Source organism: Acinonyx jubatus, chromosome B3, assembly GCF_027475565.1.
Source record: "Acinonyx jubatus isolate Ajub_Pintada_27869175 chromosome B3, VMU_Ajub_asm_v1.0, whole genome shotgun sequence".
In the NCBI taxonomy this organism is placed as follows: domain Eukaryota; kingdom Metazoa; phylum Chordata; class Mammalia; order Carnivora; family Felidae; genus Acinonyx; species Acinonyx jubatus.
Genome location: NC_069386.1, coordinates 69,294,570 through 69,366,658, shown reverse-complemented (window position 1 = coordinate 69,366,658; position 72,089 = coordinate 69,294,570). Strand labels below are relative to the sequence as shown.

The 72,089-nt window shown below is 35.4% G+C and overlaps 3 protein-coding genes and 1 pseudogene across 3 annotated transcripts in view; 2 read left to right on the top strand and 2 right to left on the bottom strand.

Annotated features, from left to right (window-relative positions):
- Positions 1 to 2,534, top strand: part of LOC106969829 (olfactory receptor 4K1-like) — a 10,626-nt gene extending 8,092 nt beyond the window's left edge. The window contains exon 2 of the mRNA XM_015066362.1: positions 1,570 to 2,534. Within this exon, the coding sequence (XP_014921848.1) occupies positions 1,570 to 2,534 (965 nt within the window). The remainder of the gene's footprint in view (positions 1 to 1,569) is intronic.
- A 25,074-nt stretch (positions 2,535 to 27,608) lies between these two features.
- On the top strand, positions 27,609 to 28,598 carry LOC106969868 (olfactory receptor 4K15). Its single transcript, XM_015066396.3, has one exon. It carries the CDS (start codon positions 27,624 to 27,626, stop codon positions 28,596 to 28,598), a length of 975 nt encoding a protein of 324 aa, XP_014921882.2. The 5' UTR covers positions 27,609 to 27,623.
- Positions 28,599 to 36,993: 8,395 nt separating this feature from the next.
- LOC106969828 (olfactory receptor 11H6-like) lies at positions 36,994 to 39,704 on the bottom strand (annotated as a pseudogene).
- A 24,326-nt stretch (positions 39,705 to 64,030) lies between these two features.
- Positions 64,031 to 66,222, bottom strand: LOC106969827 (olfactory receptor 11H6-like). Its single transcript, XM_015066361.3, has 2 exons — positions 66,174 to 66,222; positions 64,031 to 65,010 (listed from the first exon to the last, which is right to left on the bottom strand). Exons 1-2 carry the CDS (start codon positions 66,220 to 66,222, stop codon positions 64,031 to 64,033), a joined length of 1,029 nt encoding a protein of 342 aa, XP_014921847.3.
- Positions 66,223 to 72,089: the final 5,867 nt, after the last annotated feature.

Below are 72,089 nucleotides of genomic sequence, written 5' to 3'. Positions count from 1 at the left end.
TAGGCTACATGCAGGTCAAACACTTCTGTTTTCTTTTTCTTTCATTGCTTTGTCTCCAGAATCTATAAAAGTGTACGTTATAGAGCAGTAATCTAGAATATTTGTTGAATGAGTTAATTACACCAATTATGATATTCAGTAGGCTTTGGAAAATACTTTTGTTATTGTGATAAGTTCATGAGAGAAACTAATTAAAATTACATTCAGTCTCATCTTTGATGAGCAGACTAAATAGTATTACATTCAATTTTTATAAAAGGGAAATCATTGAAAAAAGTAAATAGTGTAATTGTGATATTAAAAGACTATTTTTTTGCTTGTTGATTCATTTGTTTTGTTTTTCTCAGTTGGACTTATTTCACATAGCATAATACCCTCTGGGTCCATGCACGTTGCCACAAATGGCAAGACGTCATCCTATTTTATGGCTGAGTGATATTCCATTAGGTGTGTGTGTGTTTAATATATATATGTATACCTTCCTTATACATTCGTTTATGTTTCTTTTTTCAGTTCTACATATAAGTGAAATCATATGGCATTCACCTTTCAAATCTTATTGACTTATTTTACTTAGAATTATACCCTTTAGGTACATCCATGTTGTTGCAAATGTCCACATCTTGTACTTCTTATGGCTAAATAATACTCACTGTGTGTATATGTGTATGTATGCATATCATCTTTGTCAATTCTTCTACTGATGGATATATTTTTTAATTGAAATCTTATTTCTTTAGTTCCCAGTGAGATTGCACATCTCTTAAAATGGCCATCGGCTATTTGTTGTACTCCTTCTGTGATGCTTGCTTGTATCCATTTCCCATCTTTCTAAAAGAATAATTTTTCATTTAAAAAATGTGTGCTTCTCAGGTTCTGGGAAGATACATTTTCACTGCTTAATAGTATAATTAACTGCTGTAAAACTTAATTGTTTTAATATAGAAAAGTGAATGCAATCTGTTGCTCACACTAATTTAGTTTGTCACAATTTCTCTAACTCTCTCTTTAACCGCAGATATTTCAAATACATGGCCACATCTCACTCCATTTCTCTGATATCATTTACAAATTAACTGGGCTGATTTCCATCTCTTTACATTTGGCCTAAATTTTCTCTCCCTTCAAGATTCTGTAAAAGGCATCAGGCTCACTTTCTGCTACTCAAAATCTGAATGTGTAAGTATAGCATATGTATCTTTAAAAGTATTATAGGGACCTTGAACTCTTCCTCAAAAACACGTCAGAATCCAGAGGCAAATACTCAACACCTTCCATCCTTCCATACTGACTTCATGTTAGATAAATAACTATCTTTCTTTTTCTCCTTCTCTCCCTCTCTCTTTCCCTCTCGTGCCAACCCATAAATGCAAAAAGTAAAGTACAATTCATATAATTATGTAAATAATCACAGGGAAAATATCAATTCCTAACAGTAATGTGAATAATTATTTTCCTATAGCCTCACCATATAATTTTTATAATTATTAGAACTGAAACATCTACTTGATTTGCAATATGGTAAATGGCTTATTATTATCCATTTTTAATTATTTTTCTTTCCTATAGATAACTTCAACAGCCCAGAGTCAGTTAATGGATGGAACAATAAATCAGTGGTTACTGAATTCATTTTGTTGGGCCTGTCTAGCTCTCAAGATATTCAACTCTTCCTCTTCTTTTTCTTCTCTGTGTTTTATGGAGCTGCGGTTTTGGGAAACATCCTTATCATCCTCACAGTAATTACAGACTCTAGCTTACATTCCCCAATGTATTTTCTTCTTAGCAATCTCTCCTTTATTGATGTGTGTCAGGCTACATTTGCCACTCCCAAGATGATTGCAGACTTCCTCAATGAACACAAGACCATCACCTTCCAGGGATGCATGTCACAAATCTTTTTCTTGCATGTTTTTGGGGGTAGTGAGATGGTGCTTCTTGTTGCCATGGCCTATGATAGATATATTGCTATTTGCAAACCTCTGCACTACATTACCGTCATGAGCCGAAGGGTGTGCACTATTCTGGTGGGAGTCTCCTGGACCATTGGTATTCTGCATTCAGCCAGCCACCTGGCATTCACAGTCAATCTTCCTTTCTGTGGACCCAATAAGGTAGACAATTTCTTTTGTGACCTTCCCCTTGTGATCAAGCTTGCCTGCTTAGAAACATATGTTTTAGAGATCCTCGTGCTAACCAACAGTGGCCTGCTCTCTCTTATCTGCTTCCTCCTTTTGCTCATTTCTTATACTATCATCCTTGCTACTGTCCATCAGCAAACCTCTGGTGGGACATCCAAGGCACTTTCCACCCTGTCTGCCCACATCACTGTTGTGGTTTTGTTCTTTGGCCCATTAATCTTCATTTATATTTGGCCTTTTGAAAGCTTCCCAATTGATAAATTTATTTCTGTGTTTTTTACTGTCTTCACTCCTGTCCTTAACCCCATGATCTACACATTGAGGAATAAAGATGTAAAGGAAGCCATGAAAAAGCTACGGACCCGACATGTGGGTTCTAAGCAAGTCTTTTAGACAATTGTGAGGTAGTAACACAAATCCTTAATTATTGTCCTTTGTAATGCACATAGGTGATTTTATTGTTGTGTTTCTATCACAATTAGTCTTTCACTATTATAGAACCTATCTCTAGTTATCTGAAGTTGTAAATGAAGTGCAGAATCTCATATTATACCAGTTCCAATATTCTGTGGCTCATCTCATCTTCCCTGAAACAATCAACAACATATATTAAAATTCCTAAGTAGTTTTTTCCTCCTTATATAGGCATTGTTTAAAAAAGCATCCTGTAGCATTTTGAAATTACCTCCGTATTAAAGCAGATTTGTTAACACATCTGACTTGATTGGGGTAGCATTCTTTGAGTTAAAAACAGAATATGCTTTGACATGACAGGCTATATTAAGACTCCGAGGGCACCTTTTGGGATGAGCACTGGGTGTTGTATGGAAACCAATTTGACAATAAATTTCAAAAACAAAAAGTCTCCTCTACTTTTATCAGTTTATTTTATCAATATTTCACCTATTAACTTGGCCCCTATAAATAGCTGCAAATTTCCCACATTCACAAAGAAGCCACTGACAATTATAAATCATGTTTTTATAATAATTACCATTTTGCTAAATTTTAAATACCTAAAATACTACAGTGTCAATTCTAGTACTGAGTTTTGCCACTTTGGCTTTGAAACAAACAGCACATCAATAAATATCACCAAGTTCATAGTTCAAATTATAGGAGTACTCTTACACTTTCTGGGAGAAATGTTCTAGCACTTAAATATACAGACTATCATACCACTGGTAATAAACCTACCATCAGCTGAAAAAGACTGCAGGGTATTTGAATAGTGAGTTTGTTCATTAATATTAATTCAGAGTGAATATTTCAAAGTAGTAACAGTAAGAATATATATTAGTGATTAGAAAATATATCCCATACTTATTTTTCTCAAATTTTAAGTGAAACTTAAGAAGAATACTAATAAATCATGGAAAGAATAGGAGAAGGAATGTGAGCATGATGGATTCAGTCCCTTATTAGTCACAGAATCATCATTCCATCACCAAATCCATGCCAAGAGGAGTTTATCCCATTTATGCCAGCTTTAAGTTCAGATTTGTGGTTTCTGAACCGAAGATATGGCTGTGTTCTTGTTTTTACTACTTAGGATAGTTTGTGAGTCCCTAAGACAATCATTTTCTGTTTCGTACCAAATGTGTCAGTCTGCTAGAAGTTTAACATTCAAGCACATACAGCAAGTGTCATAAGGAGAATGCAAGTACCCAGAGCATTGATTTCTAGGTAACTTCTACTACTGTTTCATATAAACAAGGTATTTCAGAGTGATGTCATAAGAAGCCAGTGGAAAACTAAATTGTCCATACCTAAGTGTCAGATTTTTATGAGTCATTGTATTCCGTAGCACTCTGATCTTGTTTTCATATTTGGTTTTTCATGTTTGAGAAACCTTCATTGTTTGAATTGTATGAATAATATTATTCATTGTATGAATATTATGAGTATTAAATGTATGAATAATATTCATTGTATGAATAATATTAAAATGAGCGATCACAGGTATTACAAAAGAGGCAAAAGTCATAATCCCATGTTTCAACGAAGGCTTTCAAACCAATCAAGATAGCTATAAAAATGTTCATTATTGGTTAGGTAATAATGACAAGTAGGAGATAATAGATAATAGAAAACAGATACAGAGTTAATAATCTCAATGTGGTAATGTTCAGTTTTGTTTAACTTGAAGCAACCTCTTGCAATTTTTTACATTAATTTATGCCAGGTATTGCGGATGAATAAAGAAGATTAACGAACATATCAGGTCTCATGGAAATGACTGAATACAAATGAAGCAGATAATCATTAAAGTTTTAAATGAAAAAAGGCTTATTCTGTACAAGGATGGCAGAATGGTACAGCTAGAAAGGGCATTTAGCTGGGCCAGCCACCAAAACACCTTATAGTTGGCATTAACTTAATGAATCATCCCAGTTCAATTTTTGGCCTACACACTTACAGACCCACAAATTATAACTTGTTAATAATTGTAAGAAAATTGGATAAATTTGTCAAATAGTATTTTTAAAATTTTTTAATGTTTATTTTGAGAGAGAGAGAGACAGCAAGCACATGGGGGAAGGGCAGAGAGCAAGGGAGACAGAATCTGAAGCAGGCTCCAAGTTCTGAGCTGTCATGACAGCATGGAGCCCAATGCGGGGCTCAAACTCATGGACTGCGATATCATGACCTGAGTTGAAGTCAGATGTTAACCACGTGATCCACCCAGGTGTCCCTCAAATGGTATTGAAAATTAATTGTCAAATCAAATAGAGCATTATTTGCTCTATTTGATAGAGCAATCCTTCTGGAGGTGTGTTAATGCTTCTCACCAGTTTAAAATCCCATAAAGCTATCAGCTTATTTTTCAGCAGAAACCTTGAAGTTTCAAACCAAATTATTAGTAAGTGGTATTGGTGAATCTATGCTAAAATTTAGCTTTGGTTACTTGACTGACATGTGGAAGATGATCAGGCTCTGGTAGGCTGGCAGGGAAACACCCACTTGAACAATGCTGGGATGGGTACTGTATGCTTTGTCTCAGTGACTCCTCTTCCTATCTATCCATACATTCAGGGCTATATACAATCCTTCTGGAGGTGTGTTAATGCTTCTCACCAGTTTAAAATTAAGACACACTGGTCGAGGAATTATTCTAACCAAGAGTTGGCATATGCTCTCCTATCCATAACGTGTGCTTATAGAAATCAGCTTTCAAATGACAACCTTATTTAATTATTTATAAAAGTTATGAGTCAAATATAATAAGCAGCAAATCTAAAGAAAAATATACAAATAGTAAAAATAGAAAAATATTCAATTTAACAGGTAATGAAATGTTAATTAAAACAAGAGAGATGTGTCATGTCCCCTATTAGATTGATAAAAGATAAAACAAAAGAATAATACTGAATAGGACTGAAAATTTGGAACTGTGAAAGTTCTATTTGGTCAAAATTTACTGAACAGTTTTTAGAAAGCAATTTAGTGTATTTATCAAAATGTGTTTGCATTCATGACCCAGTAATTTTATTTCTGGGGATCTTCTCTCTTGAGTACTGTATCTCCCTGTTCTGAAGCACAAAATTAGATATGCATAATGTTGGGCAGCATGGACTCTAGGAAGTATAGTCCCCTTTAAGAACTGGTTAAAGCAAGTCACAAATAAAGAAGATAATCTGTAACTTTTTTTATGCAAAAGAGTGCTCTCTGAAAATAGAGACTGCTACTTGTACTATTTATTGGGAGAACATTCCTCCACTCATTTAATGAAGCCACAATAACCTGGATTCCAATTTTACAAGTATCATATCATATAATAAGGAAAGTTTTTAGTCCAATATCACTCAAAAAACAGTTATAAGGAGGAATGTGGGGAGATGGTGGAGTAAGAAGATCCTACGCTCACTTCCTCCAGGCCACAGATACACTTAGGTAACAGCCACATCTATGTAACTAACCCAGTAAATGAACTGACGACTGCTAGAACAGACACTCCACAGTTAATCACAGAGAGGAAGTCACATCTAAAAATGGAAGGAAGGGAAGAGCCCTGGTTAGGAACCAAATTAACCAGTGAGACTAACCACAAGAGGGAGGGACACCATAAGCATGGAGAAGGGAGAGGAACAGACCCAACACCAAACACTCCAGACATGGGGGACCTGCACTGGGAAGACTAGTCCCCCTACATTTGGCTTTGAAAACCAGAGGCCGAATTCTGCAAGTTATTACAATTAGTAGGGGCTTAACACCAGAAACTTTAAAAATCAATGGGCCCTGTTCTGAGAGAGACAGAGGGTGATAGGAAACTGAGTGCTTGTCCTTAAAGAGCCAGTATAACAAACAACCCCTCCAAGATACAGCATAGAAGCAGCAGTTTGAAAAGCACCTGGGATATAGGGGAAGGTGATTTATTTATTAATCTCAGAAAATGTGCTGGAGGGGTAGGGATCATTAGAAGACTTCTCCAAGAACAAAAGAACTAAAGGGTGCCATTTATCTCCCCCTTCCCCCAAGCCTAGATACCCAGACACCCTCTGAGACCAGAAAAAACACTCCCCATGAAGCTTGCCACCATGTTCCTTGCCCTTGTTTTTTTTGCTGATTCACGTCATCCAACCCACCCAAAGGAGCCCCTGCAAAGTGACTCAGGCCAGTCCTCATACTTCAAGCATTGACACATACACTGCTAACAATGAGCACTAAACCCTCATTTTCTCCTATAAGTGACGCTTCAAATCTACCCCACTAAGCAGGAATCCATCTAAAGTGGAAACTTATGGCTCTTTGACCAGCCAATTCCACTCCAGAGTGACTCATGCTCTGGGAAGAGGCAAAGATAACCACATACATCAGTTTGACTATAGCCCCAACAGTGGGCTGGGAGCAGATATCTAATATGACTGCCAGCGTCATCCACCAACAAAAACCTCTCAGGTAGCAGCATAAGGAGATAGCTCTATAGTTAGGGTCACTGCAACCTCAACAGACAGAATGGGGGTAGACATCTGTCCTGACTGCAGGCCCTATCTACCAATGAAAGCCTCTCAGGGGTAACATAGGTAGAGTGCCCTGCAGTTCAGTGCTGCCACAGTTCCAGCAAATGGGCTGAGATAAGTCACTTGGTGTGACTCAACTACAAGCCCAACACAGCCTCAGACTGGCCCCTTGATAGTACAGGAATGAAACCTAGGCCACAACAGGCAAACTGGGCCACTGCAGCCAATAGGACTGAGGCTCAACCACAACAGCAAGGCACACACAACATACACAGGAGACAAATATGAAACACCAGGTTCTGATACACAGGGCACTGTACTAGAGGGAACCATCGGACTTCTACAGAAGGCCACTATGTTAAAAATTAGGAGATGTAGCTGATTTCCCTAATACACTGAAACAGACACAGAGAGTGAGACAAAATGAAAAGTGAGAAGACAGAGGAAGATGTCCAAAATGAAAGACAAAGACAAAATTACAGCAATAGAGCTAAATGAAAGAGAGATAAACAATATGCCTGATAGGAAATTCAAACTAATGATCATAAAGATACTTATTAGACTTGGGAAAAAAAAGTAGAGGATCTCAGTGAGACCTTCAACACATATATAAATGTATGTATATGTATGTTTATGTATATATACACATACATATAAAAGAACCAGCCAGAGATAAAGAACTTAATAACTGAAATTAAAAAGGCACTAGAGGGAATAAACAGTAAACTAGAGGAAGTAGAAGAATGGATCAGTGAGCTAGAGGACAGAGTAATGGCGAGCAACCAAGCTGAACAGAAAAAGGAAACAAGAATAGTGTAAAAAAAAAAAAAAAAAAAAAAAAAAAGATGTTAGGAAAACTCAGTGATGTCATCAAGCATAATAACCTTCACATTATAGAGATCCCAGAAGGAGATGACAGACACAGGGGGCATAAAATTTATTTGAAGAAATAATAGCTGAAAACTTCCTTAATCTGGAGAAGGAAAACAGACATCCACCAAAGAGGTACAGAGAGTCCCCCCAACAAAATCAACCTAAAGAGGTCCACATCAAGATACATAATACTTAAAACAGCAAGAAGTACTGATAAAGAGAGAAGTTTAAAAGCAGAAAAATAAAAGAAAACAGTTATATATAAGGGAAATCCCATAAAGCTATCAGCTTATTTTTCAGCAGAAACCTTGAAGTTTCAAAGAGCTGTAAAGAAAAAACCTGCAACCAAGAATATTCTATCCAGCAAGGCTATCATTCAGAATAGGAGAGATGGAATTTCCCAGACAAACATAAGTTAAAGGAGTTCAGCAGCCTTATGAGAAACATTAAATGGAATTCTATGAGAGGCAAGGAAAGGCCATTAATTTCAGTAAGAATATGAGGAAAAGAAAATAATTTCACAGGTATAAACAAAGTAAAAGTGGTAGATTAATTACTAAAAACTACTACAGGGGTTGCAACAGAAGAGGTATAAAAGGTACATACCTATCAACAGTAACTTGGAATGTAATGGAATAAATGCTCCAATGAAAAGACAACTGAAGAGCTAAAAAAGCAAAATCTATATATATATATATACTGCCTACAAAAGATTCATATCCAACTTAAAGACATATACACACAGAAAGTGAAGGGATGGAAAAACACTTATGCAAATGGAGCTAAAACATGGGATAGCAAAACTTATACTGAACAAAGTATACTAAAACAAACACTGTAAAAAGAGACAAAGAAGAACACTACATAATCATAATGGGAACAATCCAACAAGAAGACATAATTGTAAATATTTATGCACTAAACATGGAGACACCCAAATACAAAAAGCAACAACTAACAAATTTTAAGGAGGAAATCAACAGTAATACAATAATAGCAGGGCACTTTAACACCCCACTTACCTCTATGGATAGATCATCCAGGCAGAAAATCAATAAGGAAGCAGTGGGCTTTGAATGACACATTGGACCAAATGGATCTAATAGATATATTCAGAACATTCCATCCAAAAAGAGTGAAACACATATTCTTTTCAGATGCACATAATACATTCTCCAGAACAGATCACATAGCAGGCCACAAAACAAGTCTCAAAAAATGCAAAACGACTGAAATCATATGCATGTTTTCTGACCACAACCTTTGAAACTAGAAATCAACCACAAGAAAAAATCTGGAAAGAATACAAATACACAAAGGTTAAATAACATGATACTAAACAATGAACAGTCAACCAAAAAATCAAAGAGGATATCAAAAAATACAAGAGACAAATCAAAATTAAAGCACAATGTTCCAAAATCTTTGGAATGCAGTAAAAGCTGTTCTAAAAGGGAAGATTAGAGCAATAAAAGCCTACATCAAGAAGAAAAATCTCAAATAAACAACTTAACCATACATCTAGAGGAGTTAGAAAAAGAAGAAAAAAGCCCAAAGACAGTAGAAGGAAGCAAGTAATAAAGATTAAAGCAGAAATAAATGAAATAGATACTAAAAACAATAGCAACATCAGAACTGCTCAATGAAACCAAGAGTTGGTTCTCTAAAGAGATAAACAAAATTGGCAAATTGTTAGCCAGACTTATTCTGAAGAAAGACAGAGGCAGAGAGAGAGGGAGGGAGAGAGAGGGAGAACCTACATAAATAAAATCAGAAGGGACAGAGGAGAAATAATATTCAACACCACACACATATAAAGGATTATAAAAGAATATTATGAAAAAATTATATGACAACAAACTGGTACAATCCAGAAAAAACAAGTAAATTTCTAGAAACATATAACCTCTCAAAACTGAGTCAGGAAGAAATACAAATTTTGAACAGACCAATTACTAACAATGAAATTGAATCAGTAAATAAAAAACTACCAACAATCAAAAGTCCAGAACCAGAGGAATACAGAGGTGAATTCTACCAAATATTTAAAGAGAAGTTAATACCTACTCTCAAGATATTCCAGAAAATAGAAGAGAAAGGAAACCTTCCAAATTCATTCTATGAGGTCAGAATTACCCTGGTACCCAAATCAGATAAAGTCCTCCCACCAGAAAAACAACTAAAGACCTGTATCTTTTATGAACTTAGATGCAGAAATTCTCCATAAAATATTAACAAACCAAATGCAATGATATATTAAAAAAACCATTGAACACAATCAAGTGGGGTTTATTCCTGGGACACAAGGGTGGTTCAATATTCATAAATCAATCAACAAAAGGATAAAAACTGTATGATCCTTTCAACAGATGCAGAAAAAAAAGCATTTGACAAAGTGCAACATCCATTCATTATAAAAACACTCAACAAAGTAGTGTTAGAGGAAGCATACCTCGACATCATAAAGGCCATATACAAAAAAACAAAACAAAACAAAACAAAGCTAATATCATCCTTAATGGGGAAAAACTGAGAGCTTTTCTTCTATAGTCAGGAACAAGACAGGGATGTCCACTATCACTGCTTTTATTCAACATGTTACAGAAAGTCCTAGCCACAGTAAGCAGACAAGAAAAAGAAATATAAGGCACCCAAATTGGCAAGGATGGAGTAAAACTTTCACTATTTGCAGACAAACTGATAATTATATAAAGAAAACATGAACGACTCTACCAAGAAACTACTAAAACTGAAAAATAAATTCAGTAATGTTCAAGGATACAATGTATGGAAATTTGTTGCATTCCTATATACTAATAATGAAACAACAGAAAGTGAAATTAAGAAAACAACCCCATTTACAAGTACACCAAAACCAATAAAATATCTAGGAATAAACTTAACCAAAGAGGTGAAAGACATGTACTCTGAAAGCTATAAAACAGTGATGAAAAAAATTGAAGACAACACAAAGAAATGGAAAGACATTCTGTGCTCATGGATTAGAAGAACAAATATTGTTAAAATGTCTATAATACCCAAAGCAATTTACACACGTAATGCAATTCCTATCAAAATATCACCAGCATTTTTCAGAGCTAGAACAAACAATCCTAAAATTTCTATGTAGCCACAAACAACCCCAAATAGCCAAAGCAATCTTGAAAAAGAAGAATGAAACTGGCAGTCTCACGAGCCCAGATTTCAAGATATATTACAAAGCTGTAGTAATCAAAACAACATGGAACTGGCAAAAAGAGAGAGAGAGAGAGAGAGAGATAGAGAGAGAGAGAGTGAGAGAGTCCAATATAACAAAATATAGGGCCTGGAAATAAACTTACACTTATAAGGTCAATTAATCTTTGACAAAGGAGAAGAAGGTGCAATGGGAAAAAGACAGGCTCTTCAATAAATAATATTGGGGAAAACTGAACAGCTACAAGCAAAAGAATGAAGCTGGACCACTTTCTTAAACCATACACAAAAATACTGAACAGGAGAAGATATTCGCAAATGACATATCTGATAAGGGGTTGATATTGAAGATATAAAGAACTTGGAGGCAGAGAAGATGGTGAAGACCCTAGGCTCAGCTTGGCCTATGAACACAATCAGATGACTATCAAATCATTCTAAATACATCACAAGTCAACCCGAAGACTGACAGAACTCCACAACTAAAAGGAGAAAAGAAGCCACATGAAAGAAAAGATAGGGAGTGTAGACACTTGGTTTGGGGGAGAAATGGGTCGCAGGTGCTGTGGAGGGGAGCCCTGGTTGCTGAGAAATGTGAGAAAGGATTACAGAGAGGAAAGTACAAGGAGAACATTTTTCCAAAGCCTTTGGCTGTAAAATGAGAGGGGCTGAAATTTAGTGAGTTCTTGCAACCAGCAGGGCTTGAGGACTGGAGTTTTAAAGGTCTGTGGGCTTGGTTGGGAAGAGCCCTGAAGGTACTTCCCTAATCCTGGACAGAAGGCAGGGAAATGACCCAGGGGCAAATAGTGTGAAAAAGGGGATCTGAAGAACACCTGGGGCACACAGGGAGAGATTATTTGCTCCTCTTGGAGTGCATCCCTGAGAGGCAGCATGCATGGAGACACCTCTCTGGGGCCAAAGGAGCTTGCAGGCACCATTTTCCCCCCCTGCCCCTCAGCTGAAACAGCAGAGCCACCTGCAAAGGGCAGCTCAGACCCATAACTGACTGCCTAGCCTGCTTGCACCAAGTCTTATGCCCCTGCACTCTGTCAAAAATTCTCTTTTCAGTGAAGTTTATTTAATTCCCAGTGTGGCAGGGCCCTCCGCCAGAACAGCACAGGCCCCTGCCCAATCACGTGTCTCTAAAGACTGGAATTTTAAAAGTCAGCAGGCTGGGCTGTGATAGAGTCCAGAGGGCATGTGTTGCTCCTGGAGAGAAAACAGGAAAACAATTCAGGGGCCAACAGTTGGAAACCACAAAATGAAGAGCACCTCAGGCACATAGAAAGATTATTCGCTCTTGTCAGAGAGTGTCCCTGAAAGGCAGCATTTACAGGAGACACCTCTCTGGGAACAAAGGAACTGCCCAGTGTCATTTCCCCTCCTCTGCCTCTCGGCGTAAACACAGAGCCAGCTGCAGTAAGCAGCACAAAGCCCATACTGGTCTCCTAACCTGTGTACTTCAGGTCCCACACCCTCACACTCTAGCAGTACTGCCCTTCTTGGTCAAGCTTGCCTCAGTGTCAGTGCAGCATGTCCCTTCCCCATAGGACGAGCAGAAACCTCTGCCCATACCATGTCTTCTGACTAGAGAGTTCTGAAGGGCTTCAGTTCTAGTGGAAGTAGCATCAGGCCAGAGCAGACCAGAGCACACCTACCTAAAACTCGACACATTCTGAAAAAAAACAAACATTGCTCACAGCAGGTAAGGAATGCCTCTGCAGACTACTGTCCTGAAGGACAGAGAAGCCAAGATAGAGACACTCACTAAAGCACCAGGACCTGGACAGTCTATGACCTCTTCTTGATAAGCCCATTACTCTCAGGAGCAGGAAATATAATGGGCTTGTCTAACAGAGAGAAGAAGTCAGAGACTTGGACAAAATGCCAAGTGGGAGGAATTCATCCCAGATGTAAAAACAAGATAAGGTGACAGCCAGAAACCTAGGCGAAACAGATACAAGTAACATGCCTGATGGAGAATTTAAAGCAATAATCCTAAGGATACTCACTGGGATTGAGAAAAGGATGGAAGACTTCAGGGAAGGTCTTACTGCAGAGATAAAAGAGTTAAAAACCAATTAGTCAGAAATGAAAAATGCAATAAATGAGACTGGAAACAGACAATGCAATGAACACAAGCCTGGAAGAAGCAGAGGAACAAAAAATGGTATTTCTATAGAAGATAAAACAACGGAAAGCAATGAAGCTAAACAAAATAAAGAAGAATTATGGAACTTGAAAACAGACGTAGGGAATTCAGTGACTCCATGAAACAAAATAGCATTCATATTATGGGAGTCCCAGAGTAAAAAAAAGAGAGAAAAGGGGGAAGAAAATTTACTGAGGAAATAATACCTAAAGCTTCCCTAATCTGGGGAAGGAAACAGACATCCAATTCCAGAAGGCACAGAGAACTTCTATTAAAAATCAACTAAAGCAGGTCAACACCAAGACATACTGTAATTAAATTTGCAAAATATAGTGATAGCAAAAAAATTTGAAAAGCAGCAAGAAAAAAGAAGTCCCTAAGTCACAAGGGAAGACCCATAAGGCTAGAGATTTTTCAACAGAAACTTGGCAAGCCAGAGGGAGTGGCATGACATATTCAAAGTAGTGAATGGGAAAAATCTGCAGCCAAGAATAATCTATCTAACAAGGTTATCATTCAGATAAAACGAGAGATAGTTTCCCAAACAAAAACTAAAGGAGTTCATGACCACTAAACCAGCCCTACAAGAAATATTAAAGGCAACTCTCTGAGTGGAAGAGACCAAAAGTGGCAGACCAGAAAACAAACAAACAAACCCAACAAGACAAAAAACAGAGAACATCTTCAGAAACAATGGCAGAACAGGTAATAAAATGGCACTAAATACATATCTTTCAATAATTTCTCTGAATATAAATGGACTAAATTATTTCAAGAAAATACACAAGGCGTCAGAGTGGATATAAAAACAACACCCATCTATATGCTGCCTATAAAAGCCTCATTTTAGACCTAAAGATACATGAAGATTGAAAGTGAGGGGATGGAGAAACATTTATCATGCAAAATAAAGCCAGAGAAACAATACTTATATCAGAGAAACTAGACTTCTTTAAAAAGTTTTTTGAATGTTTATTTATTTTTGAAGGAGAGAGAGAAAGACAGAACATGAGCAGGGGAGGAACAGAGAGAAAGGGAGACACAGAATCCAAAGTGGGCTCCAGGTTCAGAGCTCTCAGCACAGAGCCTGAGGCAGGGCTTGAACTCACAAACCATGAAATTATGACCTGAGCCAAAGTTGGACACTTAACCAACTGAACCACCCAGGCACCCCCAGATTTTTTTTAAGTTTATTTATTTATTTTGAGAGAGAGAGAGAGAGAGAGAGAGCGAGCGCACAAGTGTGGGAGGGGCAGAGATGGAGAGAGAGAATGCCAAGCAGGATCTGTGCTGTTAGCACAGTACCCGATGTGGGGTTTAATCCCACAAACCATAATAACATGACTTGAGCTAAGTTCAAGACTCATACTTTTAACTGACTGAAACACCCAAATATATAAAACAATTAATAACAAACATAAAGGAACTCAGTGATAATAATACAATAATAGTAGGGAATTTTAACATCACACTTCCATCAACTGAAAGATCATGTAAGCAGATAATCAACAAGGAAACAATGGATTTGAATGACTCACTGGACCAGATGTACTTAATGGACATATTCAGAAGATTCTATCCTAAAGCAACAGAATACACATTCTTTTAAGTGCATATGGGACACTCTCCACCATAGTACAAATACTAGTTCATAAATCAAATCTGAATTAGTACAAAAAGCCTGAGATCATACCATGCATATTTTCAGTCCATAATGCTATGAAACTTGAATTCAACCATAAGAAAAAAATTGGAAAGACCACAAATACATGGGGGTTAAAAAACATGTTACTAAACAGTGAATGCTTCAACAAGGAAATCAAAGAAATTAAAAAAAACAAACACGAACACAACTGAAAATGAAAACACAATGGTCCAAAACCTTTAGGATGCAGCAAAAGGAGTCCTAAGAAGGACTTATTTAACAATACAAACCTACCTCAGAAAGCAAGAAAATTCCAAAAAACAGCCTAATCTTACACCTAAAAGAGGTAGAAATAGAACAAATGAAGCCTAAAGCTAGCAGAAGGAGGGAAATAATAAAGATTACAGCAGAAATAAATTACATAGAAACTAAAAAAAACCAATCAGACCAATGAAATCAGGAGATGGTTCTTTGAAAAGAAATTATTAAAAGTGATAAACACCTAGTCAGATTTGTCAAAAAAAGAAAGGACCCAAATCAATAAAATCACAAATGAAAGATGAGAAATCACAACCAACACCACAGAAATACAAACAACTATAAGAAAATATGATGGAAAGCTATATGCCAACAAATTGGACAACCTGGAAGAAATGGCATGGCTACTCTGCCTTTCTTTTCTTTTTTAATTTTTTTCAACATTTATTTATTTTTGAGAGAAAGAGACAGAGTAGGAGTGGGAAGGGAACAGAGAGAGGAGGCACAGAATCCAAAGTAGGTTTCAGTCTCCAAGCTGTCAACACAGAGCCCAACGTGGGGCTCGAACCCACAAACCATGAGATCATGACCTGAGCCAAAGTCAGACATTTAACCGACTGAGCCACCCAGGCGCCCCTACTCTGTCTTTCTTTTGAAGTCCATTACCATGACAGAGTTTCTCTATCCTGTCACTTTCTATATGTGGATGTATTTAGGTTTAAAGTGAGTCTCCTGTAGGCATCATATAGATGGGTCTTGGGTTTTTTTATCCATTCTGATACCCATTGTCTTTTGATTAGATGGTTTAGTCCATTTGCATTCAGGGTGATTACTGGAAAATATATTAGTGCCATTGTGTTACCTGTAGAGTTGGTGTGTCTGGTGATGTTCTCTAGTCCTTTGTAGTCTTTGCTGCTTTGGGTCTTTTTTTTCCCTCACCACTCAAAGGGTCCCCCTTAATATTTCTTGCAGGGCTGGTTTAGTAGTCATGATTCTTTTAGTTTTTGTTTGTCTGGGAAACTCTTTATCTCTCCTTCTATTCTGAATGACAGCCTCGCTGCATAAAGAATTCTTGGCTGCATATTCTTCCCATTCAGCATGTTGAATATATCTTGCCACTACTGGCCTGCCAAGTTTCTGTGGACAGATCTGCTGTGAACCTGATCTGTCTTCCTGTGTATGTTAAGGACTTTTTTCCTTTATTGCTTTCAGGATTTGTTCCTTGTCTGTGTATTTTGTGAATTTGCCTATGATATGTGTTGATGATGGCCAGCTTTTGTTGAATTTAATGGGAGTTCTATGTACTTGTTTGATTTTGATGTCTGTGTCCTTCCTCAGATTAGGGGAATTTTTAGCTATAGTTTGTTCACATAAACCTGCCCCTTCTCTCTCTTCATCTTCTGGTATTCCTATAAGAATGTTATTTTTTTTTCATATGTTGCTGAGTTCCTTACATCTACCTTAATTTTCAGTTATCTTTATCTTCTTTTCAGCTTATTTTCAATAATTTTATCTTCTAGGTCACTGATTTTTCTCCTCTGCTTCATCAATCCTTTTTTTTTTTTTTAATGGCATCCATTTGGGTTTGCATCTTGGTTACAACATTTTTAATTTCAGCCTGACTAGATTTTAGGTCTTTTATCTCTGCAATAAAGGATTCTCTAGTGTCTTTTTTGTTTTTTTAAAACCCAGATAGAATTCTTATAATTGCTATTTTAAAATCTGGTTCAGACATCTTATTTATAAATGTATTGATTAAATCCCTGGCCATAATTTTTTTTTCTCCTTTCTCTTCCTTCCTTTGGGATGAATTCCTCATTTTTGTCATTTTGGAGGAGAAAATAACAAAATAAAAATTAAAAATAAAAAAAATCAAATAAGGAAGCTGGATCCTAGTTGTGTTTTGGTCTGTTTGTTAAGAGAAATAAAAGAGAAAAGAAATTTAATAAAAAAAAAATAAGGGTGCCTGGGCAGCTTAGCTGATTAAGTGTCTGAGTCTTGATATTGGCTCAGGTCATGATCTCACAGTTCGTGGGATCAAGCTCTGTGTCAGGCTCTGCTCCAATAGCATGGAGCCTGCTTGGGATTCTCTCTCACTGTATCGCTGCCCCTCCCCCACTTGCACTCTCTTAGTGTCTCAAAATAAATAAACTTTTTAAAAATTTTAAAAATAGAAAAAATTTTGCTCTGTATCCACAAAACCCCAACAAAAGAGCAAAATAGCAGCAACAAAGAAACAAATGAAGAAAGAAAGTAAAAACCCAAATGAAGCTAGATTCTATTTCCCCTAGACCTGGAGTTTTGTAGCACTCTATGATCAGTTGCCTTAGTGCATGGAGGGAATTTTTGATGGTCTTTTGGGGGAGGAGCATGCAGCTCTGATTCTCAGGCTTACTTGCCCTAGTGGAGATGTGCCTGAAGGGCACAGGGGGCTGGGCTTGTTTTAATGGCTCAGTTCTTCACTTGGTGGTACTGTTTAGCTCACTGGGGTCATCAGTGTTGATCGCCTAATGGTTAATATGGCTTCACCTTCCTCTCTAGTCTCTAATGCAGGAAGTTCTTGCCCTCACAGATGCACATACACTTCCTGTATCTCTGGCTTATGTCAGCCACCACCCCCTCACCCACCACCTCCCCCTGCCCCGCCCCATATGTGCCTGAGCTGTCTGCTAGGGTGTTATCTCAGGCATGGCTGTGTTTCAAAACCCAATATTTCAGAGACCTCCCATGGCTCAGATCTATGTTGATCCTCTGGAGGTGGGTCTCCCTGCATTGTGGCCAGTACTGGCTTGTCCCAGTAAATGTTTGCACAATTGCACAGTGGCAGCACCTCAGTTTATGGTAAATTGCAATACATAGCTGGCACCAGCATTTGCTGCCCTCAGTCAGCATCTTTGTTCCTAAACCAGTGACTGGAGCAGCTATATGGTGTCTGCCAGTCTTTTGCCTAAGGAGAGGCCAAATCACCTCCACTGAATGTACTCTAAGCAGGGGAACTGCTTCTTCTCAGGAGATCCAGGGGATCCTCAGACCACACTGCCCACTCCTAGGGCTCTGCCCTTTTTCCTTCCCAGAGCACTGCCAGGCACTGAGCTTGGAAACTTTAGACTGTGCTCTGTTTATAAAAAACTGTTGATATTGAAACCCTCTACTTTTTTTGCCATCAATGGTTTTGGAGAATAGTTTTCTTGTGCAGTCCCCTGAGTGTGCTTTCACTCTTCCTCTTTTTTTTTTTTCCTCTCTAGTCATTTTCAGTGGGAATGCTTTTCTTGCATGAACACAAGGCACTGCTCAATGTCCCTGCTCTCTTTCTCCTCTCCATGAAAAGGGCTCCTATCCCTCGCTGGCACTATGGCTCTTCTGTCCCCAATTCACCTCTTTTCACTGTATGTCTGCCACGTTCTCTCCCTCAAATTATGTAGATTGTTCTGTTAATCCTCACTCAGATCAATTTCTTAGGTGTTCAAAATGGTTTGATACAGATCTAGTTGTGTTTGAGGGATGAAACAAGCCCAGGGTCCCTTACTACTCTGTCATCTTAACTCCAAAAGTAAATTTGGTTAAGAAAATTTATTTTAGTTATTTTCTAAAAAATGATACATTTAACAAATATTTTGAATAAAAAGTTTAAATATAAAAAGGAATACTATTTATATTGTCAAATGTTACAATATAGATTAATAAAATGGAAAATAAAGGTTATAGAATAATTTTAAAAAATAAAATAAAATGAAAAATGGAAATGAAATGAGATACTGTGGGAAAAAACCCAACAGAGAGCAGGAAAAGTGGGAAAAGGAGCAAAAATAGATAAAATAGAAAAAACAATAGCAAGATTGTAGATGTAGAACAATTTAAATTATTAAATTACCTGCAAGTGATCTAAGGACTCTACTAAAAGTCCGATATTGGCAGAATGAAGCAGGAGGAAGACCCAACTTTTTGCTGTCTACAAGGAATCAACTTTAAAGACATAGCTTCAAAGTAAACAAATGCATGAAAGATAATGCAAACAGTAATTAATAAGTGAACTGAGGCAGTTATTACATCAATATTTGATTCTGAAGACTTTGGGTCAATGAATATTACCAAGACTACAGATATTAGGACAGAAAGATATGTCCTAATGTTAAAGAGCTCAATACATCAAGAAGATGTAACAATCCTAATCTATTTGTGCCAATATCCGAGCTTTATAATTTATGGAGGCAAACATTTCTTGTTACCAAGAAATGATTGAAAAACTATACACACATAAACCTGCACGTGAATGTTTCCAGAAATGTAAATATTATTCATCATCACCAAAACACACAAAAAATAAGATGCCTTCTAATAGATAAATGGAAAAATGAGCTGAGGCACATACATACAATGGAATACTATACCATAATATAAAAGAATGATTTTCTAATGCATTCAACAGACAAATCTTAAATGCATATCACTAAAAGAAAGAAGATAGTTGAAAAGGCTACATACTGTATACACTAAACATATGATGCTCTGGAAAAGGAACATTTATAGACCCAGAGAACATGTTAATGGTTGCTAGGGGTTTTTGGAAGGGGTATGTGATCAAATACCAGGGGACCTTCTTGTGGTGATGAACTGTATAGTTCATCTGGAGTTTTGGGTATTAATTGAGACTCATAAGCGTTCAAAGTCTTGATTCCAGTATTTTTACCTTCAAGAACTTGTCCTGAGAGGCAATTAGGATTTTTCAAGATGACTTTTATATAAGTTATATTAAATCACACTTCCATTTGGGTCATCTGGGTGGCTCAGTCGGTTGAGTGTTCAACTCTTGGTTTCAGCTCAAGTCATGATCTTGTAGTTCATGAGTTCAAGTCCTGTGTTGGGCTCTGCACCAGCAGTGTAGAGCCTGCTTGAGATTCTCTCTCATTCCCTCTCTTTCGGCCCCTCTCCTGCCTGCATGTGCTCTTTCTCTCTCTCACAAAATGAATAAACTTTAAATCCATGAATCAATCAATCACACTTATTGTCAACTGGGAAAAAATACTTTATATTTTCTACAATGTAGGAATAATTATTTTATTTATAAATTGGAACATAATGCAACCATTTAAAATCAAGTTTACCAGTTATATATAACAACAAGCTAAAATGTTCATGATTCATGTTCAGAGAAAATAAGCATTAAAAAAACTATATAAACAGTATGATCCCATATACAATAAATTTTGGAATTAAATATAGGAATATGAAAGAAGTAGACATCATCTATCATATTGATGATTTAAGCCTCATATTTCAGAATATAATGATCACATAAGCAGAGTTGGAATTTATTGTGAAAGAAAACAAGTTAATTTTGCAGATATTAAATTTGTGGTACATACTAAATCTTAGAATTAGAGGTGGTTTACTCTTAGGCTTTTTCTTATAAAGATGTAAAGTTATTTCAATGTATTAAATCTCCCAGCAGGACATCCTAAGGAGAAAAGAAAATCCAAAAAACAGATTTTTAGAGGTTATATACATGAAAAGAGTAGTGGAAAGAACAGGTATCCAGGAAGGGTACTGGAAGTACTGGTCAAAGAGACATTTAGGAGTACTCTAAATTCATGTATATGGGAAGAGATGAAACTTCAGCTTGGCTCTAATCATAAATTTAAAATGTTCCAACCTGTGGAACATGAATCAAGGTAGAGCAGGAAAGGTATTAGACAAAGGATTAGAAGATATGTCTCCAAACTGGGCAGTACAATCTCAGTCAAATAACTAACTCCTCAAGAATTCATTCAACCCATCTAGCTCATTTCTAGTGTTCATGTTAGCATCAAGATTCTATGTGAGAGTAAGAAGAAAACTCTTTCTTCTTTTATATTGTCCTTGAATATAAACTAACTTCATGGAAAGAGAAAATCAGAGCTTAACTCAACAGCATTTTTTTTCTAAAAATTTCAACAAAAAAAATTCAAATTTTTGTGAGATTACTTTAATCTCACAAGGGGATTTAAGTCTCTTCACTTACTTCTTCCTAATCTGTAGGATGCAGTGTTTATACTGTAAAACAGCTCTCGGTGCTCTACCCTAGAATGCTTGCTCTGGAAACCAAGCATGTGGCTCTTCTAGAACTATTAAAATACCAAGACCTTGCACTGCTATGTACCATGCAAAGGCACAAATATCTTTTCATCAATTTTTGAGACTCCTGGAAGCCCTTGTTCTAAAGTTCTCCTGAAGCAGAAAGGAATAACCAATAAAATTATTCATTGCTTTTCTTTCCACCATGTTACATTTTCTCCAACAGGACAAAGTATTTCCAGCAGTCCTGCAACTTTCTCCATTTGCAAAATTCTCAAGGTGATGCAGTGTAACTCTTGTGTGCAAACAAACTCTCTTATGTAATTAGTCCTAATGAAGGTGATTTCTATTATTACATCTCTCTTCTGGGTCTCTTGATCACTGCAATCCAGTGACATTAAATTGCTAGTTAGCTTCTAACTATTTTGATGGCTTTTCTTATATCTATGTGCTGAGGATACTTCAAAATATAAATGATAGAGATTAAAGTATGGAAAGACATGGGTTCCTTACATTCACACCCCATCCAGTGGATCCTGAAGAATATTGTTTTCCCAGTTGGTGCAATATAAGGATAAGAAGAGCACTGTTGTTCGGTAGCCTCCTAATTCCAGTCACAGCAGAGAACAGAGAAAACTAGCCCTCACCCTTTCAATTAATCTTTGAATATTCTATGTCCACTTTGCCTATTAACTGTCCACATATCCTAACTCTGAGTAGTGACTAATGGCCATATCACTTTCCTGAAACCAGAACGGGTTTACCCTTTTAATTTAACATACTTTTATTTCAACACAACCGTTTGTAATTTTATCATTGAATTAGCTTTTGGAGGGGTGCCATGCTTTCAAAACCCAGAGAATTAGAGAATATTAGAATTATGAGGGAGATTTTTTCCCTCCTTTTTTGAAGAGAAATGGAGCACCGTGAAGGGTAGGTGATTTGCCTCAAGTCGTGAAGTTACTCATTGAGAGTTAAAATTTGAACACTTTCTATAACTCAGGTTAATATTTGTCTTATCATCTACAGTATCTTTGGACATAATCTATTAATTTGGACTTTAGGCTATTTGAAATATTGTAATTTAGAATGTTCTTTGTTAATTCATGACTAGAACATACAAATATAAGTAACATGAAAATTAAAATATCCTGCTTGATATATATCCTACTTGTGAAAAAAAAGGAGGAGAGCCCATACGTGATTACTATCTTTGAAAACATTATTAATACTATGGTAAATCCATTATATTGCTATTATACAAAATGTTTGATTCAATTACTTCATGATCATTTATAACACATCCCTGAGAAATAGGGAAAAAACTTATCTACACTTTGAATGAAGGAGAATTAAGACAAAGGGAAGAAAAAGCCTAAATATTCCCTAAACATGGTTTTGATAAAATGACGCAATATTTCCACTACCTCTGTTTACAGACCCCAAATCATATAATAAATACTGTGTCGTAAGTGATACTTTGTAAAAATATTCTTGCTGATATTTAAAAGAAAACTTAAATGAAATGTTGTAGATTAAGTTGTTGAAACTTCCATTTATGAACAATGTTTAAATCTCTGAAGAATTTCATCCATACTTATGGACCTGATGAGCTTAAGTTGAAAAAAAAAAAGCATTTTCCTAATATATGCGGGTAAATATTCTATACTTGAAGTGCAATGGAGACTAAGAAATAATACTTTTCATGTGATTTTTAGTTACATATAATTGGTATTGATTTCTACAGGTCTCTATTTGTAATCATCTAGTGTACTGTACTGAAAATATAAGCAAGATAGCTAAAGTTAGGTTAAATTATTTGCAAAACTGTGAACCAGAAGATTTTGTTTTAGCCTTTCTTCCTTTTTGTCTACTTCTTTGCCTCTTAGATTCCTGACTGCTCCAAGTACTCTTCCAGCTACTCTGGACATAAATTCAAATACTACTGCATCTAGCCCTCTCTCACTTCTATGAAGACAGTCTATCCTGGCTACGGACATCCTGAGTCTATTTCCTTCTTATTTAAAATGAAACTTTATGATTCATTTCTTCAGAGCCAGCTATACTTTCTTAGGATATGTGGAAGTAACGATTAAATTCCTACCAACCATTACTGACTATAAATTACAGGCTATATCCACACTTCCCATTTCATCTTAGGTAAGTGAAAGCACTTTGTCAGTATCTTTACAAACACCACGCACCAGCATTTGTCTCCACAGTGACTGTTATATCTCTGATCTGGATTTAGAGAGGGAGGGGAAAGGGAATAGTAATGCTGGAGAGCTTGTGAAAGATGTATTTTTATCGGAGAAAACTTGCTGGCCTCTGTAAACAATACTCCTACTTACTTCACTTAATCCACCAGTCATATTATCCAAGATGGAAGTAGTAGGAAAAGATTTATTTGACAGAATTTCAGAAAGGAGGGACCTGAGGGTCACCCAGTACAACCTAGCACACCTAGTAAAACTCTGTATGTATTAATTTACTTTCAAATAGTACAAGAAATGAAAGATTGGTCTTTACAGTAACACATCTACTAATTAGAAACTCAATCTTGGATGAATCAATCTTGGATGAATGCTATCTTTGAGTATGTAAAATTATCAGAAAATACTTAGTCTGATCTGAAACAATACATTATTAAGAATATTTACATATTTTGTCATTACAATTGATTAAAGATTTCTCCATACACTTGTTCAGAGTATTTTTAAATTGAGAAATTGATAAAAACTACTCTTGCAAACATTTGATAGCCACATGAAGTTGTAATTTCTCAAGATTGTTGAACATTCTCAGAAGAGCCATCCAATAAAATGGAAAAGCTCAATTAGATGTTGTCAACTATATCTGCAACTGATAAAAAAAACTTACACACTCATGCTCATATATAATTGGTATTTATGACACAGTCCATTGATTACTGTGAATATTTATTGAACACAAAATATATGGCAAGTGTTGTGATAACTTTTGAGGAAGAAATAGGCACCTTTCTCAAAAAATTGAGTTTGATGTTAATTCTTGCTCATAAGTTTCTATTTCAGTAGGAAAAAGTCCTACTTCATATTTTAAGCAACTATTTGAAAGTTAAAAAACTTTTCACATAATGCCCTTGGTTGTCACCCTGTGCACTTAAACCAAGTCGATCCATTTTTAAGAGCATATTTATTGCTTTACAAAATGCCTTTGCTGGTGTAAGGTGTACCTACCTGCTTTTTTCCCAGCTGGATTTTCTGCTCCCTTCTACTACAATATCAATTCTATGAAATCAGAAATGTTTGTTGTGCATGTCAATATATTTTAATGCTTAAACACTGCATGGTGCATACATGATGTGGGGCCATTTAGCAAATGCTCAAGAAAGAATTCTTTACACTTTTTTGGTGCAAAAGGTGTTTTTGTTAAAGGACAGACAGGACCAGTGGGCAGAAAGAGCTTCACGGTGATTGTGAGGAGCAATTAATTATATATTTTTAAGTTGGGGGAAAGAGAAAAAAAAGAAAAAAAAGATTTATCATTTGTGTAATTAAGAAACATTTTCAGTGTCTCTTTAGAATAATAATGTTCCCATATTTAATATTTGAGGATAATGAGCCCTGAAAGGCTAAATAATCTGCTCAGTTATACAGCTTTAAATTTAAGTTTTTTTTAAATAGCTTTACATTTTCACCACATTACAGCCATTTTATTTGGTATAAAAGACAGTCCATTTCATCTAAAAAGAAATGTGTAGTGAGTGAAGGAAAATTAGGACTCACCAACTTCTCTAAATAAACAAGGGATAAATATTGGTAAATGATCTCAGAAGAGGCACCTTACAAACCTAACTGCTCTATCACTAGTGCAAAGCACAGTGCCCTGAGCAAAGGGGCATTTACATACTTACACAGCAAATGAACTAAAAAAGAATTCATTTTCTTTGTATTTTGTTAAAGTTTATTTTGAGAGAGAGAGAGAGAGACAGCAGGGGAGGGGCAGAGAGGAGGGAGAGAGAGAGAATCCCAAGCAGGCTCTGCACTGTCAGCACAGAGCCCAAAGTAGGGCTGGAACTTACGAAATCATGAGATCAAGACCTGAGCTGAAACCAAGAGTCAGACACTTCACTGAGCACCCAGGTGCCCCTAGAATGCATTTATATCAGAAGAATTTATGTTGAAAGTACATTTATTTAGAGTTTTTGTTGCTCATCATTTTGGTTTTTTTTATATTAAGAAACCCAGTTCTTGACTGAATCAATTTGCCTAGTATTTTCCTCCATGGAAAACAGGGTCTTTTCTTTTTCTGGGCCCCTAAGAAGCCATTGCTGATGAAACAACAGTGCTTTGCTGAAGATTTATCGGTATGATTCCTGTGATTTTCTCACATAAATGGATTATGTGTTTTATTCCTAAGGAACTAGAAAGTCTTCTCTGCCACCTGTTTCTGCTGTATCTCTAGAAGGTCTCCCTGGGAGAATCATTTCCTGTGCTTAATTTGAGGCTTTGTTGCTCCTGACAGGACACATATGAACCCCTAATTAGTTGGTCTTGTTGGATATCATTTCCTTTCCTTCTTCTAGGCATTCAATACAGTATTTGGGTCAAGAAATCTGTGGGTCAGGGTGTTTCCCAGGGACAACAAGCCATGGTATGTGCCTGAAGTTAAAAACAGGCTACCAAGAAATGATGAGGAAGGGAGAAATGTACTGAGGAGAATGTAGTGGCTTCTCAAAGACAAACTTATTCCATTGTATAATTTTACTTCCAGCTTGCTCTGACTTCAGACTGCTGTTAATCTCTTCTGAAATTCTTAAAGTTGTAGTCTTATATAATCAGTGATGATACGTGACTTAATTACTTGGGGGAATTTTCTAGAAAACTGGAGATTTGAAATATAGGAGTGAGTCCCTGAATGTGGTTTTTGGGAGTTAAAATTATTCATCACAGGCTCTGTCCTTATGTGTAAATCCTCCATGAAACTCAAGGAAACACTAGGCAATTTGCAAATTAGGTCTAAGAAGATATTAATATCAAAAATGCAGATAATTAGAAATCAATAAAATAAAAGACACTTTCTTCCAAAGGCCTGATTTAGATGTAGAGGGAGATACTTCTTTAAATTTCACCTTTTATTTTTCTTATTCACTATATAATGTTTCCAAGTTCTAGGTAGTTTGCTTTCAGGTAAGTAGTTCCAAGTTTGCTTTTCTTATAAAAGCAAAAATAAAAAGTAAAAAAAAAGCAATAGGGAAAAGTGCTGATAAAACAAAGTAGATTAACTGAGTGGAAAAGAAGAAACTTTTCTTTCATGGTCTAAATTTCTTACTATGAATACTATTATGCAATATAACTGTAATTTTTAAAAGCCCCACCAAATCAAATGAAATGTCAACCATAATTCAAAAATATGCCTATAGTCATTAACAGCAATATCTGAGCTTAGTGAAATAATATCAGGGAACAATTGAGAACAAATGCACTAGTTTCCTTCATATAAGAGAACTCCAGGAAGAGCTAAGTCACAGCTCTAGACCTTTGGATTTTAACTAGGTTTTGTACTGTCATGTAATTTGTAAATGAATAGAGGAGGAAGTAAGATCGAGTCACTCAAGGCAATGGGTCTGCCTATTGAGCTCTTACACAAATGTAATGGTGTCTCTTTATCTCCTGGTTTATTTTTTATTAATAAAATAAGCACAAAAGTACACCAAAGAGAATTTCATATCTTGTAAGTTTTCACAAAGCAAACATTTTTACCTCAAGACAGAACATTACCAGCACTTCAGAAGCCCTTCCTGTCATCTTCCTGTCCCTATTCCCTTCCAGGATAATGACCACAGGAGCTTTTTTAATACCATAGATAAGTTTAGCCTATTTTTTAACTTTATTTAAATAGGTTCATACAGTACACGGGCTTTGTGTCTAACTTTTGGGGTCAACATTGTGAAATTATCTTCCTCTGTGTCAGTCATTTAAAAAATGGTTACATTATTTACTGTAGAAAAAAAAGATTCAGATTTTGTTTCTGTAGTTTCTTAGACTGGATTTCTATAATATCAAGAAAAACATTTCAGATTTCCAATTTCATTTGTAAAGTAAACTACATTCCTCAAATTCATGTAACTGAATATACCAATGTCAAACATCCCCTCAATGACTCTCTCCTCCATCCCTCTTTAGTATTGCTGTTATGCTATCTATATAATTTTTAATTATGAAATGATATATGATAATTCAGATATATAAACATAAGTAGAAATTTGAATCCCTAAGGAAGGGAGCAGAACTGGGAAATGAAACCCACTGATTGATCTCTGTCTCTCTTCTATTCAGGTAGCAAGATAAGTTCCTGCCAAGTCAATGAATGAGACAAATCATTCCCGGGTGACAGAGTTTGTGTTGCTGGGACTCTCTAATTCCCAGGAGCTCCAACCTTTCTTGTTTGTCATATTTTCACTACTTTACCTAGCAATACTGCTGGGAAACTTTCTTATCATCCTCACTGTAACCTCAGATTCTCACCTTCATACCCCCATGTACTTCCTGCTTGCAAACCTCTCTTTTGTAGATATATGTGTTGCCTCTTTTGCTACACCCAAAATGATTGCAGACTTTCTGGTTGAGCAGAAGACTATTTCTTTTGATGCCTGTTTGGCCCAGATTTTCTTTGTTCACCTTTTCACTGGCAGTGAAATGGTGCTCCTTGTATCCATGGCTTATGACCGTTATGTTGCTATATGCAAACCTCTCCACTACATGACAATCATGAGTCGCCGTGTGTGTATTATTCTTGTTCTCATCTCCTGGCTTGTGGGTTTTATCCATACTACTAGCCAGTTGGCATTTACAGTTAACTTGCCTTTTTGTGGCCCTAATCAGGTAGATAGTTTTTTCTGTGACCTCCCTTTAGTGACCAAGCTGGCATGCATTGACACTTATGTTGTCAGCCTACTTATAGTTGCAGACAGTGGCTTTCTTTCTATGAGTTCCTTTCTCCTCTTGGTTGTCTCCTACACTGTGATACTTATCACAGTCAGGAAACGCTCCTCTGCTAGCATGGCAAAGGCCCGTTCCACGTTGACTGCCCATATCACTGTGGTCACCCTATTCTTTGGACCATGCATCTTCATCTATGTGTGGCCCTTCAGCAGTTATTCTGTTGACAAAGTCCTTGCTGTGTTCTACACAATCTTTACTCCTATTTTAAACCCAATTATCTACACTCTAAGGAACAAAGAAGTGAAGGCAGCCATGTTAAAACTGAAGAGTCGGTATCTGAAGTCTGGCCGGGTTTCTGCAGCCATAAGAAATGTCCTTTTTCTGGAAACAAAGTAAACTTCACAACTATATCTACTGTAGCCTCCTCTCTCAACAATTACAAACGGAATCCCTATGATGTTCAAGCAGATCATTTTGACCAGGGGAAGGGTTAACTTGAATGAAAGAATAATGATAAGAACAAAAAGCCAGATAATGGACCTTACTGATATTTAAATTCTCTTCCTTTATTGTGTGATTTTTTGTTTCTATTTCCTAGTTTTTAATTAAAACTTTTTAATTTAATATATAGCCTTCGAATACACTGAGAAATGGCATTTACTCATATAGGATAAATAAGCTATACTCCCTCTCAAAACAGTACTGCTCAGATGCCAATTTTGGAGTTATACTAGATATATACCTCTGTACAACAGAGATAATAGATTTATTTATTTATTTATTTATTTATTTATTTATTCATTCATTCACTCATTCATTCATTTATGAATAAACCTAGATAAGAATGCATTTCACACAGTACTATGTAAGTAACAGCACAGGAAGACAATTCTATGATTGGTGTTAATGGAACAGTAACATGTAAAATAGCAAGGCTATCCAGCAAAGGCATTTATAGTCAACACTTTCACAAATCTTTCTTCAATGGTGCTGTTTAATATATATTAGTCATAGAAAGCAACTCGCTGAATAAATTTATTCATGAGAGTGTTTTGTATTATGTTAATTTCTGTTTAATAGTGATAAAATATCAGAGATGAGTTAAAATTCTCTACCACTTGTCATCATGATGATGGGAGCCTGAAACTTCATGTTTCTTTTCTTCTCAGATAAAGTAGTTTTGTATATTAAGAGCTGGTAGGAATAATCATTTTTCTATGTGGACTTAATTAAAATTTTATTTTTATATTGTGTAATTCAGGTCCAGAAAATGACAGAACCCTATTTCAAGAACTTCAGGGTAACCATGAACTTATTCTTCCATGACCACTTATGAAAATAAGATTTTCTATGATTGCTCATTATAGGTTATTCTAGGCTTTTACTCTTATTGCATTGAGGTTTTTCCTATTTTTTCTACTGTGTTCTCACAATCTGTTATAATGTTACCTGTTTTCTAGATTCCAATCCTTAGAATCTCCTAAAGGGATTTTATAATTGCTATTACTGAGAGAAAACAGTAAGTTCTAACTTTTGAGTCAGAGGGTATCAATTTATTGTGGACATAAAGGCAAAAGCAATTCTAAAAGGGATATTTACAGAGATACAGGGCTCTATCTAGAAATAAGAAAAATGCCAAATAATCTAACTTTACACCTAAGAGAAGAGAAAAACAACAAACAAAAACCAAAGTTAGGGATGCCTGGGTGGCTCAGTCAGTTAAGCGTCTGACTTCAGCTCAGGTCATGATTTCACAGTTTGCAGATTCGAGCCCCGCAATCGGCTCTGTGCTGGCAGCTCAGAGCCTGGAGCTTGCTTCAAATTCTGTGTCTCCCTCTCTCTCTGCCCCTCCCCCACTCACACTCTGTCTGTCTCAAAAATAAACAAACGTTAAAAAAATTAAAAAAAAAACCAAAGACCAAAGTTAGCAGAATAAAGGAAATAAGAAAGATTAGAATGGAAATAAATGAAAGAGACTAAAAAAAATTAGAAAATTTCAGTGAAACTAAGAGTTAGTTCTTTGAAAAGATAAACAAAATTGCTAGCTGTATAGCCAGACTCATCAGGAAAAAACACAGGACACATATAAATAAAATCAGAAATAAACCAGTATCAACTGATACTATACAAATCAAAGGATTATATGAGAACACTATCAAAAATCATATGCCAATGAATTGGACAAACTAGAATGAATGGATACATTCCTAAAAACATAATCCAACATCTTAAAAACATCTTCCAAAACCGAGTCAGGAAGAAATTGAAAACCTGAACATACCAATTACTACTACAAAATGAAATCCACAATCAAAAGATTACCAACAAATAAAAGCCCACTACTGGATGGATTAACAGGTAAATTCTATCAAATATTCAAAGAATAGTTAATACATAATACGTCATATCAACAAGAAAAAGAATTAAAACCATATGATCATTTCAAGAGATGCAGAAAAAGCACTGGATAAGTACAACATCCATTCATGATAGAAAAAAACCCTCAACAAAGTAGGTTTAGTGGGAACATACTTCAACATAATAAAGACCATATATGAAAAACCCACAGACCATATATGAAAAACATCATACTCAATGGTGAAAAACTGAGAGCCCTTCCTCTAAGATCAGGAACAAGACAAGAATGCTTGCTTTCACCACTTTTATTCAACACATTACTGAAAGTCCTGGCCACAGCAATCAGACAAGTAAAAGAAAGAAAAGGCACCCAAAGAGGCAAGGAAGAAGGTAAACTGTCACTACTTAAGACGACATGACACTATCTATAACAAACCTAAAGACTCCACCAGAATTCTACTAGAACTAACAAATGAGCTCATTAAGGTTGCAGGATACAAAACCAATATGCAGAAATCCATTGCATTTCTATACAATAATGAAGTAGCAGAAAAAGGTACCCTCATGTACTGTTGCTGGGAATGCAAATTGGTGCAGGCACTGTAAACAATAATATGCAGGTTTCTCAAAAAATTAAAAATAGAATTACCATATGATCCAGTAATTCTACTACTGGGTATTTATCCAAAGAAAAGAAAAACACTAATTCAAAAGGACATATGCACCCCCACCTTTATTGCAGTATTATTTACAATAGACAAATTATAGAACCAACCCAAGTGTCCATCTATCGATAAATGAATAAAGAAGATGTGGTACGTATATATACACAATGGAATATTATTCAGCTATAAAAAATGAAATCTTGTCATTTGCAGCAACATAGATGGATCTACAGTGTATATATTAAGTGAAATAAGTCAGCCAAAGAAAGACAAATACCATATGATTTCACTCATATGTGGAATTTAGGAAACAAATGATCAAAGAAAAAAAAGAGACAAAAAAACCCCCAGACTCTTAAATATAGAAAACAAACCAATGATTACCAGAGGACAGGTGGGGGGAGGGGGTGGTAATTGGTGAAACAGGTGAAGAAGATTAAGAGTACACTAATCACAGAAATGTATAGAATGTTGAATCACTATATTGTAGACCTGAAACGAATATAACACTGTTAATTATACTGGAATTAAAAAATAGTAATAAAAAAATAAGAGTTAATACCTATTCTCCTCAAACTATTCCAAAAAAAACATAAGGAGGAGAGCTTTCAATTACAACACATCCTATAAGGACAAACGAGACATAGACACCACAAAAAAAAGAAAACTACAAGCCAAAACCCTCATTAATACAGATGCAAAAATCCTCAACAAAATATTAGCAAACCAAATCCAACAATACATTAAAAAAATAATTCACCATTATCAGGCAGGATTTATTCTGGGGATGCAAGAAGAATTCGGATTGTATTATAAATAAATGTAATACACTGTATCATAAAAGGAAGGATATGAATCATATGATCATCTCAATAGAGGCAGAAAAAACATATGACTAAGTAGAACATCCATTCATGACAAAAACACTCAATAAAGTGGATTTAGAGGGAATATACCTCAACATAATAAAGGCCATAATGAAAAACCCATAGCTATTATCATACTCAATACTGAACTGAGAGTTTTTCTCTAAGATCAGGAGCAAGACAAGGACATTTTCTTTCACCACTTTTATTCATCATAGTACTGGAAGCCCTATTTCACAGCAAACAGACAAGAAAAAAAAAGAGGAAACCATATTGGTAAGAAAGCTAAACTGTCACTATCTGCAAATGAAAGGATGTTATACATAGAAAACACTAAAGACTACACCAAAAAACTATTAGAAGTATTTAATTCAATAAAGTTTCAGGATACAAAATTATACACAAAATTGGTTGCATTTCTATACAGTAGTAACAAAGTAGCAGAAAATTAAGAAAACAATTCCATTTACAACTGCATTAAAAAGAAAAAAATACCTAGAAATAAACTTAACCAAGGAAGTGAAATACCTGTACTCCAAAAACTATAAAACACTGATGAAATAAATTGAAGATGAAACAAACAAATGGAAATACATTCTATGTTCGTGGATTTGGAGAATACTGTTAAAATGTCCATACTACCCAAAGCAATCTACAGATTCAATTCAATCCCTATCAGCATTTTTCATAGAAATAGAAAAATACTAAAGTTTGCATGGAACTAAAAAAGACCTTGAATAACCAAAGCAATTTCAAGAAAGAAGATAAAAGCTGGAGGTATCACAACTCCAGATTTCAAGATATACTACAAAGCTGTATTAATCAAACCAGTATGGTATTGGCATATGCACGCACGCGTGCGCACGTGCACTCACACACACACACATACACACACACAACACATAGATCAAGGAAACAGGGTAGAGAGCTCAGAAATAAATCCATGCTTGTATAGTAAATTAATCTATGACCAAGGAGGCAAGAATATACTGGGGAGAAACAGTCTCTTCAATAAATGGTTCTGGAAAACTGGACAGCTGCTTGCAAAAGAATGAAATTAGATGCCTTTCTTATACACAAAAATAAACTTCAAATGGATTTAAGACCTACATATGAGACCTAAAACCATAAAAATCCTAGAAGAAAACACTGGCACTAATCTCTCTCCCATTTGCCATAGCAGTATTTTTCTAGATAGATACCCTCAGGCAAAGGAAACAAAAGAAAAAATACACCTAAATGAAAACGCTTTTCTCAGCAAAGGAAACAATCAACAATGCAAAAATGCAACCTACTAAATGGGAGAAGACATTTGCAAATGACAGAGCTGATAAGGAGTTAATATCCAAAGTATATGAAAATTTATACAACTGACCACCCAAAAAACCCCCAAATAATCCCACTAAAAATGGAGGGCCAGAATACATATTTTTCCAAAGAGTATGTACAGATGGTCAACAGAAACATGAAAAGATTCCCACATCACCAATCATCAGGGAAATGCAAATCAAAGCCACAACGAGATATCACCTCAGATCACATTACTGCCAGAAGTGCTAGAATCAGAAAGAAAATAACAAGTGTTGGTGAGGTTGTAGAGAAAAAAGGAACCCTTGGGCACTGCTGGTAGGGATGTATGTTGGTGTAGTCAATGTGGAAAAAGTATGGAGTATCCTCAGAAATTAACAAAATAAATACCATAGGATCATAGGATCCAGTAATTCCATTACTGGATATTCACACCCCCTTACTGCCACACCAAAAAACCCTGAAAACACTAATTGAAAAAGATACGTGCAACCCTATGTTTATTGCAGCATTATTTACAATAGCCAAGATATGGAAGCAACCTAAGTGTTCATGGATAGATGGATAAAAAAAGGGTGATATACACATGTACAAACACATACATACAGTGGTAATATATATAAAACAGTATAATGGAATATTAAACAGCCATAAAAAATAATGGGATCTTACCATTTGTGGCAACTGAATGGACTAGAGGGTGTTATGCTGAATGACATAAGTTAGATGGAGAAAGTCAAGTACCTTATTGTACAGCTGAAACTAATGTAATACTGTGTACCAATTATATTTCAGGAAAAAATAAAGATTCTATGAAGTAATGTGGAATAAGAAATTAGCATAATGTCACAGCCTAAAAATGTTAGACTTACCCTTTTCAGGATGCTATGTGTGCACAATCTTATTTTCCTTTGTCTTCTTTTTTCAAAAACAGTTTTATTGAGGTATGGCTGTCATACAAAAGTTGATGGGGGGAGCACCCAGGTGGCTCAGTTGGTTGAGTGTTTGACTCTTGATTATGGCTCAAGCCATGATTTGAGGGGCATGCGCTAAAGTCCTGCATTGGACTCCATGCTGAGTGTGGGCCCTGCTTAAGATTCTCTCTCCCACTCTGCCCCTCTCCCCCGCTCACGAACTCTCTCTAAAATTAAAGAAAAAAAAAGTCTAAGTCTATGCAGTCATTATCTCTTTATCCCAAGGAATGGTGTCTGAGTGAATAGCTGCTTTAATTCCTTCTCTTCAAACAGTAATAAGCATGTGATATTCTGCAAGATGGCCACCATCAAATGCTCCTATTACAACATTTAATTATACCAATATATCACAATTTTAAAAACGCTTTCTAATACTAATGCTAAAAAATAAAGGATGACAAATTGTATCAAATCAGAACATGGTTTTCAAACAGTTATATCTGCAAGTGTGAAAATTATTCATCATATAGCAATGGAAGCAAAAAAGTGAAAACTTTTAAAACATTACCAATAGTTTAAACACAATAAGCCTTTTTAAAACCCATCTCTTATTTTCTTTATATTTAAAGAACAAAATTATTGGTATATCTCACTATAATTATTATAATTCTATCAATTCCATCTTTCCTATCATGCTGTATTCCAGAATTGGCCTATTTTTCCATTTCTTTTTTTCAGCAATTTATTTCTCATCCTTTACTCTTACCCTGAATCAATGCTTCATATGTCTCTGAGAAGTATTGACAATAAATTATGAAAATAATTTAGTTTTAAAAGATATCAAGATTTTACAAACTGAAAGATATAATCAAATAGGTTTCACTTGAAAATGTGTGATATGACATTATCTATTCAAGAATACCAAGATTGCAAAACAAGGAATAAATGATTATGCAGTGACTTCTATGGCCATGTAAACTGTGAAACACACCTGAACATGCCAAGAAGTGTCTGGGGAGCTTTTACTTCAAAGTAGTTATTTAGGACTCACATGTGATTTCAGTCTTAACACTTTCCTATTAAAATGTCCAAATAAATTCAAAAGTCATAAAAATAATCTGCATTGAAAAATAATACTATAAATATCCAGAGGAGTAATTTTTGTGACCATAGATTAGACAAAGTTTTCTTATGTTTGAAACCAAAAGCACAAGTGACAGATGAAAAAAGGAGATAAACGGGACTTACTTAAAAGTCAAAACGTCAAAGGACACATTCAAAAAAGTAAAAAAAGACAGCCTACAGATTGGGAGAAATTAATTTTAAATCATATATCTGAATAGGGACTTATATCCAAAATATATTAATACCTTCTACAAATCAAGAATAAAAAGAAAACCCAATTTAACAATGTTCAGGGGATTTGAATATATATTTCTCTAAAGACAAACAGATGGCCAAAATAAGCACATAAAAAATGACCAATATCATTAGGGAAAACACTAATTAAAACAAAAAGGTACATACCACTTCACACCTACCAGGATCACTAAAGTCAAAAAAGTAAAAATAACAAATACTGGTGAGAATACAGAGAAGGCTAAAATCTACATTACACACATTGCTAGTGTCATATAAAACTGTTGTGGCTGTGGGAGGCCGGACCCCGGTGCCAGGCTGAGACCGGGTGGAGCAACGGCTCCCTGTTGACTCAGCCAATCCGGTGGTTCCCCCTCCCATTCCCCCATTTACAAAGGCATACGAAAGCCTTGTCAAGGCTGAGAAAGCTAATTCCTGAAGCCTGTGGTCTCTGGGTGTTGGCAGTAATGTTACCCCCCTTTTTCTACCCCGGGTCAAATAGAAACAAACATGGGAACTGTGTTTTGCTAGCCATCTATCAACAAGGTCTTGTTGTGACCCGTTTAGAAAGTTCACAAGGTACACAGAACTAAATGTTTTGGCTGGCAGTGATCATGTGAAACCTGTTTATTCTTAGAATGACCTGATCCATAAGAGTCTTGATATAAAAGATTGTGTATAAGCAACAATAAAGCGGTCACTTGGGCCATCAGCCCAGGGGACCCTCCTGTTCCCAAACTGGCTTCTCTTCTTTTTTTCTTACATTCCCCTACCCTCAGGACCCTGATCTCGGTGTTTGTTGTGCCGGTCGCAACATGTAGCCTCTTTGGAAAATAGTCTGACAGTTCCTCAAAATGTTAAATTTAGAGTTAACTTATGACCCAGCAATTCAACCTATGGGGATATACCCTAGGGAAGTGAAAACAGGTTCACATAAAGATCATGACTGTTGGGGCACCTGGGTGGCTCACTCAGTTAAGCCTCTGACTTCGGCTCAGGTCATGATCTCATGATTTCTGGGTTTGAGCCCCACGTCAACGCTCTGTGCTGACAGCTCAGAGCCTGGAGCCTGCTTCTGATTCTGTGTCTCCCTCTCTCTCTGCCCTTCCCCCACTCGCGCTCTGTCTCTCTCTCAAAAAAGATGACTGTTACAGCAGCATTACTAACAATACCACAAACCAGAAACAATTTAAATGTCCAACTGTTGAATGGACAAAGCAAATATTTTACATCCAAATGATGGAATGCTATTCAGCCCTAAAAAGGAATGAAGTACTGATATTCTCTATAACACAAATGAACCTTGTAAACATCATCCTAAGTGAAAGGAGCCAGACGTACTGTATGATTTTTTTAAATTAAATTAATTAATTTATTTTTTGAGAGACAAAGAAAGAAGTGGGGGCTTACCTGAAGCAGGGCTCATGCTCACCCAAAGCAGGACTCATGCTCACTAGATGCAGTGCTGGAACTCATGTGATGTGGGGCTCGAGCTCATCTGATGTGGGACTTGAACTCACCAACCGTGAGATCATGACGTGAGTCAAAGTCAGATGCTTAACCCACTGAGCCACCCATTTATATGATGTCCGGAATAGGTAAATACATAGAAATGGTGTTGCCAGAACTTGAGAGAAGGAAAAGTAGGATACTGGGAGAGTTACTCAGTATAGGCTTTGTGGGATAATGAAAATTCTAGTTAAGAATATGAGATACAGTATTCTTGAGACAGTGAGTAGAGGCAAATCTAAGCACTCCAGCAACTGCATCAGTACCTGACAGTTCCTAGCCATTACACCCTAACCTAGAGAGGGCAAAAATGGCAAATCAAGAAAAGGCAAAGCATGGTTCATCCCAAATAGAGATCTTTTCAAAAACAATTCTTAGAATATATAATGGAAAAAATTAATGGCAGCCATATGGATCTAAATATTAAGAGTATTTTCACTAAAATTTGGTGAGGAAGTAGGAGGAAATACAAATATGATAAATAATGAATCACCTTTCCTAAGAATGTATCTTGCCTTGTTTTTAATATTGACACAAGAATTAACACCTAAATGTTGTCTTCTAAACTTAGCATACATAACTTTAGACTGAGAAAATTTTAGTAATAACTGTAAACTATAGGACCGATTATGTGTATGCATGTGTATATGATATTAGCAGCAAAATTTTAACTAGTATTAAATCAAAATGTCTGAAATATTAGTGATTATTTTTCCCTTATTTTAATTTGAATTTGAAATATTTCACTATTATTAATTTTCTCTAATGAAAATGAAGAGATGGATACAGTTAGCTTTAGAAAAATCTATTACGATGGCTGTTCCTCCTCCCCCCAAAATATTTTTCTAATCCAGTTAATATAATTGAATATCAAACTTTTAACTATTTCACATACATCATTTCAATTGTGAAAAAAATTCTTCAAAGATTTCTTCCACACCTCTGACTAAATCTCACAATCCTCTAATTTTCTCAGAGCTGCCTTCATCTCTGATAGAGCAAGGAATTACTTCAGCTAGATTGTCTGCTGTTGGACTTACATATACAACCATGATAGAGCCATAAAACAGGGATACCACAGCCAGATGGGAGCCACACGTGGAGAAGGGACCCTGAGCACAGTTCTACTCACCAGGACGTAGGAGCTGGCAATAAAAAGAAAGGTGGGGAAAATGAAGACTGAGTTAAAGATGGCACAGATGATCTCAGTGGCAGGAAATGGCATACAGGACAGATTTATGAGGATATCTAGGTCACACAGGAAGTGATCAATCTTACTGGAACAACAAAATGGGAGCTGAGAGATCAGGTAAATAGGCAACTATTTCCAGACAATACTGGAAATACAGGAAGCCACATACCCAGCACCCAGCTCCTGTTCTGATGCAGTGCTGAACTGACATGACAGTGGGGTAATGCAGGGGCCTGAAGATAGCAAGGTACTTGTCAAAGGCCACGGCAGACAAGAAGAAGGTCTCAGTGGTGCCCAGGGAGAAGAAGAAGTAGGATTGGAGGAAGCAGCCAGAGACAGAAATGGTGTTGGTCTCAGAGAGAAAGTTGGCTAGCATATTAGGGACAGTGGAGGTGATAAACCAGATCTCCAGGAAGGAAAAATTGGCCAGCAGGATGTACATTGGCATTTGTACTTGATGGTCCCACATCACAGCACAGATAACAGATTTCCAGTTAGTGTCAACATATATATTCCAGAGAAGACTGAAAAGATTTTCCTCTTTCCTCTGAATTTCCCAGGTATAAGGGAAACCCAAAGGATGAATTTACTCCTAGAACTAGAGCAATTACTTATGTTGGAATATTCATTTGTCTGTAATGCTGCAAAAATAACAAATTTCCATATGAGAAATGGCCTTTTAGTATTGCACATTAAGGAAAATACCTTGATTAGGGTTACATCACTCTGCATGTCAGTAAATAAAATATCTCTCATGCAGAAATATTTTCATCGTTTTTAGATCTTCAGAGTCCTATTCTATATATAACAAATACAAAGTGAACAGATACTTGCCTGTCATCCTGAGGTTTACTGTCAGAGTCAGTTGGTATTGACAGTAAACAATTCTATACAAAAATCTACAATGCTAGGTCAAGCAGTGGATGAATACAGACTGAATGAATATAGCCAAGAGATAACTCAGTGTTTTTGACATATAAAATATATTAAAGAGAATAATAGTTAATAATCTTTGCTCTATTTGTGAGAGTAATATGTCAAGCTGATTTGAAGACAATATCCAATAGTTTTAAGTACTGTATGCAAGATAATTAATTGCTGTTTTATTGTTATGGGAAATACTCCTATATCTATTTTAGAATAGATTATAAGTCAATAGTAAAATGAGAAATTATTATAAGATTTCAAATTTCAACTCCTCCCTTCAGTAAAAATACACTCTTAAAAATACTACATGTAGGGGTGGCCAACTCTTGACTTCGGCTCAGGTCACGGTCTCATGGTTTGTAAGTTCAAGCCCTGCGTAGGACTCTGTGCTTACAGCATGGAACCTGTTTGGATCCTCTGTCTCCCTCTCTCTGCCCCTCCTCACTCTCTCTCGGTTTCTCCCTCAAAAATAAATAAATGTTAAAAAATGCTACATGTGTGTAATTTTTTAAATGTTCAGTATTTGGCATGCTGCACAGAGTCAGAGATCTTGATCATTGCATTTGTATCAACAAAGACAGCCCAGGAAAATGGGTATGTTTCCTATTCATACTCCTACAGGGAGGAAATTCCTCTTTTAAAATTTCAGATCTAATGATAAATATTACCTTATGATAGTTTCTCTAAGTTGGTTTTCTAACACTTAGTTATCATCATCATTAATTTAAATATAAGACAGAAAGGACAGTATTTAATGAGGCTCTTCAATACCATGAGATTAGTATGGAGGGCAAGTCTTCAACTCCCAGGTATTTTATGTGGAAAAGGACATAGACTCAAAGGTGGTGTTCTAAAAAACGGTGGTTCTCAAAGTGTTGTTGGGGACCCCTGAAGGTCTCTGAAGATTTATCAGGCATTTAGGCCAAAATTGTTTTCATACCAATACTATTATTTGCTTTATAGACTCTAATTGTTTCTTGATTACTGAATGGTGTTTGCCAGGCTGCATGATCTCATACCAAATTGTTTGATCTCACAATAAATGTTTGGTTATCTCACGCTAAAGAACATCCTACTGACCTCTCTTAAAGTAAATATTAAAGAGATTTATTAAAAATATTAAAAACACAAATCTTCATTAAGTTTTATTATTTTGACAAAGCAAAAAAAGTTTTTTTTAAAATTAGCATTTACGGTATTTTGATTAGTTTATTATCTCTACGAATGAATTTATGTATAAACATTATTTTTTTAAATTTCTAAATGGTAAATACAAATAGCTGTAACTCATACAAACAAAACTACTCTGGGGTCCTTGATGAGTTTTAAGATTATGAAAGGGTCCTGAAATCAACAAGTTTGAAAGCCACATGTTCTAGATAAACCTTGGCCTCTGCAGAAGAATTAAGTCCTTTTCAACACTCACACATTACAGAATGATGAAGTCTTAGTTTGCAAAAATTACATCAATCTATAAATAAAATGGAGAGATTATAGTTTTGGTTTTGGTTTGGTTTTGGCTTGATATTGCAGAGCATAGATATTTGCATGCTAAACTGTAAATAAAATGTGAGAACACAGCATATTTCAAGTATACAAATTTTTATTATTAACTATTGCCACCAAGCTGTACATTAGATCTCCAGAGTTTATTCACCTTATAACTGAAACAAAATTAAAGTATGGGAAGTTGTGAATATATTAATCAGTTTGATGGTAGCCATCATTTTACAATGTATATCAAATCATGTAATTGTATACTTAAATACGGAAAATATTTATTTGTCTATTATACTTCAATAAAGTTGGAAAAAAATAAACTATAAAATAGGATGGTTTGGAAATTAAGAGCAAATAAAGAAAGAAGAAAAAGAATCCACAGCGCTAAGGTCTGAATCATGAATTCACATATATTTATACCTTTAAATTAATAGAATTATGTACCTTTTTTAAGGTTATTTTTAAAAATAAGCTTTGAAATTTGAAAAGTAATGGATTCATACTTAGGAAGAACTTTTCCAAGCCAGTAATTTCAATGCAATTCCAAAGTAATCAGAGATAATAACCCAAACTAATGCCTTAGATTTAGTGTGTGGCAAAGTGTTACACAATTGCAGCCCACATAAGCCCTCCATAATCTCCTACTGTTTTTGCCAGTGACTTTGGGTTTTTCTTCATTTATTCCATTATTTCTATATGTGTGTGGAAATGTCTCAAATAGCTTTGTGTCCATATATCTCTCCCTGTTTCCTTTGGGTTCTTTCTGTTAAGAGTACATGAGTGAGAGAGAGAGACAGAGAGAGAGAGAGGGAAGATTTTGTTAGATTTTGTTAATTCTTTCAGTCTCTATAATTCACTCACATGTGATTAGGTCTTTTCCAGATATCATATAATACATGCCTGGAGTTTAGCCTTCTATCCAATCAAGTTCATTCTTTAGCTTCCTCCCCCAACTTTATATTTACCATTTAATGTCTTACTCTGTTTCCCAACTGTAACTGAATACATATGAAAGTAAAACTCACATTATACACACACACACACACAACAAATATACACATATATATGGAAAAAGAATGTGTTTTTTTTAATATTTTCAATTTGAAAAACTAATGTGTGAAATACTGTCTTTCTTCAAAAGAAAATAAATTTTAAAAAGCTACTCATAAATAATGGACCCACAAACATGGCCAACTCATCTCTGACAAAGCAGGAAAGAGTATCCAATGGAAAAAAGACTCTTTTTAGCAAATGCTGCTGGGAGAACTGGACAGCAATATACAGAAGAATGAAACTGAACTACTTTCTTACACCATACACAAAAATAAATTCAAAATGGGTAAAATACCTAAATGTGAGACAGGAAATCATCAAAATCCCATAGGAGAAAACAGGCAGCCACCTCTTCAACCTCTGGAGGCAAGGGAAATAAAAGCACAAATGAACCACTAGGACTTAATCAATATAAAAACAAAACAAAACTTCTACACGGCAAAGGAAGCAATCAACAAAACTAAAAGGCAACTGATGGAATGGTAAAAGCTTTTTGTTAATGACATATCAGACAAAGGATTTACCAAAAATCTATAAAGAATTTACCAAACTCAACACCTAAAAAACAATCCGGTGAATAAATGGACAGAAGACATGATAGACACTTTTCCAAAGAAGACATCCAGATAGCTAACAGACACATGAAAATATGCTCAATGTCACTCATCATCATGGAAATACAAATCAAAACCACAATGAGATACCACCTCATACCTGTCAAAATGGCTAAAATGAACAACTCAGGCAACAAGAGATGTTGGTGAGGATGAGGAGAAAGGGGAACCCTTTTGCAGTGTTGGTGGGAATGCAAACTGGTGCAGCCACTCTGCAAAACAGAATGGAGGTTCCTCAAAAAATTAAAAATAGAACTACCCTACCACCCAGCAATTGCACTACTAGGAATTTATCCAAAGGATACAAAAATGCTGATTTGAATGGGCACATGCTCCCCAATGGTTATAGAAGTGCTAAGGACAATAGCCAAATTATGGAAAGAGTCCAAATGTCCATCAACTGATGAATGGATAAAGAAGATGTGGTATGTGCAATACTACCTGGCAATGAAAAAGAATGAAATCTTGCCATTTGCAACAATCTGGAACTAGAGGGTAGCATGCTAAGTGAGATAAGTTAGAGAAACATAGATAATCATATGATTTCACTCATATGTGGAATTTGAGAAACTCAACAAATGAACATAGGGGAAGGAAAGGAAAAGTAAAAACAGAGAGGGAGGCAAGCCATAAGGGATGCTTAAATACAGAGAACAAACTGAGCGGTGCTGGAGGGGTGGTGGTGGGGGATGAGTTCAATGGGTGATGGGCATTAAGGAGGGCACTTGTCAGGATGAGCACTGAGTGTTATATGTAAGAGATGAATCACTGGGTTCTACTCCTGAAGTCAAGACTACACTATATGTTATCTAACTTGAATTTAAATTAAAATAAAAAGCTACTCATAAACAATCTTCATCTTTGACATATAAAAAATATTTTCCAGAATGAATTAAAGACTGGAATGTGAGTGCCAGTAATTAAAAATACAGAAAGAATATAGAAATGTTTAATAGAATATTGTGCTACCAATTAGAAAACTTCATTAAACCAAGCTAGAAAAAACAGATCTTGAAGGGCTTAACATAATTTTAATGGTACTTTTAAAAAGTTCTGAAAAGCAAAGGATGCCATGAATAATGAAAAAAGAAATGCCAAAATAATTTCAAATAAATAAATAACATCCACTATACAAAGAAATGCTACAAATCAATAAAAGACAAGTAGCATGTTAGAAAAGGGGGTAATGTTTATATTGTCTCTGAATACAAAAGAGTCATTGGCAATGTGCCATATTTTCCCAAGAAAATTAAGGAACCAAGTTCCTTAATAATATTGCCCTTCAAATCAATCTAACATTGACCTTTATAACACACTCAGTGCTTGCGTGATATTGTTCTTCATTAAGATTACAGTTGATACCTTAATAGACATTGAAGTCAAGTATGTATCATTCATAAACACATGTCAAATGGCTGTGCTCACAAAGGCTGTTTCTCAAATTTTGCAAAGTATGAATAAAATTTCCTCATTTCCTATCCTCTAAAAATAACAGAAATTAACAGGTGATAGGCAATATATCACTTGAAGTTTCACTGAAGAAATACGTATTCACATTCACTTACTGGAATTTTCCCTGACATAGGCCCAGCTCCTACATAGAGCTATGCAAAGGGAGACTGGCAAACTACTTTACAACTTCTAATGCATTTTTGAAGTAACATTTGTTTATAAGCTCTAAAAGAATGCTTGGCTTTGATTCTGGAGAAGGACTATGTTCATAATTCATATATTAAGGGGTATAATATAAAGCTAGAGAATATTGGAGCCATAATGAGCTTTACCTTACCTGAAGACACATGATGGGTATCATAGAAACCCGTATGGATGAACATCATCTTCTATATCAGAGTGAAATCTCTAATCTCAGATCTTGGAAAAGCCAAATATAGCAGTGTTCCATGCATTATTGTGGTGATTCATATGAACTGCTGACCGTTTTAGGAGCAAGAACATTATGAAATCAGTCATGGACCTCTCTGGACTTGCTCTCTTACAGTTCTCTTGGTTATTTATATAAACTAATAAAGCAACAGGAAACCTGACAGTTGAAAAGAGAATCATAGTCTCATGATCTACACAGAACTAAATGAACATCCGAAATATTAATCCTTTTTACTTTCTGCAAAGATCATCTATGGGGAGTGGCTCTCTAGAGAGGGAATTTATAACACAATAGTCCCATTGAACATATTTCCTATTCTCCTCCTTACTTAGCATGCCGGAATTTGTTTCAAATTCTAATACATTTCCTACTTTAATTCAAGGATTTTTATTTGGAATAACAGGAGAAATAGAAACAAAATTATTTGGGCAGGTATAAATTTGCTATTTAACTGTAATCAGAAGCAATATTCTCTCTGACGATAAAGGAAAATTGTGACAGTAAATGAGCCCTGGTTCCAAGCTTAGAGAAAAGTCTGAGGAATATAGGCCAACACAGAGGTTAGGAGCCTAGGTATTTAAACATATTAAAGACTCCATATTAAAGACTCCCTTCTTTTGTTTCAGACTCTTCATCATCTTAACTCTAACTTGTTTGCCCCAGTCCAAGCTCACCACTACACGGAGATATGCATTCTTTAGCTATGAGTAAATTTCTTTAAATAAGAAAGACATTTACAGAAATTCCTCATGCAGTTAACTACTTTGATAATATTCTTTAATGGCTCCATATGATAGCATTAACATTTTATGAATAAACAAAAATGTAAATAATGATCCCCAGGTTTTGAGACCCAGGTACAATAACCTGAGCGACACAATTTTTATTTTGTTAATTTTTTAAAATTTTTATTTATTTTTAAGGCAGGAGGAGAGGGCAGAGAAAGAGAGAGAATACCAAGCAGGCTCCACACCATAAGTGCAGAGCCCAATACATGGCTTGAACCCACGAAGCAGGAGATAATGACCTGAACTAAAATCAAGGGTCAGATGCTTAACCAAATGAACCACCCAGGCACCCGCAAAGATTTTTATTTATTTTCCCCCCAAAGATTTTAAATCTAATATTAAGTCATATCTCAAGCAGAATATTTCCAAATAATAGAATATGATCAAGTAGGGTTTATTTCCTTAAGAGGTATCCAATACTGTATCATATGTGAATATATAACTTTTTATATTCATTAATTGATAGAAAAATACAGGAATATATAACTAAATACAGAAATAATAATAGATAAAATTGAGCGTCCATGCTTGATAAAATTTATAATAGGCCAGAAATAGAAGGAAATTTCTCTACTTGGCAAAGAATCTCCACCAGAAGTAATTGGCTAAAAAATTATACAATAGTAAAATGAAAAGCACTCTAATTAAAATCAAGTACAAACGAGAATGGCCACCATGGTAAACAGAGTTACTGTTCCATGTGATTTAATGGCCTTCCTCTAAAAGATTATATATCCACGTCTTCAGATGTTACACTAGGCAATGTGACTTGATTTGCCCAATGTAGTGTAAGGCAAATTTAAATGTGCCATTTCTAAAGAAAACCTTTAACAATAATTATGAAAATACACCAAAACTCTTTTTCCTGTGCAATGAAGAAAGTTATTTTCTTTTGTCTTAGATCCAAGAATGAAAGTAACATATAGAACCAGTCATGGGTCAACAAGTAATATGATTAAGGAAGAAAAAGGAAGTTGTTATAAATCATTGATATTGACAGGTAATTTTTATGACAACATAATTTGGGAAAAGCAATTGATACAATTTTCCAATTCACAAAAATGAAATGAGACAAAAACAATTTATGGTATGAATATTACAAGAGAGAAATTTTAATTGCTGGCTGGATAAATGATGTATACCATGAACAAGAGAATTAACTAAAATATAAGACAATTCAATAAATTGGCTAGTTATAAAATATGTAGAAAATACAGTCTATCTTTTATGGAGGCAATAATTTGTAAACTAATGTGGGGAAATTATTTCATTTTCAATAGCAACACAGATTCAAAATAACTTAGAAATAAACTTTGCAAGATAACTGAGAATCATGAAAAAAATAACAAATCTTTACATTAGTATATAAAAGAAAACCTGATTAATAGGAGAGACATACCATGTTCCTCAATGGACTGACTACTTAGTGCTAAGGGTAAATATTTAACTATAAGTCAATATACAAATTCACTGCAATTTAGACAAATCCCAGTCAGACTGTGGGAGGATTGTTATAGGTGTTACAGGTGTTTGAAACTTGACAGATATTTTAAAATCTTGTTTGAAATAAATTCTCAAGATTTGACATATATTTTGAAAAAGAATAATGAGATAAAATTTGGTCTATCATATACTAAAACTATATTTAAACTAAATTAATTAAAACTGTCATAGGAACTGCTGCAATTAATTGACCAAGTAGACAGCATATAGTACTATCTATAAATACTCAATTTCAGAGAGTTCAGATTCTGATAAAGGTTATATTCAATTAAAATGTGGAGAAAAGATAAATGATTAAATACAAAGTGTTGAAAAATTAAATTCTGACTCCATATCTTACTATATATAGATAAAACCTAGATCAATGAATGTGATTGACTTCAAAAGTAGATCAAAACACCAGAAAACATACATACGTTTATAATGTAGTATATAAGAAACACATTGTATAGGGGCACCTGGGCAGCTCAGTTGGTTGGTTAAGTGTCTGACTTCAGCTCAGGGCATGATCTCAAGGTATGTGGGTTTGAGGCCCACCTTGTGCTCTGTGCTGACAGCTGGTGCTGACAGCTAGAGCTTGGAGCCTGCTTTGGATTCTGTGTCTCCCTCTCTCTCTGTCCCTCCCCTGCTTGTGAGCTCTTTCTCTCTCAAAAATAAAAAACAAAAACATTAAAAATTAAAAAAAGAGCTTTTGTATAAAAAACTTATATTTATAATAGAACAAATTAACTTTCATTGACTTCATAAAAGTTAAATGTTTGAATGTAAAACAGTGCCACTAAGTGTTAAGTGGCAAAGATGAAATTTTTGAGTAGTACACATGGAACAGAAACCACTATCAGATTTTCACTGCCACCATAAATTACTATAAAATTTTAACAAGTATATACAAATTTGCTTGATTTAGATAGTTTTCAAGGAAAGTCTATAATATTTGACAAAAGGGAAGGTTACAAGTTCCAAATTGACTCCCAGCATATTCTTTGAGGGCATTTTCTTAACAAAAGTCACAGGAAAAGAAATCCATGGAAACAGTGAAGGTCTCTGGGCAAGGAGCCAGCTAGAGTTTGAAGTTGTCAAAGTAGCATATTTTGGGGAAAATGGTTCTGAAAAGAAGAAAAGTGAAAAACAGAAGCTCAAAAATCTATGGAAAATTTACATCAAGTCCTTGGTTGATTTATAAACCATGGATACATAGGGCAATATTCTAGAATGTCTAGTAGAAAATAAATGCTAGCAAGCTCAAGAATAGGCAGACATATCAAAGGGAGCACCATATTTCCAGCCTGAATGGAGACACACTGTCTTTCATTTCAGTGATCAGAAAGACGATTTTTAAGAATAAGGCCCGAGTGCCTAGGTGGCTTGGTCGGTTAAGCAATTGACTTTGGCTCAGGTAATGATCTCATGGTTTGTGAGTTTGAGCCCGGCTTCAGGCTCTGTGCTGACAGCTCACAGCCTGGAGTGTGCTTTTAGGATTCTGTTTCCCTCCCTCTCTGCACCTGCCTCTCTCTCTTCTCTCTCTCTCTCTCTCTCTCTCTCTCTCTCTCTCTCTCTCTCTTTCTCTCCCTCTCTCTCTATGCTATAGCAACTATTCAATAGAAATAACTGAGTCCAGTAATAGATATTTAAAAAGTGAAGAAAGAAAAGAAAAATTAACCAACCTAAACCTATGTATACAATAAAAGGTCCTCATAAGTGGAGGCAAAAATAAAGATTTTTCAGAAAAAAAAGCTGAAAGAATGTTGCCATAATAATTCTCACACTACAAAAAATAATAGTAGTTCTTTATGCTGAAGAAAATGATCCCAGAAGGAAACACAGGACATCAGGAAGAAGTGAAGGGACAACAAAATATAAATGTTGGGTGAAAGTTGACTACTCAAAATCATAAAACAATTGTATGACTTATAATAAATGTAAAACTAAACTATTAGAAAATAAACGCATGTGTGAGTAAATAAAATCAAAATGTTCTTGTTTTTTCCATTGTTTAGGAAGTCTTAAGTAATATTTTAGATGAAGTATAATATATTCAATATATATATTAAGAAATCACTGCTTAACACAAAAGCAAAAAAAAAAGGAATAAAGAACAGATGGAATTATAAAAATCAGCAAAATGATAAACTGAATTACATTGGTAATTACATTAAATATAAAAAGATTAAATAGTCCAATTAAAAGTAAACATTTTGAGACTCCATTTTTTTTAATTTTTTTTTTTTAACATTTATTTATTTTTGAGACAGAGAGAGACAGAGCATGAATGGGGAAGGGTCAGAGAGAGGGAGACACAGAATCTGAAACAGGCTCCAGGCTCTGAGCTGTCAGCACAGAGCCCGACGCGGGGCTCAAACTCACGGACCGCGAGATCATGACATGAGCTGAAGTCGGCCGCTTAACCGACTGAGCCACCCAGGTGCCCCGAGACTCCATTTTTTTAAAAAGACAAGGCAAATGCTGTTTAAGTTACACACTTTAACATAAGGACACATCCTTGAACACAAGAATTTCACCCTTGAAATAGAGGATGGAAAAGAAATAAAATACAAGACTTAGCAAAAATAAATAGATATTTCTTAACGCTACAAGGGTCAATTAATCAGCAAGAAATAATCCCAAATTTGTATACAGCCTATAATTTCAAAATACATAAAAGTTAGCAGGATAGACAAGTTATAATCACTTCAGATTTTAACACACAACTCTAGGTAACCAAGAAGACAGATAAAAAAAAATATCAGTAAGATTTTAGAGATCTTAGCATGAGTAACTAACTTTAATTGACATACGTAAAAAGTAAAATCATGCTTGGGCAATAACCCCAGAATGCACATTCTTTTGCAAGGACACAAAGCATATTTACCAAAATAGGCACTTTTCTGGTCCAAAATACAAGTCTTAAGGATTAAAACCATAGATTGTATGTTCTTAGACCACTGTGAAAATAAGTTGGAAATCAATAACATAAAGTTAACCAGAATATATACAAACGTTTGTAGAATATACATTTGGCACTTAAAAATCTTATAGGCTAAGGGAAGAATCCTAATAGAAGAAAATACTTTCATCTGAATGCTAATAAAAAGCATGGTATAGCAAACCTTCTGGAATGCAACTGAAGTGGTGCTTTAAGGTGAATTTTACTATAAATTCATATAATAAAAAAAGGTTAGGTCGAAAGTCAATCATCTAAACTTTAAAGTCATGGACTATTAAATCCTAAGAAACTAAAGAATAAAAATTAGGATGAAAGCACAAATACACAAATTAGCAGACAGACATGCAAAACAGTTTGTTTCTTTGGGAAAAAAAAATCAAAATGGATACACTCTAACAGTACTAAAAAAGAAAAGGAAACCCCAGATATTAAGGATAATAGAAAAATTTAAAGTGTATAACTACAAACCCTACACACATTAAATGATTAATAAGAGAATATTATGAACCACTTGATACATTTTAACTTTCGGACAATGAATAAAAAAAAATTGAAATGCAGAGTACACCCAAACTACAACCATTAAATACAGTAAATTTTAACAATGTCAAGCATATTAATGCTATTGAATCTTTAACTTAAAGCCATCTCTAAAAAATTCTAGGCCCAAATGGTTCCATTGATGAATACTTTCAAATATCATGGAAAATATTTACAAGATTATTCCACCCAACACTAGCAGAATACAATTTTTCTCAAGCACACACAGAACATTCTCCACAGCACGTTAAATCGCAAAATAAGCCTTTAAACATGTAAGAAAATTGAAATAATAGCATCTTCTCCAACCATAATGACATGAAACTAGAAATGAATAACAGGAAGAAAACTGGAAAATTCATAAATGTCTGGAAATTAAATAACACACTCCTGAAAAACTAATGGGTCAAACCAAATGGGTCAAAAACCAATGGGAAATAAATATATCCTAAAACATGTGAAAAATGTGAATGCAACATATTAAAACTTATGGGAAGCAGCAAAAGCACTTCTAAGAGGTAAGTTTATAGTGATAAAGGCATTCATTAAGAAGGAAGAAAGGGGCACCTGGGCGGCTTAATTGGTTAAGCGTCTGACTTCAGCTCAGGTCTTGATCTTGCGGTTCATGAGTTTGAGGCCTGCGTCAGGCTCTGTGCTGACAGCTCAGAGTCTGGAGCCTGCTTCAGATTCTGTGTCTCCCTCTCTCTCTGCCCCTCCCCTGCTCACACCATGTCTTTCTCTCTCTCTCTTTTAAAAATAAACATTAAAAAATCTTAATAAAAAAAGGAAGATCTCAAATAAACATAATTTTATACTTCAAGGAACTAGAAAAAAGAATAATCTAAGCTCAACAGAAGGAGGAAATAACAACAATCAAAGCAGATACAAGTGAAATAGACAAGAGAACCACAATAGAAATGATCAACAAAACTAAAAGGTGTTTTTTAAAAAGATAAAGAAAATTGATAAAACCTTAGCTAGAATAAGAAAAAGAGAGAGAAGACTCAAATAAGTAAAATCTAAAATAAAAGGGGAGAAATTATAAATGGTACAACAAGAATATAAAAGAATCATAAGAGATTACTATGATTAATTATATGCCAACAAATTGGGTAACTTAGAAGAAATGGATAAATTCCTGGAAAAACTACAACTTATCAACACTGAATCATGAAGAAATGGCAAACCTGAATATACCAATAACAAATGAAGAGACTACATCAGCAACCAAACAAGTTCCAAAAAAGAAAAGCCCAGGATGAGATGGTTTCAATGGTAAATACTGCCAAATATTAAAGAGGAATTGATAGACTTCTAGGGAAGATGGTGGAGTAGAAAGATATTAAGCTCACCTCATCCTATGGATGCAACTAGGTAACACTCACATCAGGGTAAAAATAACCAAGGGTAAAATGACCTGAAGACTGGCAGAATAGACTCTCCACAGCTAAATGTGAAAAAGAGGCCTCACAGAAGAGGGTAGAAAGGGCAGTGGTAAGTCTGGGCACCAAAATGACCCATTGGACTGTCTGCAGGAGGGATCATCTGGCAGGCATGGAGAGTGGGGAAAGGACCAGACTCCCACACTGGGAACCCCAGGCAAAGAGGACCCACACAGGGAAGATGAATCCCCAGAACATCTGACTTTGAAAACCAGAGAGTCCAGGTTTTCTTGGACCCTCTTGCTCTAGGACAGCCAGGAGGATGGGGTCCCATGCTTAAAGAGACAGCACAACAGACCCACAGAGATACCGCACAGAAGCAGTGGTTTGAAAAACACCTGGGGTATATAGAAATATTTATTTACTAATCTCAGAGCATGAATTGGAGGGGCAAGGATCTTTGCGAGACTTCAAGAACCAAAGAGTGGGCTGGCAACATTTACTTCCCCTACCCCCTAGCCTAGATACATGGACACCTGCAGGAACCAGCACAGTGCCAACACTCTCCACCTAGCTTGCTAACAGCATGCCCCTCCCTGCCCAGCTCTCTTCTGCAGATCTGCCCCCTTCAACCCTGTTGGCCTTGGTAGGAGTTTTCCCAAGCCTGCATGTCTCCTCACACAGCCAATCAGTATGGACCTTGCTGGCATCATGTGTCCCACCTCTGCATTCTCCTGTGGACCTGCCCCTTCCAATATGCCTTTGGTGAGATCCCATTCAAAGCAGTGTCACAAACCCAGCAATTTGCAAGTATCCTTGACAGGCACCAGGACCACTCCAAACTGACTCCTGCCCCATGGACAGGAAGATGGGGGGAGAGGGAGGGAGGGAGGGAGGGAAAGAGAGAGAGATAACCATACACCAGTCTAACTGTGGCCCCAGCACTGGACTCGAGGAAGATATAGGGTCTGACATTAGGCCTCATGCATTAATGAAAGCTTCTCGGGAGACAACACAAGGGAAGTGCACTGCAGTTCTAAGTTACTGCATCTCTGGCAAATGCCTAGTCTGACTCAATTGAAGCCCAAGGCAGCCCACTAACAGCACAGGGACCAAACCCTGCTCACAACAGGCAAAAAGAATCACAGTAGACAATTGGACTGAAGGCAAAAGTGACACAATCACAATAGCAGGTCACATGCAACTCACATAGGAACACTCCAGAAGCACCAGGTTCTGGTGAATATGGGACAATGCATTGCAGGCTACAACAGGAACTCTTATTCATAAGGCCACTACTTTCAACAGCAGGAGATGAAACTGTCTTTCCTAACATATAGAAACAGATACAGAGAGTTAGACAAAATGAGGAGGCAGAGGAATATTTCCCAAATGAAAGAACAAGACAAAATCACAGAAAGAGTCCTAAGTGAAATGGATGTAAGTAATATGTCTGATAGACAACTTAAAGTAATGGTCATAAAGATACTCACTGCACTTAAGAAAGAGAGAAGGACCTCTGTGAGACTCTCAACAAACAGAGAGAAAACATAAAAAATAAATCAGAGATGGATAACTCAATAAGTGAAATTAAAAATATACTAGGGGGAATAAGTAGTAGACTAGAAGAAGCAGAAGAATGGATCAGTTACCTGGAGGACAGGTAATGGAAAGCAATCAAGCTAAAGAGGAGAGAGAAAAAATAATAATAATAAACGAAAATAGACTAAAGGAATTCAATGACACAATCAAGCATAATAATATTCACATTGTAGAGATCCTAGAAAAAGAGAGAGAAAGGGGCAGAAAACTTATTTGAAGAAATAGCTGAAAAATTTCCAAATTTGGTGAAGGAAACAGACATCCAGATCCAGCAGCCACAGTCCCCAACAAAATCAACCCAAGGAGGTCCATGCCAAGCCACACAGTAATTAACTGGCAAGATATGATGATAAAGAGATAATTTTAAAAGCAACAAGAGAAAACAACTACATACAGGGAAATTCCATAAGGCTATTACTTGATTTTGGCAGAAATTTTGCAGGTCAGAAAGGAGTCTCATGGCATTTTCAAAGTTCTGAAAGAAAAAAAATGCAACCAAGAATACACTTTGTCCAGCAAAGCTATCATTTAGAATAGAAAGAGAAATAAAGAGTTTCCCAGACAAACAAAAATTAAAGGGAATTAATCACAACTGAACCAACCCTACAAGAAATATCAAAGAGGACTCTTTGAGTGCAAAGACCATAAGTAAGAGTAGGAAAAGTAGAAAGTACAAAAGCAGTAAAAATAAGTGTATCTGTAAAAATAAGCCAAGGGATTCACAAAATCAAAGGATGTAAAGTACAACACCAAATACTTCAAATGTGGGAGAGAAGGAGAAAGAAGTGTACAAAGTTAAGCAATTATCAACTTAATACAGACTGCTATACTCATAAGATGTTATATATGAATCTAATGGTAACCACACATCAAAAACCAGTAATAGATACGCAAAAAATAAAGAGAAAGGAATCCAAGTATATCACTAAAGAAAGCCAGTGAAGTGTAAGAGAGCAAGAGAATAAAGGAACAGAGAATAATTGCAAAAACAATCATAAAATCAGTAACAAAATAGCAATAAGTACATATCTATCAATAACCATGTTAAATGTAAATGGACTAACTGATCTAATTAAAAGACATAGGGTGGTGGAATGGATAAAAAAACAACCCCATCTATATGCTGCCTAAGAGACTCATTTCAAACCAAAGGATACATGCAGATTGAAAGCAAAGGGATGGAAAACCATTTGTCAAACAAATGGAAGTGACTAGCTGGGATAGCAATGCTTATACCAGACAAAATAGACTTTAAAACAAAGACTGTAACAAGAGGCATAGAGGGACACTAAATACTCATAAGGGGAACAATCCAACAAGAAGATATAACAATTGTAAATATTCATGCACCCAACATGAAAGCATGCAAATACTTAAGGCTAGGAATACACATAAATGAAGTAGTGGATAGTAACACAATAATAGTAGGGGATTTTAATAGCCCACTTACATCAATGGATAAATCATCCAGGCAGAAAATCAACAAGGAAACATTAGCTTTTAATGACACATTGGACCAAATGGATCTAAGAAATGTATTCAGAGCATCCCAGCCTAAAACAGCAGAGTATATATTCTCTTCAAATGTACATGGAACATTCTCCAGAATAGAATACAAATTAAGCTACAAAACAATTCTTAAAAAATTAAAAAAGACTGAATTTATGCCATGTATCTTTTCTGAACACAACATTATGAAACTAGAAAGAAAAGATCTGGGAAGGAAAACCTATTGAATGGGAGAAGATATTTGCAAATGACATATCTGATAAAGGGTTAGTATCAAAATATATAAAGAACTCCTACTCAGTACCTAAACCCCCACAAATAGCCCAGTTAAAAAAATGGGCACAAAATATGAAAAGACATTTCTGCAAAGAAGACATACAGATGGGCAACAGACGAATGAAAAGATGTTCAAAATTACTCATCATCAGGAAAATGCAAATCAGCATTGCAATGAGACATCCCCTCACTCTTAAGAATGGCTTAAAAAAAAGAACAACAAATGTGGGCAAGGATATGGAGAAAAAACAACCATCTTGCACTATGGGTGGGAATGAAAACTGGTGCAACCACTGTGGAAAACAGTATAAAGGTTCCTCAAAAACTAAAAATAGAACTACAATGCATTTCATTAATTCCACTAATGAGTATTTACACAAAGAATACAAAAACATTAATTCAAAAAGATATATGCACCATTATGGTTATTGCAGCATTATTTATAATATCCAAGATATGGTAGTAATCTGTGTCCATAGTTGGGTGGATAAAGAAGATGTGGTATATATATTTAATGCAATATTACTCAGTCACAAAAAATAATTAAATCTTGCCATTGCAACAACATTAATGGACCTAGAGGGTATAACACTAAGTGAAAAAAGTCAGAGAAATACAAATACCATATGATTCCATTCATATGTGGAATTTAAGAAACAAAACAAATGAACAAAAAAAAAGTGAAAAAAAAAAAAAAAGAAACAGACTCTTAACTATATGGAACAAACTAATGGTTACCAGATGGGAGATGGGTGGGGGGATGGATGAAATAAATGAAGGGAATTAAGAATATACTTATCATGATGAGCACTGAGTAATCAAATGGACAGAACTGTTGAATCACTGTACTGTACACCTGAAACTAATATAACATGATATGTTAACTATACTGGAATTCAAATAGATAAAAAAGAATTGACACCAATTCTTCTCAAACTCTTCTAAAAATCTCAAGAGGAAGGTACATTCCAAATCCATTTTACAAAACCAGCATTACCCTGATATCATATAAGTACACCACAAGAACACAAAACAAAACAAAACAAAAAACTACAGGCCAATGTCTCTGATGAATATAGGTACAAATATTCTAACAAAACACTAGCCCACCAAATACAACAGTACAAAAAAGCAATTGTACACCAAGATCAAGGATTTATCACTGAGATGAAAGGGTGATTCAACATACACGTTCAATAAATATGATACACATTAATAAAATGACTGATAAGTCATATGACCATCTCAAAAACCATTTGACAAAAGACAACATCCTTTCAAGCTAAAATCTCAGCCATTTGTCTATAGAAGGAATGAATATACCAGAATCTAATAAAGGTCATAAATGACAAACCCACAGCAAACATCATACTCAATGGTGAAAGATTGAAAGCTTCTCTAAGATCAAGAACAAGAGTGCCTACTATCATCACTACTGTTCAATATAGTACTGTAAATCCTATCCAGAGCAATTAGGAAGGAAAAAGAAATAAAGGCATCCAAATAGGAAAGGAACAAGTATATGTCGTGTGTGTGTGTGTGTGTATAAAGTTTCAGGATACAAGATCAACAAACAAAACTCAGCTGTGTTTCTATACGCTAATAATGAACTCTTTGAAAGAGATAAAAGAAATCTATCCCAATTACAACAACATTGAAAAATAGAAAATAGCAATAAATTTAATAAAGGAGGTGAAAAACCTATATATTTAAAACTAAGACATTGAGTAAAAAGACTGAAGAAGACACATAAATGAAAAGATATAGTGTCATAAGACTGAAAGAATATTGTGAAATACTGTCAACTAATACTGTGAAAACAATACTGAAACTATACACATTAAATGAAATCTATACATTCAATGCAATCTGGATCAAAATTCTAACAACATTTTTCAAAAAAACAGAAAAAATATCCTAAAATTTGTATGGAATCACAAAAAAGTCTGAATGATCAAAGCATTCGTGAGAAAGAAACCAACATAGAGGTGTCACAGTACTTGATTTCAAGTTATGTTACAAAGCTATACTAATCAAAACAATATGGTACTAACATTAAAACAGGCACATAGATCAGTGGAATAGAATGACATGAATGAATCCAGAGGACATTATGCTAAAAAATAAGCCATAAATGGAAGGACAGATTGTGTATGGTATCATTAATACATGGAATTTTATTAAGTTAATTTTATAGAATGAGAATAGAATGTTGGTTACCAGGGGATGGTGGGGGGAGTGGATATGAGGTGATTAGATCAAAGGGAACAAATTTCCAGTTATGAGAACAGTAAGTTCTAAGGATATAATGTATAGCATGGTGACTACAGTTAATAAATATGTTGAGAGTAGGTCTTAAGCATTCTTCATACATACACAAAAATAGTTACCTTTGTTAACTATGACAAGTAATGGATGTGCTAATTATCTTCATCTTGGTAGTCATTCTGCAATGTGTAAGCGCAACAAAACATTCCACATTGTACACTTCAAACACATAAGACACACACCCAAAATTTCTTAAGTCCAAGGAATTAGGGGGAAGGGAAATATTATGTTATGTTTAAGTATTTGGTTCCAGGTTGAAATCCTTGCATGTCATCTCTATTCAGCCAGTTAGTATCTGTATTGCCTTGAGGTTACTGGGTATCTCTAACTTCACTAAAACCACAAAGGGGTGTAAAGATTCAAAGAAGTAATGTGAAACAAGCAATTGCATATTGCTTGCTCAGAGTCACAACCTAAAAACATTGGACATACTCTTTTCAATATGCTATGTACACCCAATCCCTTTTTCTTTTTCCTTTAAACAAAACACAATTTATTGAGGTATGACTGGCAAACAAAAGCTGTGTATATTTAATGTATACAAATTGATGTTTGGAGATAAGTCTACATCCATGAAATCATCACCACAGTCTATTGCCTAATCATATTCATTACCTTTCAAAATTTCCTCCCACTCTATTATTTTTTTTTTTTTTGGTGCGGTGTGTGTGTGATAAGTTAACATGAGATCTACTCTTAGCAATTTTTAAGTATTCAATACAGTACTATTAAGTACAGACACCATGATGTACAGTAGTTCTCTAGGAAATAGTCACCTTATATAACTGAAACTTTGTGCCCATTAATACCTGTTTCCCCCTTGCTCTAACCCCTGGAAACAGCTGTTATACTGTCTGTTTCTAAGAGTTTGCCTATTTTTAAATTCCTCATCTAAGTGGTATCACATAGCATTAGTCCTTCTGTATCTGGATTATTTCATTTAGCATTATTTCTTCCACACACCACACACACATACCATATTTTATACATCCATTCATCCATTGATGGAGATTTAGCTTGCTTCCATGTCTTGGCTTTTACGACTAATGCTGCAATAAACAATGATGTTCAGATAGCTTTTTGAGATCTCTTTGGTATCCTGATTTCAACCCTTGGATACATACCCAGAAGCTGGATTGTTGGATTATATGGTATTTCTCTTTTAAATTTTTTGAAGACCCTCAGTACTGTTTTCCATAGTGGCTATACCAATGTACATTCCAGTCAGTGGTGTACAAGGGATGACTTTTCCTCACCAATACTTGTTATCTTTTGGTTTTTTGGATAGTAGCCATCCCAGCAGGTATGCAGTAATATCTCACTGTGGCTGTGATGTTCATTTCCCAGATGCTTAGTGATGTTGAGCATCTCATCACATACTCACTCACCATTTGTATAACTTTTTGGGGAAATGTCTATTCAATCCCTTGCTCTTTTAAAAAACATGTTTGATTATTTATTTATTTATTTATTTATTTATTTATTTATTTATTTATTTGAGAGAGAGAGAGAGAGAGAGAGAGAACACGCAAGCATAAGCAGTGTATGGGTAGAAACAGAGGGACAGAGAGAATCCCAACCAGGTTCCACACACCCTGGGAGCTCAAACTCATCAACCATGAGATCATGACCTAGGCTGAAATGAAGAGTTGAACACTTAACCAACTGAGACACCCAGGTGTCCCTAATCCTTTGCTCATTTCTTAAAAATGTTTATTTTTTTTGAGAGAGAGAAAGAGACAGAGAGAGAGCAGGGAAGGGGCAGAGAGATGGGGAGACACAGAATCCAAAACAGGCTCCAGGCTCTGAGCTGTCAGCACAGAGCCTGACAGAGGGCTTGAACCCATGAACCATGAGATCATGACCTGAGCTGAAGTTGGAGGCTTAACTGACTGAGCCACTCAGGCGCCGTTCCTTTGCTCATTTTTTAATAGACTGTTTCATGTTACTGAGTTATAAGAGTTACTTATGTATTTCAGACATTAACCCTTATCACATACATTGTTTGTAAATCTTTTCTTCCATTCTGCAGGTTGATTTTTCATGTTGTTGATTGTTTCCTTTGCTATGTAGAAGCTTTTTAGTTTGATGTAGTCCTTTTCTATTTTTTTCTTTTGTTGCCTGTGCTTTTGGTGTCATATCCAAGACATTACTGCCAAGAACAATCTAAAGAAGATTTTCTCCAATGTTTTCTTCCAGGAGTCCTACAGTTTTGGTTTCAGATATTATATCCAAGTCATTAATTCATTTTGAGTCGATTTTTCTGTGTGATGTTAGATAAGGGTCCAGTTCCATTCTTTTGCATGTGGATATCCAAATTACCAACAACATTGTTGGAGATACAATATTTTCCAATTGTGTACTCTTGGACCCTTGTCAAAGGTTAGTTGACTATAGCATGTATGTATTTCTATGCTCTCTATTCTGTTCCATTGGTGTTTAAGTCTGTCTTTATTTCAAGAAAAATAGAGGGGTATTGAAATATGATTAAAAACGAGGGTTGGTGTATTTCTCCTTATACTTCCCCAAACTTTGTTTTATGAATTTGAAACTGTACTTTTCAGGATAGGAATGTTTAAGGTTTTTAATCTTCCCTGATTGAATGTATATTTTACTCTAAATGTTAGTATATTGATAATTTTTAAGACTATGTATTCCACCTCATAATCTGTATCACATCTATCTTGTTGACCAAGTTTTTCTCTTATTTATGAGTCTTATTTTCCTGCCTATACACGTATATAGTAATTTGTATTGGATGCTTCACATTATTATACATAGATTATTGATATTTTGTTGTCTCTCTCTGAGTAGTGTTTAAGATGTTTTTCAAAGTTTTTAAGATATTTTAAGTTTTCTTATTCAAATAGCTAAAGTGCAATGAAATTATTTCACGAAAGTCTGCACAGTATTTGGATACTTTCTTAAATGTATCACAGTATTTCCTATTTTACCTCTACTCTTTTTTTTCTAAATTGTTTTTAACATTTATTTATTTTTTGAGATACAGAGTATGAGTGGTAGAGAGGCAGACAGAAAGGGAGTCACAGATTTGGAAGCAAGCTCCAGGCTCTGCGCTGTCAGCACACAGCCTGAAGCGGGGCTCAAACTCACAAATGTGAAATCATGACCTGAGCCGAAGTCGGATGCTTAACCAACTGAGCCACCCAGGAGCCCCAATTTCATCTCTACTCTTAATGTCATTCATTCTTTGTCTTTCATAGTGAGCTAAAATTCAGGATTGTATTGTCAAATCATACTTACATGAATCAGTCATCTTACCCATTATAAATTTCTTTATTAAATAATTATGGGTTATAGATGATTAAGGGGTTCACAAAAAAAACAGTTAAGTTTCTGGTATATTATGGCCAGTTCCCCAGGTCCTTCATTAGTGGAAAACTAATTCCTCTGGCCCCAACTCAGACAACCTCATCCAGATTGGTACAGATTATATTTCTAAGTGAATTTCACAGAGGTCTTCATACAACTAGAAGCATTTCCATTCTACATTACCATTCTACGTTATGCAACTTACATGACATTTCCTAGAGAGCCATGCCTCATAAATTCTGGATTCTATTTATAATAGGCAATCCTTTATCAGCAACATTCTGATAAAGGAATTTAAGAAATAAAGGCTCTTTCTTTTAGTAAATAGCTTTGGTTGATTTTCCTGGAGTCTAGTCAACAAGCAATTCAGTGTGGTTCCCCTGTCTTCTTTCCTTTACCCTAAGGGATTTCTTCATCATGAAGAGAATGAATGGATAGCACATAAACTGCTTTAATTCCATTCTCTCACACACTGATAAGTACGTTACTTGCATCAATGTGCCCATCATCTAAGTTACCTTTATTGTAACATTTTAATTGTACCATTATATCACAAATTTTGATGTGAAAAAATAAAAACAATGGCCAATTAAATCAATTCACTAAAATGGTGTTCACAGTTATACCTGACAATATAAAAATTTTCCATTATGTAGAAGCAGAAGCAAAGAAAAACTTTGAACATTTTTTTAAGTTTATTTGCTATTTTGAAAGAGAGAGAGAGAATGGGGGAGGAGCAGAGAGAGAGGGAGAGAGAATCCCAAGCAGGCCCCATACTATCAGCACAGAGCCTGACATAAGGCCTGATCCCACAAACCACGAGATCATGACCTGAGCTGAAATCAAGAGTCAGATGCTTAACCAACTGGGCTGCCCAGGCACCCCTGAACATAATTTTTGAAGATACCAATAGCTTAAGCGTACTCAGTCTTTTTCTATAGACCTCTTGTTTTCTTTATAATGTATTTAAAGAAAAATAACTTCATTATGTATTGTTATAATAATTTCATTAATTCCATCCTTGCTTTTACTCCATCTATTTACCTATTTCTTGTTTCCTGTAATCAACAATTTATTTCTCATTCTTTACTCCTACCCTGTATCAATGCTTTATTAAAATGACTCTAAGAGATATCATTTGGTCATAAATTATGTCGATATTTTAAAAAGATTAGATCAAGATTTGACAGTCAAGGACATAAACACATTTCCTCTTAAAAAAATGTGTGATAAGTTGGGTCACCTTAGTGGCTCAGTCGGCTAAGGTCTGACTTCGGCTCAGGTCATGATCTCACGGTTTGTGCGTTCAAGCCCTGCGTAGGGCTCTGTGCTGACAGCTCAGAGCCTGGGGCCGTTTCAGATTCTGTGTCTCCCTCTCTCTCTGCCCCTCCCCCGCTCACAGTCTGTCTCTGTCTCTCAAAAGTGAATAAACGTTAAAAAAATTTTTTTAAATGTGTTATATGAGATAATATATTCAGGGATATCAAACTATTCAATAGAAAAAAAGATTATGCTTTGACTCATATGACCCTATAAGTTTGTGACACATCTGACTATGCCATCAAATGCTTGAAGAGCTTTTATTTCAAAGTAGTCATTTGGAGCTTGCACTTGATTCCTCTCTTAATGAATTCCTATAAAATAACCAAGTGAATACAAAAGTTGGAAAAATCATTTACAAGAAAACATTAAAATATAAATAAATAGAGCAGTAATTTTTGTGACCATGGATTATGCAACAACATAGCATCATATGTATGTAACATCAATATCACAAGTAACAAAACCAAAGGGGATAAACTGGACTACATCAAGTGGAAATTCAAAAGCAGACAATTAAGAAAGTAAAAAGACAGCTCATAGATTGAAAGAAATATTTGCAAATTATACATCTGATAAGGGACCTGTATCCAGAATATATAAAGATCTTCTGAAACTGTAAAAACAGAGCCATGCCTCATAGCAACTAAAAAATGATCAAGGATCAGAATATACATATTTTTTAAGACATACAAATGGCCAATAAGTAGATGGAAACATACTCCTATCATTAGAAAAATGCAAATGAAAACCACAATAAGATACAACTTCATACCTAAAAGGATGGCTAAAATGAAAGAAAGAAAGAAAGAAAGAAAGAAAGAAAGAAAGAAAGAAAGAAAGAAAAGAAACAAAGCGAAAGAAAGAAAAGAAAAGAAAAAGAAGAAAAAAAGGAAAAGTGTTGTTGAGGATACAGAGAAATTGAAATCCCCATACATTTCATCCTGGGCTCATATGATAGTAAGATGGTGCAACCACTTTGGGAAATAGTCAGCAGTTCCTCAAAATATTAAATACAGAGTCTACATAAGAGCCAGAAATTCGACTTCCAGGGATGTACCCTAGGAAAGTGAAAACATATGTTCACACAAAAACTTGTTAATTCATAACTCATAATAAGCAAAAAATGGAAACAACTCGTATTCAACAACTACTGAATGGATAAATATAAGATGGTATATCCATAAAAGGAATGTTATTCAGCCATAAAAATAAATGAAATACTGATACATATTACAACATAAATGACCCTTGTACACATTACGCTAAGTGAAAGAAGCCAGTCATAAAAGGCTACATATCCTGTGATTCCATTTATATGAAATGTCCAGAATAGGTCAGTCTGCAGAAACAAAAAGTAGATTAATAGTTTCCAGGGTCTAGAAACTGAGAGGTGACACTGGAGAGTGATGGGTCCAGAATCTCTTTGTGGGATAAAGAGAATTCTGTTTGAAAGTATGAGATACTAGTGTCCTTGAGATAACTGGAAGAAGAAAATCTAACAATTTCTTTAATTTTAACAGTACTGGGGAGTTACTGGTGATTGTCTCCTAAACTGTGTAAGGCACAAGTGGTGTATAAGAAAACACAATGCATGGTTCATTCAAAATAGAGCTATTAAAAATAATTCTTGAAAGTGTATATATAATGGAAAAATTGGCAGCCATCTGGATCTACATATTAGGAGAATTTTAACTGGATCTTGGTGAGCAAGTGGGAAGAAATACATTTATGATAAGTCAACATTCAAAAGTCAGTGCATCTTATGTTTTTTTAATATTGACACAAGAATTAAAAAGTTTTGTAAATGTAGCATGTTACTTCGACTTATAAACGTAAAATATAATACAGATTGATATTTATGTATATGACTATAATATGGACAGAAAAATTTTAACTAGTGTTAAGTCTAAATGTCAAAAAGATGCGTAATAGTTTTTTCTCTGCTTTGAAACATTTTAAGTTCAATGTACATTTTTCTCTAATAATAACAAAATGGATAGACGGCCAGTTAACTTAGTAACATTTAATTATACTTGAATATGTTCTTCTCTCCCCCCAAAACATACATTCCTAATTTAGTTAATACAACTGAATGCCAATTTTTAATTACTTATTTCTCATACATTATTTCAGTTGTAAACAAAAGTCCTTCAAAGATTTCTTCCATGCCTACGACTAAATCTCACCACTCTAAATAACTTTCTCAGAGCCACCTTCATCTCTTTATTTCGAAGACTATAGATCAAGGGGTTGAAGAGTGGAGTTAACACAGAATAGGACAAAGTCACATATTTCTGAATCCCTGCTGGATTGCCTGCTGTTGGGCTCACATATACAACCATGATAGAGCCATAGAACAGGGACACCACAGCCAAATGGGAGCCACATGTGGAGAAAGCCTTATGCCGACCTTCTGCTGAGGGGACCTTCAGCACAGCTCTGATCACCAAGGTATAGGAGCTGATAATGAAGACTAAGGTGGTGAAAATGAGGACTGAGTTATAGATAGCACAGATGATCTCAGTGGCAGGAGCTGGCACACAGGACAGCTTTATAAGAGGTCCTGGGTCGCACAGGAAATGATCAATTGTATTGGGACAACAAAATGGCAGCTGAGAGATGAGGTAAATAGGCAAGAGGAAGTACAGGAAGCCACACACCCAACACCCAGCTCCTGTTCTGATGCAGCATTGAACTGTCATGACAGTGGGGTAATGCAGGGGCCTGCAGATAGCAAGGTACCTGTCAAAGGCCATGGCAGACAAGAAGAAGGTCTCAGTGGTGCCCAGGGAGAAGAAGAAGTAGAACTGGAGGAAGCATCCAGAGACAGAAATGGTGTTGGTCTCAGAGAGAAAGTTGGCTAGCATATTAGGGACAGTGGAGGTGATAAACCAGATCTCCAGGAAGGAAAAATTGGCCAGCAGGATGTACATTGGAGTTTGTAGTTGATGGTCCCACATCACAGCACAGATAATACAGATATTTCCAGTTAGTGTCAGAATATATGTCCCAGAGAAGACTGAAAAGAGGAAAATCTGAATTTCCCAGGTATAAGAAAAGCCTAAAAGGATGAATTTACTCACAGAGCTAGAGCAATTATTTATGTTGGAATATTCATTTGTTTGTAATGCTGCAAAAATAACAGATTTCCAAATTACAAGTATAGAAATTAGGGCAGATCCCTTGCTTAGGGTAAAATCATTCTGTGTGTCAATAAATAACAAAATGCCATAATCCATGCAGTGATAGTTCCATGATTTTCATATATTCATGACTCTATTCTGCATACAGTATATAAAAGTGAAAACTCTTCTGTCATCCTAAGGTTTACCATCAAAGTTACTTGGTATTATCAAGAGTCAAGTGTGCCCAAGGATCTACAATTTTAGAATAAGCAGTGAATGAGAGGAATGAATAAACATAGCTAAATAATTAAGTGGTTGTAACCTACAAAGATATCGATGACACTGATATTTAATATTCTTTGATCTATTTGGGAGAGAAATAGGTCAAGCTGATGAGGACAATATAAATAGATTTAAATAACATTTGAAACTTAACTGATTTTAGTTTTACTGTGTTAGATTATGTGAAATATTCCTATGTTAATTTTAGAATATATCATAAACTAATGTTAAAATAAAAATCTATCAGAAGTTTTCACATTTCAATTCCTCTCTTTACTAAAATTACACTCAGAAAGACTTACTGGCAATCTTCCTTATTTTACAAAGAAACTTAAGGAACAAAGCTCTGTAATATAGTCCTACATTGCCCTATATATCACAATCAATACTTGATATATATGATGTTTTTCATTAATATTGCAGTTGATATCAGATACTTTAGTAGATATTAAAGCCAAATATGTATCATTTATGAAGATATGCCAAAGTTGGCTGTGCCCACAAAAGCTGTTCCTCAAAGTTTGCAATCTCAAACAGGAATAAAATTTTGTCTTCTATGCTGTAAATATAACAGAAAGTAACAGATGGTAGTCACTTGAAACTTCCTTGAAGGAAGGTCTATTCCCATTCACTTACTGGAATTCTCCCTGACCTAGGGCCCTAACTCCCACAGAGAGCAATATAAATGGGAAACTGGCAAACCACTTTAAGAGTTCTAGTAAGTTTTGAAGTAACATTTTTTTATAAGCTCTTAGAAAAAATTTAGCTTTGATTCTGGAGAAGGAATACTTTCATAATTCACATATTAAGTGGTATTTAATACAAAACTAGAGAGGCGTGGAAGGAGAAAATAGAGAAGCTTTGAGTCCTGTGAGCTTTACCTTACCTGAAGATACAAGATGGGTATCATAGAAATCTGTATGGCTTAACACCATCTTCTATATCAGAGTGAAAACTCTAATCTCAGATCTCAGAGAAGCCAAATATAATAGTTCCACGCATTACTGTGGGGATTATATGGAATGCTGACCCTTTTAAGAGCAAGAACATTATGAAATCTGTCATGGACCTCTTTAGGCTTGCCCTCTTACAGTTCTCTTGTTTATATAAACTGACAAAGCAACAGGAAACCTGACAGTTGAAAAGAGAATCATAGTCTCATGATCTACACAGAACCAAATGAACAACTGAATATTAAGCCCTTTTACTTTCTGCAAAGATCATCTTTGGGGACTGGCTCTCTAGAGAGGGAATTTATAACACACTAGTCACATTGAACCTGATTTCCTATTCTGTTCCTTACTCAGCATACTGGAATTTGTTTCAAATTCTAACACATTTCCCAATTTAGTTCAAGGAGTTTTATTTGCAATAACAAGAGAAATAGAAACACAAAATGATTTGGGCAGGTTTAAGTTTGCTACTTAACTGTAATCAGAAGTAATTTTCTCTCTGATGATAAAGGAAAAATTGTGACTCTGCCCATTTGCCTTGGCTCTAAGCTTACAAAAAAGTCTAAGGAATATAGGTTAACACAAAGATTAGGAGCCTGTGCATTTAAACATATTAAATATTCCCTCCTTTTGTTTCAGACTATTCATCATCTTAACTCCAACTTGTTTGCCCCAGCCCAAGCTCACCACCACACTGAGATATGCATTCTTTAGCTATGAGTAAAATTTTTAAAATAAGAAAGACATGAAAATATCCTATTCAGTTAATTAACACTTTGGTAATATCTTTTAACTGTTCCATACTACAACATTAGCATTAAGTGGCTATACAATATTTTACATAATTAGTCCCTAATTGTTGAACCTTTAGGTATGATAAACAGAGTTACAAAGATTCTTAATACAAATTAAAACATACCCTATAATAAAAAATTCCAAATGATAGAATATGATCAAGTAAAAGTTATTTAAGAGTGGTCCAACATTATGTGTATGTGAAAGCATATATTAAAATAAATATTCACTAATTAATAGAGAAAAATATAGGAACATGTTATAAATCCAGTGATGGCAATAGATAAAACTGAACTTCATTCTTCACAAAATTAACCAGAAATAAAAGGAATTCCTTAACTTGGTGAAGAATCTCTTTAACAGATATGATTGGCAAAATCATTGTCTAATAGTAAAACACAAAAAGCATTATAATTAATCAAAGACAAAAAGGAAATGAAAGTCTCTGAGCAAGGAGACACCTAAGAGTTTGATGCTAAGTGGAAGCTATTTGAGGAGAATGGTACTAAATGAGAGGAAACTGAAAAGAAAAAGCCCAAAATCTATGTAAAAGTTTTAAAAAAAACAGGAAACAAAAATAATGGATACAAAATTTTCAAAAGCAAAATAAATCATAGGACTTATAATACCAAATATTAAAATATTTGATAAAGTTAGTGCAAGGTGGAAATAGAATCAAAAGATCTTTTTTTTCAATTGTTTAGGAAGATTTAAAAAATTTTTAAGTAATCTGAATAAATTAAATATGTGGAATGCATTAAAATAAAATTCAGAAAAACCAAACATAGAGAAAATTACATTTAAACTGATAAAGGAGCCCCAATGAGAAAAATGCCAGTTTTGAAATAATCAAAACCAGAGGCAAGTGGCACAGTAAAGGTGCAGTTCCACATACCAATACCAGGGGATGGAAGATAACAGAAAAGGTTTGAGAAGACCTAGAACCCCTCGTCATGTTGATTGGTGGAGATCTCCTTTTGAAAAAAGAATCAACCTCAAAACTTAGAACACTAAAAAAAGGCATATCTATGAACTGCCTGACAGAGAATTTTTAAATAACTGTTATAAAGATGCCCAATGAACTAAAAGACAGATACACAATTAAATAAAATCAGGAAAATGAGGAACAAAATGAGAATATCAACAAAGAGAAAGAATTTTTAAAAAACAAAAATTCTGGAGTTGAAAACTGTAAAAACTAAAGTGAAAAATTTCATTAGAGGGGTTGAACATCAGATTTGACAGGTAGGAGAAAGAGTCTGGAACTGGAAGATGGGTCATCTGAAATCATGGAACCAAAGGTACAAAAGGCCTTATAAAACACCAGCAAGAGGATGAATATATGTCTATGGGGTCATGAGAGAAGAAGAGAGAGACAAAGGGGCTTAGCTTATTTGATGAAATAATGGCCAAAATTTTCCAAAACTCTGAGGAGAGTGATGGACATACAGAAGTTTAAATAACTTGAAGTAAATCTGAACAGAACCACATTGAGACACAGTATAACCAAACTGTCTAAAGTCAAAAATAAAGAAAGAAATCTTCAAAGAAGAAAGAGAAAAGCAATTCATCACATACATGGGAGCTTCCATAAGAATATGAGCAGACTTCTCATCATTTACTTTTCAGAACCCAGGAAAGTGATGGGATATATTCAAAGTGCTTAAAAAAAAGAAGCAATAAAACCCCCACTATCAAATTATCAACCACGAATACTGTATCAGTCAAAACTTTCATTCAAAACTGAAGAAGAGAGAGAGAAAGGTATTAAAAATGGTGGAATAGCAAGATCCTTTATACACCTCATCCCACAGGCACAACAAATTTACAACTACACACAGAGAATAATTTTCCTTTGAAAAAGGCCTGAGAATTAGATGAATAGTGCCTTCACAACAAAAGACAAAAGAGAGACATCCAGAAGAGTAGGAGAGGAGAGTCACAGCCTTCCCAGGACTACACCCCAGATACAGTAATTCCACAATTAAGAAAAATAAAAAAATTAGGAAACTCTCCCTCAAGGAGTAAAGGGATTGTGCCCCATATCAGGCATTCCAGTGGATGGGTCCAACAGTGGAAATGTAAGATGACTAAATGTCCAGTTTTGGAAATCTATGGTGATGAAAACCAGGAGAATTATAGAACCATAAAGAATGGATACCCAGTATTAAAGAGCTTGCATGCAAACCCATCCACTCTCCAATCCAGTTCAAAAGCACCAAAGTGAAAAGCCCCTAGTCCATAAGCAAGGGAGACCCACTTTCTAACTTTAAACAGCTACTGGAGAGGCAAGAACCCGAAGGGATTTATCCAGGATGCAAGCCCTGGTTGACATCATTTTTGCAACCTCATTGTAACTTACTATGGTAGGAGCACCCAACAGGTGGCAGTTTTGGTGCCTTCTCTCTAGCCTACTAGTTAGCAATGGATATCCTTTGTCCACCCTACACAGAGAGCTAGCTGTAACCAGTATAGGTAAGCATTTGGTATGTTCAATCCTTGTTCAGCATTTGATATGATATGTAAAGCAAGGCAGGGAGAGTGCCCTGAGCCCTGCCCATTATATTCAGCAGCCAGGCTGCAATTGGGAAAAGCAAATGACATAAATTCTACTTCCCATCTGCAGTGGCACTTTTGAAAATTGCCAGGTGGGTGCCCCAAGCCCTGACTTGCCTGTGCAGTATTGTGTCTCAATGTGGTCCTATCATAGCTAGCAGGAACACATAGCCCACACAGAGTACCTGGCTCTAGTGATCAAGGGAGACTGCACTTCTGGCACATGTGGCTCATGCATAAGTTAAGTCCCTAAAGGGGTTCTTGGGTGGCTCAGTCAGTTAAGCATCTGACTCGGTTTCAGCTCAGGTCATGATCTCATGGTTTTGTGGGTTTGAGCCATGCATCAGGTTCTGTGCTGGTAGCACAAAGCCTAGTTGGGATTCTTTCCCTCTCCCTCTCTCACTCTGTCCCTCCCCCATTTGTGCTGCCTCTGTCTCTCTCAAAACAAATAAATAAACTTTAAAAAAGATAATTCTTTCAAGACTAAGAGAGGCAGCCACTTCACCTAATACATATAGACCAGCAGAGTGACAAGCAAAATGAGGAGACAGAGGAATATGTTCCAAAATAAAAAACAAGGCAAATCCCAGAAAAATACCTTAAGAAAACAGAGTTAACCTACTTGATAATGAGTTCAAAGTAATGGCTATAAAGATGTTGACCAATCTCAGAAGAATTAAAGAACACAGGGAGAACTTCAATAAGAGAGAAGATACAATAAAGTACCAAATGGAAGTTATAACTGAACTGAAAAATACACTAGAAGGTTTCAACAGCAGAATGGATGAAAGAGAAGCAAAAATCAGTGAGCTGGAAGACAAAGCAATGGAAAACACCTAGACAGCATCCAAAAAAAAAAAAAAAAAAAAAAAAAGAGAATTCAAAGAAATGAGAATAACTTAATGGACCTCTGGAATAACATCAAGCAGAATAACATTAACGTCATAGTGGTCCCAGTGGGAGAAGGGAAATAATGGATTAAAATTTCCCTAATCTGAAGAAAACAGACATCCAATTCCAGGAAGCCCAGAGAGTTCAACACAAGATCAACCCAAAGAGAAAAACATTGAGCCACATTATAATTAAAATGATAAAAGTTAAGGGTAAAGAAAGAATCTTGAAAGTAGCAAGACAAAAGCAACATACTACATACAAGGAAAACTACATAAGGCCATGAGCAGATTTTTCAGCAGAAGCTTTACATGCCCGAGGGGAAACCCATGACACATTCAAAGTGCTGAAAGGAAAAAAATTGCTGACGAAGAATTCTCTAACCATCAAGATTATAATTTAGAATTAAAGGAGAGATTAACAGTTTTCCAGATATCCAAAAGCTAAAGGAGTCCATTACCAATAAACCAGCCTCACAAGAAATGTTAAAGAGACTTCTCTAAGCTAAAAATATAAAACACTAATTAATAATGAGAAAACATGAAAGTAAAAATCTGACTGGAAAAGGTAAATAACAAATGTGTGGATCAACCACTTACAAAGCTAGTGTGAAGGGTAAAAACAGAAGTAGGAGAATTTATTAAAAACACAATTAGTTAAAATACATATAAAACAAAGTGATAAATGCATCATCAACAAAATAAAATGTGCGAAGGGAGTAAAATATAAACCTTTGAGATGTGTTCAAAATTAATTTACAAGAGACTTATATACATAAGATATCATATATGAACCTTACAGCAACTACAAAGAAAAACATATAGTTAATACAGAAAATAAAAAGGATTAAATACTAAAAACAATAATCAAAATACAAGGGAAGAGAGAAAGAGAAGAAAAAAGGACCAGAGAAGAACTACAAAAACAGCGAGTACACAATTAACAAAATGGCAATAAATAGATACCTATCAATAATTACATGGAAATGTACTAAATTCTCCAATCAAAAGACATGGATGACTAAATGGATACAAAAACAAGACCCCTGTATATGCTGCCTACAAGAGATTTACTTTAAGCCTTAAGGTCATTCATAGATGGAAAGTGAAGAGATAGAAAAAGATTACCATGCAAATGGGAATAAGAAGAAAGTAGGATAGCAAAACTTGTATCAGATAAAACAGACTTTAAAACAAAGAGTATAAAAAGATACAAAGAAAGACATTGCATAATGACAAAAGAATCTTTCTAACAAGAGGATGTAACAGCTAGCTGTAAACCAACACAGTAGGACCTAAATATATAAAGCAAATATCAACAGCCATAACAGGAGAAATAGATAGCAAACAACTATAGAGGCTTTACTCTACTCATGTGAGTGGAGAGATTATCCAGACATAATATCAATAAGAAACAATAGCCTTAAAGGACACATTAGGCTAGATGGACCTAATAGATACATATACAGATCATTCCACCCCAAAACAGAAGAATGCAGGTTCTTTTCAAATGCACATGAGACATTCTAAAGAACTGATCATACATTAGACCACAAAATAAGTCTCAATTTAAGAAAACTGAAATTCTATCAAGCCTCTTTTCTGACC

What these genes read in the sequence shown, in the direction of transcription:
- LOC106969868 (XM_015066396.3), top strand. Translation starts at nt 27,624, where the DNA reads ATGAATGAGACAAATCATTCCCGGGTGACAGAGTTTGTGTTGCTGGGA.
- LOC106969827 (XM_015066361.3), bottom strand. Translation starts at nt 66,222, where the DNA reads ATGGTGTTAAGCCATACAGATTTCTATGATACCCATCTTGTATCTTCA. An exon ending in TACCCATCTTGTATCTTCAG is followed by an intron (nt 65,011 to 66,173) that starts GTAAGGTAAAGC and finishes TTATTTTTGCAG; the next exon opens with CATTACAAACAAATGAATAT.